At 45.9% G+C, this 72,089-nt stretch overlaps 1 protein-coding gene across 1 annotated transcript; it reads left to right on the top strand.

The window, feature by feature from the left end:
* Positions 1-14,850: 14,850 nt before the first annotated feature.
* GOLT1A (golgi transport 1A) lies at positions 14,851-66,799 on the top strand. The gene is made up of 5 exons (XM_075333660.1): positions 14,851-14,915; positions 40,468-40,559; positions 40,648-40,826; positions 47,523-47,586; positions 66,630-66,799. The coding sequence occupies exons 1-5, from the start codon at positions 14,891-14,893 to the stop codon at positions 66,669-66,671; spliced, it is 402 nt and encodes a 133-aa protein (XP_075189775.1). The 5' UTR covers positions 14,851-14,890; the 3' UTR covers positions 66,672-66,799.
* The last annotated feature ends 5,290 nt before the right edge of the window (positions 66,800-72,089 follow it).

Here is a 72,089-nt window from a genome sequence, read left to right as displayed (position 1 = left end):
GACCACCATTGGTCTGGGGTTGAGGAGAAAGCAAGAGCCCCTTCCCAGCGCCTCATATACGCTAGTTTAGGACCATTACCGGGGGAATTAAACACTTTATATACTACCGAGAGGCCGTGTTTTTGAGAGGAGGAGGAACTAAAAAAACGCTGTATTGGCGAGCAAACAGCATTATGGCAGGATAAGGGAAATACACATGAATTTAAAAAATGCTGAATTTGCAGAAACTGGTAGAAGTTATTTCTGTGAAGGCCAAATTCATCCATTAGGACAGAGAAAGGTTTCAACTCCTGAATTAAGAGGATATCTTTCATGACCATAATACCATTCCTCACCCAATTGCCTAACGTGAGGCCATCCACATGAAGCTCCAAGGCTCTAATAGAGAGAGACTCAAATTTAATCACCTGACGAGTAGAGACCAGATCAGACCAGTAAGAAAATGCCACTTTCATTGTCTGCAGGGGAAGAGAGGGGGCAAAGGAACTGAGTACTCGCGCCTCCAGTAGAAATCTCAAAGTCCCATGCGGGGTCAAGTATTTCTCCACAAGCACCCATTTGTGAGTACTAGAATCATCATACCACTCCCTTAACGCCTATAGAACCGCTGCTTTATGGTACAAATAAAAATTCGGGACCCCCAGACCACCATATGAATAACTATAAAATAAGGTAGACATACCAACCCTAGGTTTCTTTCCTGCCCAAATAAATCTGCTCACAACTGCCTGCAGGAGAGAGAGAAACCTCGGGAACCTCAAGGGAAGACCGCGGAATAAATAAATAATTTTTGGTAGGAACATCATCTTAACTATCTGAATGCACGCCATGCAAGAAAGGGGTAAATGTATTTGATTGTCTATGTCCTTTTGAATGGAATCAAGCAGAGTATTAAAATTCTGTTTGACAATATTTGAAAGTTTACAAATCTTTAGCCCTCACCAAGCTGGACAATGACAGGAGGAGGATAATAATTCCCCCCCCCCTTTTTCTTTTTTTTTTTCTTCTGGCCGTGCGGCGGCGATTGATAAATGTTTAAGTTTTCAAAAATTCATATGTTAGTAGTTTACATTATATGATATATGCAAATGAAAACGAATATGGTGAAGGCGGGAGGTGAGTTAGGGGGTTCTGCTCACTGGGATGAGACAGGTTTGGTATGAGAGAAAAGGAGGAAGGAGGTTGACTGGTCTGGGGGAGACAGACCTCATTCCCTATAAGGGAGTTAAAGATGTAAATCGGAGGTGGAGGAGTTTTGTTGGGGTGTTCTAAGGGGCGGGTTAGGGAAGGGAAAGACTCAGCGTACAGAGGGACAGGATGTTTGTTTAAAGATAACCAGTAATTTTCAACATTAAAATATTATGTTGGAATGTACGGGGGCTGTAAGATAGAGTTAGAAGAGACGCAATGATAAAATATATGCTAGACCAGAGACCATCAATAATGTGTTTATTGGAGATGCATTTGACGAGCGAAATGACAAATGTACTGAACAAGCGATGGGTGCAAAAGGCGTATCACTCTACTTTTTCTAGTTATGCTAGAGGGGTCTCTGTGTTGGTCCATAGATCCGCCCTATATGAAGAAGTGGAGACATGGATAGACACAGAGGGACAATATGTAATGGTAATCTGTAAGTTGTATGGACAATTATTATGCATTGCTGCTATATATGTTCCACCGCCTTACACTAGTGTCAAAATTAGAGAGGTGAGAGAGCGTTCGGCTAAATGGGGGAATTTGCCATTCTTGTTGGTCGGTGACTTTAATGTCATAAATGCATATTGGGACAGGAGCAGAAACTCACAGGAGGCGAGGGGGGACGGAGCGACAGCATTTGGTATCTTTATTCAAGAATTGGGGTTGGTAGACGTGTGGAGGATAAGGAATTTAGGGGTGACCTGTTTTTCCTGTCACTCAGCGACCCATGGTACACTTTCCCGTATAGCCCTGGCCTTGGGAAATGAAATGATGGATTCTGGAATTTCAAATGTTGAATATTTGGTTAGAGTAATATCGGATCATAGTCCAATACTGGTATCTATTAAAAAACGGGGAGTAGGAGAGAGGCTAACAAGAGAATGGAAGCTACATCCGGGTTGGGTAAAAAGTATTGACATGGATGGTATAGCCAGTGAGATTCTGGAATATTTTTCCCTTAATAGAGGTAGTGCGGATCCATTGGTAGTTTGGGACGCCATGAAGGCATACCTGAGAGGCCTTTTATTTAGAGATGTTTGCCGGTTTAAGTCTCGTAGTAGACAGGGGGAAATTGATTGTTTAGAGGTCTTGAAGGGAGCAGAAGCACAGATGGTAACACAGCCCACACCAGAGAATAGGCAGAAGCTAAAAGCAGCGCAGGAAGAAGTTAATAAGGTGCTATTGGAGAAAGTAGCTAGAAAGCAGGCTTTTCAAAAAGAGAACTTTTATGCGGATGGAGAAAAGGTGGGACATCTGTTGTCGGTGGTGACAGCAGCCCAGAGACAATCATCCTTTGTGCATTGCATTCGCACCACAATGGGAGATTTGGTTAGGGAGGGGGTAGATATTCTGGACACGTTCACAGCCTTTTATGAGGAATTATATTCCACTAGAGGGGAGATGAGACAGAGCGACCTAGAGGCTTTCTTAGGTACAATGACATTACCCAAAATTACAGAGACAGAGAAACACAGTCTAGAGGGCCCTATCACACTTGAGGAGATAGAGCTTTGCATGGCATGGCAAATGAAAAAGCCCCGGGGGTAGATGGTCTACCGGTGGAGGTATACAAATCTTTGGAAGAAATACTCTTACCCAATTTGCTGAGTGTCTTGGAGGAGGCAAGGGAGAGGGGGATACTGCCAGAGTCTATGAGGGAGGCGATAATAACAGTAATACCTAAAGAGGATAAGGATTCAAAACTCCCCGAATCATACAGGCCCATCTCACTGTTAATGACGGATGTAAACATTTTGGCCAAAGTACTCTCTAATCGATTAACAGAAGTGATATCTACCCTAATCCACCAGGATCAGTCGAGTTTTATGCCTAATAGATCCACGGCAAAAAATATACGACGATACCTTAACATGCAACTGCCGGTGGACAATCCGTGACAGAGAGTAATAGCTTCATTAGATGCTCATAAAGCATTTGACAGTGTGGAATGGGGATACCTGTGGGGAGTGCTAAGACATATGGGATTTGGCCCTAATTTTATATCCTGGATACAGCTGTTATATACTAGACCACTTGTAGTCCTATACAACCTTGCAAGAACCACTATGATGCTTATATGTCATAAAAACTACTTTATTTGATGTAATATTTAAAACCAAAAAGTAACAACACAGTTATAGCTTGGCAATAAACAAGAGCAATGGAAAACACAAGTGCGTCTCCCCTAGACAGGGGGAAGAAGTGGGCATGAGCACATCGACCCCATCTGAACCCAATTATATCAAAATAAACAGGACATGTGTCAAACTCCACGTATAAATATGGACGTATTTTTTGCTATATAGAACAAAACCACAATAGGGCAGTTATAAAGAATCTATTTGAGCCGTTGATTTTATCCTTATCCGCTCACCCAAATAAGCACCCCCTATTATCTGCAAAAATAAAGTCCAAGGCAAAATTGCTATGTACAGTGAAAGTCACTATATCATAACCTAGGGTCTCATGTGGGTGGGCGGAAAAACGATGACAGTAGTAACATCCCTCTCTGTTATCAGCCAGTAATCGATTGCATAAATAGTAACAAAAGGCTGTCAATTGCTGTTCTTATGGTACAAAAATCTATAGCAAAGGGGTAAATACAATTGTCTCCCTGTGCCCATGGATATATATATAAAGTAGGGACTTTTTAAACCAACATAAGTCAGAATTACATATTGATATTTGCCCTTTGTCTTAATTCCCTGCACATGGAGACAACACCCCTAGCCGACAATTCACATTAATACAAGCATATATTATTATACTAATAAAGGGACTAGACACAGACCTGACAGATGCTGAACCAATGTGCCCGTGGCCACCAACCTCTACGCGTTTCACGTGCTGCTTCTTCGGGAGGCAGGTGTACTGCTTGTGGGGCCATAAGGTCTATAAATACCCAAAAATAATGTCTAATGATTATCAGGTGATACCATAGCTTGCCGCCAGCCAAAAGCATGCTTTCCCGACGCGGACACCGCCATGGCAGGAAGGTGTATACAAATAATGCAATGTCAGTTCCGGCCGCGTTAGCGAACCGCCCACCGCCGCGGCCATGGCAACGCGATGCCAGAGCCGCCGCGCATGCGCAGCACGCCAACGTCTCGGCCGTACAGAGACATCGCTCACCCACTGCCTGGCTTTGCCGCGTACAGCATGCGTATACTGCTGCGATGCTACTATCAGGAACATACTTTAGCGATTCCTAATGATATTATTTTTTAGAAATCCGAATAATAACTAAGCAGCATTCCTTCACAACGTCATGGGAATCAATATGGATCCCAGCACCCCATATAGTGCTCACTTTCATTACTTTCATATTGCGAAATTCCCTGCGGGGGAATCAATCCCCATAAATCATTTATTAACATCTACCAGGATATTATCCCGGACCCCCGCACACAGATTAATAATTAACCCGCAATAGTATATATACCTAATGAAATCCGGGCCAGCTGTACTATATGCCCTATAAGCCCCAGTGTACCCTGTCAAACGCTTTTTCCGCATGTAGAGACAGGAATACACCGGGGGTACCACTGGACTCAAGAAAATCCATCAAATCAATCACTCTTCTAGTGCCATCTCTAGCCTGCATCCCTGGGACAAATCCCACTTGGTCATGGGAGACCAGGGCCGGCAAAACTGAGAGGAGTCTATTAGCCCAGACTTTTGCATATAACTTCACATCACAATTCAAAAGATATATGCAAAAGTCTGGGCTAATAGACTCCTCTCAGTTTTGCCGGCCCTGGTCTCCCATGACCAAGTGGGATTTGTCCCAGGGATGCAAATTGCCACAGATTTTACCCCAGAATTGGGAATTTTGATTAATGACTGACCAATTCCGGCAGAGAAGCAGATTTGTCTGATAAAATATATTATTACAAAGCTGCTTATTTCAATGTGTACTATTTATTTATGAAATATAAATTAAAATGAAGGTTATGCTTTGATCAATTTTAAAAGCTTTTTTTGCCCACCCAAATAAATATCATGTGAACATAGTCTAAGGCGGGCTTTGCACGTTGCGACATCGCAAGCCGATGCTGCGATGTCGCACGCGATAGTCCCCGCCCCCGTCGCAGGTACAATATCTTGTGAAAGCTGGCTTAGCGAAAATTATCGCTACGCCGGCTTCACATGCACTCACCTGCCCTGCGACCGTCACTCTGGCCGGCGACCCGCCTCCTTATTAAGGGGGCGGGTCGTGCGACGTCACACGGCAGGCGGCCAATAGGAGCGGAGGGGCGGATATGAGCAGGATGTAAACATCCCGCCCACCTCCTTCCTTCCGCATATCCTACGGAAGCCGCGGTGACGCCGGTAGGAGATGTTCTTCGCTCCTGCGACTTCACACACAGCGATGTGTGCTGCCGCAGGAGCGAGGAACAACATCGGACCGTCGCGTCAGCGTACTTATGAATTACGCCGACGCTGCACCGATGATACGATTACGACGCTTTTGCGCTCGTTAATCGTATCATCGAACCTTTACACACTATGACGTCGCATGCGATGCCGGAAGTACGTCATTTTCAATTTGACCCCACAGACATCGCACCTGCGATGTCGTAGTGTGCAAAGCCCGCCTAAGTATCAGCATTATGTGATGTGGTTTTCACTAGAAAACTTGTTTATGACCGTCTCAAAATATTTAATGTGCACATACTCTGAGTACAGTGTTTTTTTTTCAGGTTGATTCCACTTCGAAAAACTGCCTTAAAAAGCGCTGACAAAAGATTGAACATATGCATTTCTGTTAGTAATGAGCGAGCTCTTCTATGCTCGGTTGATCTGTACTCTAATGAGCAGTTGGATGCTCCGATGGGCGTGACTCGAGTATAATGGAAATCAATGGGGGACTCGAGCATTTTTACAGGAAGTCTTCCATAAAAATGCTTGCGTTCCCTATTGACTTCCATTATACTCGGTATTAGTGATGGGCGAACCCGCAGATATCCGAAATTGGCAGGTCTGTAAGCAAAATACACTCCTTCTATGCCTCTTGAACTCCAAATTAATTAGATTTCTTTTACGAGCTCTCGGGAAATCAATACAGCACACATGTTTAGTATGGTGTAGTCAAGATTTCTCCTTTATTATATTTGACGAATTTATATATGGTCATAGACAAAGGACAAGGTCCCTCTGAACTATGCACCAAAAAGTGCAGTAAGGGGTGAACAGAAATGTGAAACTTCCCTGAATATTAATGCCAGATAAACCCTATGACATCATTAGTTATAAGACAAGATGGACACTTTAAGAACAAAATTAATTCTGTTCTCTCACAAGTCCAACTGGATTTAAAGAAAAAAAACAAAACAAAAAAAGGTTTGGGCTTGGAATTAATTTCAGATATCCGATCGGATGCCTATACCCATATTGGTCTATGGGGACCTGAATCATGCGCTTAAGGGCGCTTTTCCATCTGTGATTTTCTTGCGCGAGTGCAATCCGATAAAAAATCGGATTGCACTCGCACCAGTGTTAAACAATGAGACAGTTTCCTCTGTCCTGTTTTTTCTCCACACGAATCGGGCTCTCGGTGCAATCGCAGCATGCTGTGATTTGCACCGAGACTCGGCTCATGTGTGTAAAATCACACTGCACTCGCATGTTATGCGACTGCAGTGCGGTGCACACACAGACAGACAACGGAAGAGATGGGGAGAAAGTGCTCCCTCCATTTTCTCTGCTGCTGTGATGTGATCGCAATATCGCATCACAGTCGCATGACCCTCGGCTGACACTGCAGCAGAGGGTCATGAGCATATCGCTTCTGATGCTTCTGCATCGGAAGCGGTACGCAAGTGGAAAAGCGCCCTTAAAATGATGGTAGAAAGGGCTATGGGGATTATAGCAGGCGCATTATACCTCCCGCATGGCAGTAACACTACTTCTGCTCATTACCATCATGTAAAATTAACTGCTTCCCCCACCAACAGGCAGTCCGGCTTCTGTGATTGGTTGTTGTCATACCGCACCCCCACCCAGTATAACCGCTTGTCTGCTTGGAATCACAGAAATATGCGTCTCTATATTGGTGTCAAAATAAATAAAAAACGTTGCATAGGGTCCCCCCATATTGTGATACCCAGCACAGATAAAGCATACGACTGCAGGCTTCAGCCCCCAGCCATGTGCTTATCTTGGCTGTGTATCAAAATAAGGGGGACCCCCTGTGTTATTTCTTAATTATTTAAATAAGTAAATAATTAAAAAAAAAAAAAAACAGCTTGCTTCTTCCCCCCCAGTTTTGATACCTAGCCATGATAAAGTCAACATCTGGGGGCTGGTATTCTCAGGATGGAGAGGCCCATGCTTATTGGGCTACCAGCAGCCAAAAAATAGCAGCCTGCAGCTGCCCAGAATTGCCGCATCCGTTAGATGCGACAATCCCAGCACTTTACCCATCTCATTGATTTTTTTTTTTTTTTTTTGCCAGGAGATGCAGATTTGGTGCAGGTACAGTATATGGTGTATACATTTCAGCACCAAATCTGAATCTCTTGGCAAAAAAAGAGTGGTTTTCTGCCAGGACATGCAGGTCACTGAGTTTAAGTAGGTCACCTGAGGTCAGTTTACCTGAAGTCTCAGGTGGGGTACTGTGGGAACCTCCAGCTTTGAAAGCAAATAAACTGAGTGACGTCACTGCTCATCGCTGCAGCTAAGGCCGGTGTCACACATCCAGCATTATGCCGCTTTGCCAGATCCATCACACTTCAGTACAGTGCAATTGTGGCGCCCTGGACTAGCCAGGTCGTCACAGGTACTGCAGAACACACACCCCCACCCCGACACAGGCACATCACCCAGACACAAAATCCTTGTTGCTTCCCTCCAGGGGCTGATGTCCACACCAGGTGGGGTGGAGCCAGGCGGTTGGCCCCACCCACTGAGGAGTTCACAGTCCTGGAGGCGGGAAAAGGAAGTCAGTTCAGTTAGGGAAGTGCAAGACGGAGGAGTGAAGTAGTAGTGGAGGAGTAAACTGACTGTGTCCGGGTGTGTGGCCCGGGCACTAAGAGCAAGGTTCGCAGACGGTGGTGGCCGTCTGCAGGAGAGGCGAATCAACGCGGAACCGTAGGACCGGGGTCGGGCAGTGGCCCGCCGGTACCGAACCGGGGAGCGAGCGAAGTGAAGCCAGCACACACCGGCAGGGCCTGCGGACCCCGACCAGGCTTGGAGTCGCCGTTAATAGGTCAAATCCGTTAGTGACCGGAACCCCCGAGGTTTCCTAACATCCAAGACCCAATAGAAGGCAACCGTCCGACCAGTAGAAGGAAATACAGCTAACGCCACAGCTAGAGTTCCAAGGGCCAGAGCCTGCGGGCAAAAGGGCTCCTCCGGCACATATACACGCTGGGGAGCGGGTTACCGTTGGGAAGCCATCGGGACCGAACATACACAAAGGTGCAGGGAAAGGCAGCCACCACCAACCGTCCGGGAGAAACCACAGCAGCCGGCTGCGGGACCCGTCCATCCAGCCGTTTCGTTTACCAGAGACTTTGCGTACATTTGTGGCTGAGTGAGTACAATCGTGCCATCCGGCACCGCGCTGCGCAGTCCAGGCGACCCTGCACCTTGCCAGCCCTGCCTCCCCGTCACCTCACCGGGCCCCGGGACCACCAACCCCTACCCACGGAGGGGGGAAAACAACATCCCAGCTGCTCCTTGCCATCGCTCCCGGGATCCCCGTCACCAGCAGCGGTGGTGCCCAACCTCACCACAACCTGTGGGTGGCATCACGGACTAAAATCCCCCAAACCACCCACCCCTTTCACTCACGGGCGAGGAGCGCCGCTCGAGTCCCCGGATCCGGCCCACCGCTCGAGCCACCAAGCAGCCATCGCAGCAGCGCCGGACCCGAGCGTTAGCGAGTGCAGCGCAGTGGCGTCCTCCCCGCCCGCGACAACTTGGCGTCACGAACAGGATCTTACCGTTCTGCCGGCTGGTAGAAGTGCGCCTTGCGCCCCGCCGGCAGTGTCCGGCCGAAAAATTTCAGAATCCGCCATCTTGGGCGCAAGGCTTTTCCCACTCGAGCGTCTTCTCAAGCAGTGGAGGTGCGAAAGCCGGAGCCCCGCCCCTGAAGAGGAGGTGCCAAGAGAAGACCAAGGGGGGGGCGGCAACAAGATGTCTGCGTCCGACGGAGCCGCTGGAGGAGCAGCGGTCGCAGCCGCGGCGGCATGTAACTAGCGCTGCAGCTTGCAGGGACACCAGGACTCTGCTGAAACACGTTCCTGGATCCAGCCGAAATTTGTGCCAGGAGCTCCAGGCCCAAGTCCACTTCATGCTGGCGAAGTGGACGTCGGAGATGAAGGGCCTGGCCGTAACCGTTTGGGCATCCGAAGTGGAGGTGGTCTCAGAGGAGCGGGTAAGCAACCCACGCCCCTATGTCCCTGAGGGATCAGTCAATACGGCTGAGGGGCCCGGCCTGCTGCCGTCCACCACGCTACCTCCCTCACTGTCCATGCCCGCGGCCAACGCCCCGACCGACCCGTTACCCCTGTCACCGGTAGCGGAGCCCGCAGCGTCTGAGGGAGAGGGCCCAGACCTGCGACCCCCGGGCCTTACCTTTGTCACCACCCTGGCACCCGTCCCGACTTCCATCCTGACTGGGACGGAGATGACGACGGCCCCGGCAGTCCGCCCGGCCGCAGCAGAGGCTATCCTCGACCAGAGGCCAGCACCGCAAGTCCTGTCAACAGCTCCCAGACCCCGGGCCTCGGCTGAGGCACGGCGGGGATGCAGCTGCCAGGAGGCAGAGCAGGCCACGTCACAGCAGGGTCCCTCATTTTCGAAGGTACCGGTCATAGCCGGCACGGAGGGACTCTGTCTGGGCCCATCCCCCACACCGCCTGAACTGGAGCAAGCAGAAGGTGCTCCACACCGGGAGCGGCAGCAACAGCAGCTGTGCCACGGGATTGCTGTTTAAAGAGGAGGAAAAGAAAAGTTGTTGTCCCCCGTTGGGACCCTCAGCAGTTTAAATGAATGACAGCAAATCAAACCGAAGCTTTACCTGATTGACCGTGTAATTATCCCAGCCGTTGCCGGCAAGTTGTCCCCGCAGGGACCCTTTGTTACCATTGGCATGAGGAACTCTTCATGGACATGCCTGAGAACTTGCAGGGCACCCACGAACTGGTGGGATTGTAAATAAGTTGGGGGCATGTTTTCCGTTGCCGCCTCCGGAGTGGCAGATTTGGAGGATGGGCCTGTAGGGAAGTGATGACCCAGGCCCGCCACTACCGCAACCGGTGGCGATCCTCCGGGGGTCAGGTGTCCCCCATGGACGTGGGGTCCCCTGAAGTGACAGCCGGGTGCGAGGCACCGTACCCGTTCCCGCTCGGGCAGCCTGGATCTGGACTGGGGTCAAGGGGTGCTGCCCACTTCTTAGGGGCAGCATCAGGGCTAGGTTGCTTGGGTGGGAGAGCGGACGCCGTCCATCCGTTGTTATTAAAAATGTATATATATGTGTTTTGCAATGTTTAAGTGACATGCCTCCCGTAAGGGAAGATTTGAAATGCATACTGTGTTGTTGTTTTTATATTTTTACAGTTGAAAAGAAAAATAAAACCGGTGATGGACGGGCAGCCCGCAGACGGTCTGCATTTAACCAAGGGGGAATGTGGCACCCTGGACTAGCCAGGTCGTCACAGGTACTGCAGAACACACACCCCCACCCCGAGACAGGCACATCAGCCAGACACAAAATCCTTCTTGCCTCCCTCCAGGGGCTGATGTCCACACCAGGTGGGGTGGAGCCAGGCGGTTAGCCCCACCCACTGAGGAGTTCACAGTCCTGGAGGTGGGAAAAGGAAGTCAGTTCAGTTAGGGAAGTGCAAGAGAGAGGAGTGAAGTAGTAGTGGAGTAAACTGACTGTGTCCGGGTGTGTGGCCCGGGCACTAAGAGCAAGGTTGGCAGACAGTGGTGCCCGTCTACAGGAGAGGCGAATCAACGCGGAACCGTAGGACCGGGGTCGGGCGGTGGCCCGCCAGTAGCGAACTGGGGAGCGAAGTGAAGCCAGCACACACCGGCAGGGCCTGCGGACCCCGACCAGGCTTGGAGTCGCCGTTAATAGGTCAAATCTGTTAGTGACCGGAACCCCCGGGGTTTCCTAACATGCAAGACCCGATAGAAGGCAACCGTCCAACTAGTAGAAGGAAATACAGCTACCGCCACAGCTAGAGGTCCAAGGGCCAGAGCCTGCGGGCAAAAGGGCTCCTCCGGCACATATACACGCTGGGGAGCGGGTTACCGTTGGGAAGCCATCTGGACCGAACATACACAATGGTGCAGGGAAAGGCAGCCACCTTGTAATGGAATCCAGCTCACCCACGTCTGACGTCACCGCACCTCAGACACGGATCCGGCCCTGCCCTGGCCGCAGCAATGAAAAATGAAGGAAAGCGATCCAGCTGAGTGACCAGGTGATTTATTCAGTGCAGTACAGACATGGCATAGTCGTGGTTAACGCGTTTCTGGCTTAACGCCCTTAATCATAGCCGTTATGATTAAGGGCGTTAAGCCAGAAACGCGTTAACCACGACTATGCCATGTCTGTACTGCACTGAATAAATCCCCTGGTCACTCAGCTGGATCGCTTTCATTCATTTTTCAAAGGCAGCCACGACTAACCGTCCGGGAGAAACCACAGCAGCCGGCTGCGGGACCCGTCCATCCAGCCATTTGGTTTACCAGAGACTTTGCGTACATTTGTGGCTGAGTGAGTACAATCGTGCCATCCGGCACCGCGCTGTGCAGTCCAGGCGACCCTGCACCTTGCCAGCCCTGCCTCCCCGTCATCTCACCAGGCCTCGGGACCACCAACCCCTACCCACGCAGGGGGGAAAACAACATCCCAGCTGCTCCCTACAATCGATCCCGGGATCCCCGTCACCAGCAGCGGTAGTGCCCAACCTCACCACAACCCATGGGTGGCGTCACGGACTAAAATCCCCCAAACCAACCACCCCTTTCACTCACGGGCGAGGAGCGCCGCTCGAGTCCCCGGATCCGGCCGACCACTCGAGCCACCGAGTAGCCATCGCAGCAGCGCCGGACCCGAGCATTAGCGAGCGCAGCGCAGTGGCGTCCTCCCCGCCCGCGACACAATACAGTACAATGGCATCACAGCAAGCTTCGGTCACATGCTGTCATGTGACCGGAGCATCTGACCGGAGCTTGCCGCGATGGCATTGTACTGTATTGCACTGTACTGGAGTGTGACGAATCTGGCAAAGCGGCAAAATGCCGGATGTGTGAAACCGGCCTAAGTCACAACATGCGGACATGTTCTGTACACATGCGCGCTGTAACTTTAGTATGTATGTAGCATAGCCGGAATTGTCATGGGACCTCGTGTGGATTACGTTGGAACTGGGTGCTTGGGCTTAATAAGGGGGTGAAAGAGGGTGTATTTTTGTATTTAATTTCAAATAAAGAATGTTTTTAGTGTTTGTTTTTATTTCTTTTCACTTACAGATTAGTAATGGGTAAGTTACTTAATGAGTAAGTTACTTAGTAAATTAGTAATAGACGCCTCCCATTACTAATCTAGGACTTAGTAGCACTTGTGACCTGTCATTAACCCCTGATATGACCCTGATTGCCACCACACTAGGGCAATCTGGATGAGACAGGTAAAGTGCTGGAATGCGACAATTCTGGTGGCTCCAGGTTGCTATTTTTAGGCTAGTGGGAGCCAATAACCATTGGCCTCCCCTGCCTGAGAGTACCAGCCTCCAGCTGTCAGCTTTATCATGGCTGTGTATCAAAACTTAGGGTGATTGCTTGCCATTTTAAAAATTCTTTAAATAATTTTCAAAAAGCCTTTTGGGATCCCTCCTATTTTGATACACAGCCAAGATAAGCTCATGACTGGGAGCTGCAGCCTGTAGTTGTATGTTTTATCTGTGCTGGGTATCATAATATGGGGGAACCCTACGCAAATTTTTAAATTTATTTTTACACCAATATAGAGGCGCACACAGCATTTGTGACTCCATGCTGTCACAGAAGGTGGGGGGGGGGGCGGTTTGACTGCAGCCAATCCCAGATGCTGGGACAGCCGGTAATCGGGGGAAGCAGTGCATATGCTTGAGGGTAATGAGTGGCCCCGGAAGTAGTGTTTCAGCCGTGCAGAGACTGGTAGGTATATCGGTCCTGCTTTATTTTTATTTCCTTTCTTTTTCCTTTATTTTTTTGTAATTACACGGGTGGCCGGATCCAGATAGGTACCCGAATTGCATGAGAACTCCGTGCCTGGGATCGGTGCATGAGTACTAGGGATCCTGCGCGGATCCAGACTTTTACAGTCGGAGTTCAACCATCACTACTCAGTACAGGAATCGCGCCCATCTGAGCGTCTAACTGCTCGTTACTAGTACAGAGCACCCGAGCATAGTAGAACTCGCTCATCACTAATTTCTGTGTAAATATTACTTGCTGTTCATTTACTTTGTCTTTTGAGCGACTGTTAACTGCTTCAGATTTTCAAAAATGCCACATGGTTAAAAGTAGTGAGCAGACCATTTTTCAGGTGTTTTTCTTCTATACCTTGTAACAAATGTCAATGGGAAGGTTCAAAAGATGGCTGGAAAATGCCTGGGAATCTTTTTGAGAATTTTGCTAACAAACTGCTTGAAAAATGCTGTTGTTTCTGAAGCAAATTCCTCTTGAAAATCCCATCTGGTTTGTCCACCTGAGTAAATTTCTTGTGCATACACCCTTAGGGGATGTTTACATTGAGTTTTTTCGGCTTAGTTTTCAGGACAAAAACTCTCCAATCAAAACTTTTTATTTTTGGAAAGTTTCTGCTTCAAAAACTTACCAAAAAAAATAGTGTAAACATAGCCTTAGGGTTTGTACGTGCACTCAGAAAAGCGGATATTCATTATTTTGAGTGTTTTCTATGTGTAAACGACTTGCTGTTTACATGTTCAGGCTTTTGAGTGTCATTTAATCACTTCAGGTTGAAAAGACGCTAAGTGGTTAAAAGAAGCGAGCAGATCATCCTTTAGGCATTTTCCGCTGTGTACTTTAAAATAAAAATAAATGGGAAGGCTCTAAAGATGCCGGTGTCTTTTTGAGAGTTTTCCCAGCGTTTTCACTTCATAAACCGCTAGTGGTTTCTTCATTGTTGAATGGAGCTAAACAATGACTAAAAAGAACCAGTAAAAGAGACAACCCGAAAACCCAGCGTAAATGTCAGACACGCCGCTATTTTTTGGCCGTAAAGTTTAAAAAAAACATTGTGTTCACCTACTCTAGGATGTAGAGTCATATTGTGGCCACCTTTGTATTATATTGTACTCGGTTTTGTGCTAAAGAAGAAGTTTGGAAAACCTCGAAACACGTCCACAATATACCTCAATAGATCCTCTCCATGTTTCCTGTCTTTTCCTATGATATCCACAGCAGTGCGGAGAAATCACATTTTATTTTTTCTGGTCATCTGGTCTCCTCTGCATTATATACAGATTTGTGCTGTAGATGTGTAATATGCTGTGCCAAATCTTGAATTGTGTAGAACAATCCTCACACATGCTCTAGTTACATCACTGCCTCTTTCGCTTACAGAGTTAACATTTCTGTTGATTTCTTCATATTCCAAGGGTCATTTAGGATAGAACACGTAAACTAGGAAGAGGAAGGCAAGACACCGCGTCCCCGGCATTGAATGAGAATGATCAGCGAAGTCCAGAGTGAGTGTGAGCATACCGGGTAATTCCTTTTAAAACCTTCATTGAAATGGTTGAACATATAAAGTGCGTCTGTTGTTATATCTCCTAGCACACTATAATGTCTCTGCTACTTTCTCCTGCTACATTTTTACTATATTGATGTTATGAAAGACAACTGAGCCCACAAGGATAGTATTCTGGTCGTACAAAATGGTTAGGGGGACTTTTTGGTACAGCTTTTTTTTTTAAGATTGGACTAACCTCAGTTTAGAATCCATTTAACGTATAGTTGTATTTGTATTGCATTTGTTTTCAGGTGACTTTTACTGTTTTCTTTCATAGCTGTAGGTCTATACAAATACTGTACATAATCACCTGGTTACTGTAATTTTAAAGAGAACCTGTCACCAGAATTTTCGCTATTAAACTAAAAGAATCCCCTTCTGCAGTTCCTGGGCTGCATTCTAGAAAGGTTCATCTTGCTACTGGCCCCCCCTTTCAGACCTACATAACAACTTTATAAAATATTACCTTTTGCTATGATAATGAGGTTTGCTGGCCACGGGGGCAGGCTGTATTTCGTCTGTTATCCCCCCTCCTGCCACTGTTCACTGTCCCCCAGTGTTCATTTACATAGATGAGGCCGCCGCCCTCATGTTACGCAGTGCTCCTGAAGTCTCGCGCATGCGCAGTGGCACTATCGCGGGACTGAGCACTGTTCAAATTGTGAGCACCGGTGATGTTATTGCGCAGGCGCGAGATTATGGGCGGCGCTGTGAATGTCATCACCAGCGTCATCCAAGTACCCGCGCTTTTACCTCTGCCTCCACCGTTATGCGCTAGCGCTGGCCATATTTCATCCACGTTACCTATTACTAGTGATGAGCGAGCATGCTTGTTACTACTCGGTACTCGCACGAGTATCACTGTACTCGGGCTACTCGGCGGGGACCGAGTAATCTCGCGATACTCGTGCTGTACTCGTGGTCTTCATCCCTGCATGTTGGCGCTCTTTTGAGAGCCAGCCCTCATGCAGGGATTGGCTGGCAGACCACTGTTAGTTGTGGAATTGCAGTGATTGGCCGGCCCGCACAGCGTGACCGAGCCTTTATACCGGCGGGCGCGCTGTGCTCTGCTCACAGCCAACCAGACAGTCAGTGCAGGGAGAGTGTTGCTGCTTCAGGGAAAGGTTTGCGGCCCTTTATAGCTATTTCCGTAGCAGGGCTGCAAACAGTGTGACCAGAAGTCCTTCTCAGGACTATTCTAGTTGTATATAGGCAGGCAGGGTATAGCCAGGTCGGAGTACAGTAGCAGAGTCCTTCTCAGGACTATTGTTGCTATATACAGGCAGGGTATAGCCAGGTCGGAATACAGGCTAGTGACCAGAAGAGTCCTTGTCAGGACTATTGTAGCAGTATACAGGCAGGCAGGCAGGCAGGCAGGGTATATAGCCATTCCTAGTGGTGACCGTATACCAGCCTTCATCATATCTGGGGCTGGTGTACACAGTCTAAAACAGTCCAGATAGTGTCAGACTTCTCAGTAATTTTTGCTCCTAAAAACCTGTTAGGTTCTTAGTGCGTCCGTGCTTGCATTTTAAAACCGCACGTGTGTGCCTGTCGGTGGCAGCGTACAGGTGCACTTGTGTGCGTTTTTCACAAACTATTATATAACGCACAAGTGTAGTGTATAATACACGTCAGTCAGCAGTGGCTGATAGTGTCAGACTTCTCAGTAATTTTTGCTCCTAAAAACCTGTTAGGTTCTTAGTGCGTCCGTGCTTGCATTTAAAAACCGCACGTGTGTGCCTGTCGGTGGCAGCGTACAGGTGCACTTGTGTGCGTTTTTCACAAACTATTATATAACGCACAAGTGTAGTGCATAATACACGTCAGTCAGCAGTGGCTGATAGTGTCAGACTTCTCAGTAATTTTTGCTCCTAAAAACCTGTTAGGTTCTTAGTGCGTCCGTGCTTGCATTTAAAAACCGCACGTGTGTGCCTGTCGGTGGCAGCGTACAGGTGCACGATTTGCACAAACTTGGATATAACGCATAAGTCTAGTGAATACACGTCAGCACAGCATTGCAAAATGCGCAAGGGCGTTGGCAAGGAACAAGGAAGTGGACGTGATGGTGGTGCAGGCAGAGGCCGAGGTCGTGGGCAAGCTCCAATTTTGCCACAACAAAGGGCCACATCTAGTCGCTCGCACGTCCTGTCCCAAATTCTTGGGGACCGCAGCAGTACACCGCTCTTGAACCAAGACCAGTGTCAACAGGTTGTTAGTTGGATAGCGGATAATGCTTCCAGTCAGATTGGCACCACCACAAACACTGTGTCTTCCACACGGTCAAGTGTCAGTAGCCGTGATACTGCACCGCACATTTCAGAACCTGATCCTCCTTCCTACCACAAGGCTGAGTACACGTCCTCGGACATTAATGATCCCACACTTGGACACTCGGAAGAGCTGTTCACGTTTCAATTCGCACATTCTGGCCTCTCGCCAGCTCATGTTGAAGTGGGTCATGAGGAGATCGTATGTACAGATGCCCAAATATTTGAGCAGCCACGTTCTCACGGAGTTGGCAACGTGTCTCAACAAGGGGTGGACGATGATGAGACACAATTGTCAGGAAGTCAGGAGGAGGAGCAGGGTGCGGAAGAGGAAGACGACGTGGTGGATGATCCAGTAACTGACCCAACCTGGCAGGAGGATATGCAGAGCGAGGACAGCAGTGCACAGGGGGAGGGAGGCGTAGCATCCCAACAGGCAGTAAGAAGCAGGGTGGTGGCTCCAGGCAGAAGTCAGGCAACCGTTCCCCGAAACAACAACACGACACAAGGTGCCTGTACAAATGTTAGGTCTTCCCGAGTCTGGCAGTTTTTTAAGTTGGCTCCAGATGATTCTAAAAAGGTCATTTGCAACACCTGCCGTGCCAGCATCAGCAGGGGTACCAAAACTAGCAGCCTGACCACCACCAGCATGATCAGGCACACGTCAGCCAAGCACCCGACTTTGTGGGAAGTACAACAGAGTCGAGGAGCAGTGCTTGCTGATGTCACTGCTACGTCTTCGCTGGTTGTGCATGCGAGCCAATCCCCTGTCCATGCTGCCTGCGAACAAGCCTCCTCCGGTCCTGCACCTGCAGTTGCCCACGCAGAAATAACACCATCATCAAGCACGTCCTTGTCCCAGCGCAGCGTTCAGTTATCCATTCAGCAAACCTTTGAACGCAGGCGCAAATACACTGCCAACGCCCCACATGCCACAGTTCTAAATGCTAACATTTCGCGACTGCTTGCGCTGGAAATGTTGCCTTTTAGGCTGGTGGAGACAGAAGCATTCCGCGACCTGATGGCGGCAGCTGTCCCACGTTACTCGGTCCCCAGCCGCCACTATTTCTCCCGGTGTGCCGTCCCCGCGTTGCATAACCACGTGTCACAAAACATCACACGTGCCCTGAACAACGCTATTTCACTCAAAGTCCACCTAACCACAGACACGTGGACAAGTGCTTGTGGGCAAGGCCGCTACATCTCGTTGACGGCACACTGGGTTAATATTGTGGAAGCTGGGACCCAGTCTGAGCGAGGGACGGAACACGTCCTTCCCACACCAAGGTTTGCAGGCCCTACCTCAGTCAGGGTTTCACCCACACTCTACAGCTCCGGAATGTCATGCTCTTCAGCCTCCTCCTCCTCCTGCGCATCCTCATCCACTTTACCCTCCACACCAGTCCCAAGCTGGAAGCACTGCAGCACTGCCTCAGCGAAGCGGCAACAGGCTGTGCTGAAGCTAATCTGCATAGGTGACAAACCCCACAATGCAGAAGAGGTGTGGACAGCTCTGAAACAGCAGGCAGATCACTGGCTCACACCTCTGAACCTAAAGCCAGGAAAGGTCGTGTGTGACAATGGCCGGAACCTGGTGGCGGCTTTGAGGCGAGGCCAGCTGACACATGTTCCATGCGTGGCCCATGTGCTCAACCTCGTGGTTCAGCGGTTTCTAAAGTCATACCCAGAGCTGTCTGATCTGCTGGTAAAAGTTCGCCGCCTGTCTGCACATTTTCGAAAGTCACCTACTGCTTCAGCCGGCCTTGCCGGCTTTCAGCGCCGTTTGCATCTTCCGGCTCACAGACTGGTGTGTGATGTCCCCACGCGTTGGAATTCAACTCTGCACATGTTGGTCAGGATATGTGAGCAGAAGAGGGCAGTTGTTGAGTACCTGCATCACCTAAGCCGTCGGGAAATGGGTCAAACTCCACACATAACACCTGAGGAGTGGAGATGGATGTCCGACCTATGTACCATCCTCCAAAACTTTGAGGACTCCACCAAGATGGTGAGTGGTGATGACGCCATTATTAGCGTTACCATACCGCTACTCTGCCTTCTAAAACGGTCTCTGCTCAAAAACAAACATGATGCATTGCAGGCGGCAAAGTTGCAGCAAGAAACAGTAGTGGGTGTGGGTGATAACACACAGCCCAGCCTCGTCTCATCACAACGTGCAGTGGAGGACTATGACGAGGAGGAGGATGAAGACATGGAGCAACTCTCCGGCCAAATTGAGGATATGACATGCACACCAGTCATATCCTCGGTTCAGCGTGGCTGGCCAGAGGACAGGGTAGATGAGGAGGAGGAGGAGGAGGAGGAGGAGGACAGCATGTTCAGTCATCGTGTTGGTCAGGCTACTGAAGTCCTGGCTGTTAAGAGTCTGGCGCACATGGCTGACTTTATGGTAAGCTGCCTGTCTCGTGACCCTCGCGTTAAGAACATCTTGGCCGACAATCATTACTGGTTGGTAACACTGTTAGACCCACGCTACAAGGAGAACTTTATGTCTCTTATTCCCGAGGCGGAGAGGTCAACCAAAATGCAGCAGTTCCGGAAGGCCATAGTCACGGAAGTAGGCAAAGCATTCCCCTCACAAAACGCTAGCGGCATAGGTCAGGAATCAGTGGACAACCAAGGCGTACAGCCGAGAGAGGCACAAGTCCAATCCGCCAGAGGTAGGGGAACAGTCTTTAAGATGTGGGACAGTTTTCGCAGCCCCTCACGTACCACAGCCCCTGAGGTGCGGGGTAGTGCCACAAGAAATCCTAAGTTTGCCCAGATGCTCAAGGAGTACCTTGCAGATCGAACAACTGTACTCCGACATTCCTCTGTGCCTTACAATTATTGTGTATCCAAGGTGGACACGTGGCATGAATTGGCTCTCTACGCCTTGGAAGTCCTGGCCTGCCCTGCCGCTAGCGTTTTGTCAGAGCGTGTTTTTAGTGCCGCAGGTGGAATCATTACAGATAAACGCACCCGCCTGTCAACTGAAAATGCTGACAGGCTGACTCTGATCAAGATGAACAAGGGTTGGATTGGGCCAGACTTCACCACACCACCAGCAAATGAGAGCGGAATTTAAAGTTTGTAACGGGAATTTGCCATGTACCTCCACTCACCCATGGGTACACACTTCTGGACTTTGGATAATCGCTGGACTGCTCCTCCTTCTCCTCATGCGCCACCATGATGACCGTTACAATAGTTAGGCCTTTGTTTCAGGTATACCCCCAGTGGTAAATTTTTTCGCCCATTCTTTGCAGAATGGACATTACAACAACAGGAGACCCGCTCCTTTGCAATGGGAACAATGTTTTGAGGCCCTCATGCACGTCTCTATCCAGGGACAACGTGGAGCCTCCCAATTTTTGGCTGCCCTGCCTAAGGGCTATACTATAATACACCCACTTCCTGACAATGGACACTTAATGTTTTGAGGCCCTCATGCACGTCTCTATCCAGGGACAACGTGGAGCCTCCCAATTTTTGGCTGCCCTGCCTAAGGGCTATACTATAATACACCCACTTCCTGACAATGGACACTTAATGTTTTGAGGCCCTCATGCATGTCTCTATCCAGGGACAATGTGGAGCCTCCCAATTTTTGGCTGCCCTGCCTAAGGGCTATACTATAATACACCCACTTCCTGACAATGGACACTTAATGTTTTGAGGCCCTCATGCACGTCTCTATCCAGGGACAACGTGGAGCCTCCCAATTTTTGGCTACCCTGCCTAAGGGCTATACTATAATACACCCACTTCCTGACAATGGACACTTAATGTTTTGAGGCCCTCATGCACGTCTCTATCCAGGGACAACGTGGAGCCTCCCAATTTTTGGCTGCCCTGCCTAAGGGCTATACTATAATACACCCACTTCCTGACAATGGACACTTAATGTTTTGAGGCCCTCATGCACGTCTCTATCCAGGGACAACGTGGAGCCTCCCAATTTTTGGCTGCCCTGCCTAAGGGCTATACTATAATACACCCACTTCCTTACAATGGGCACTTCAGGTTTACAGGCCATCATGCACGTCTCTATCCAGGGACAACGTGGAGCCTCCCAATTTTTGGCTGCCCTGCCTAAGGGCTATACTACAATAGACCCACTTCCTTACAATGGGCACTTCAGGTTTATAGGCCATCATGCACGTCTCTATCCAGGGACAACGTGGAGCCTCCCAATTTTTGACTGCCCTGCCTAAGGGCTATACTACAGTAGACCCACTTCCTTACAATGGGCACTTCAGGTTTACAGGCCATCATGCACGTCTCTATCCAGGGACAACATGGAGCCTCCCAATTTTTGGCTGCCCTGCCTCAGGGCTATACTATAATACACCCACTTCCTTACAATGGGCACTTCAGGTTTACAGGCCATCATGCACGTCTCTATCCAGGGACAACGTGGAGCCTCCCAATTTTTGGCTGCCCTGCCTAAGGGCTATACTACAATAGACCCACTTCCTTACAATGGGCACTTCAGGTTTACAGGCCATCATGCACGTCTCTATCCAGGGACAACGTGGAGCCTCCCAATTTTTGGCTGCCCTGCCTAAGGGCTATACTATAATACACCCACTTCCTTACAATGGGCACTTCAGGTTTACAGGCCATCATGCACGTCTCTATCCAGGGACAACGTGGAGCCTCCCAATTTTGGCTGCCCTGCCTAAGGGCTATACTACAATAGACCCACTTCCTTACAATGGGCACTTCAGGTTTACAGGCCATCATGCACGTCTCTATCCAGGGACAACGTGGAGCCTCCCAATTTTTGGCTGCCCTGCCTAAGGGCTATACTACAATAGACCCACTTCCTTACAATGGGCACTTCAGGTTTACAGGCCCTCATGCACGTCTGTATGCAGGGGCATTGGTGAACCTCACAATTTTGGACTGCCCTGGCAAAGGAAAATACTACAAAGACTTACTTCCTCAAAATAGGCACATTAGACTCAGAGGCCTTTATGTACGTCTCTTCTCAGGGACATCGGAGTGCCACACAATGTTTTACGTAAAATCTTTCATGTATTAATCTCAAAAAGTAACATACATTAGCTCTATCTCACTATTGGGTATGTGCCCTTAACATTTCCGCCATAAAAATTCATTTTGGTGTCATTTTTGAAGGTTTTCTGGTGAGTCCGTAAAAATGGCGTAAAACGCGGACAAAATTGTTCACAGCTGTGACTTTTGAGTGATAAATGCTTCAAGGGATCTTCCCCATGCTGTTGCCATGTCATTTGAGCACTCTTCTGAGACTTTTGTGCCATTTTTAGGGTTTCTACATGCTGCCGGGGGTCATTTCACAAAAATACTCGGGTCTCCCATAGGATAACATTGGGGTCGGTGCTCGGGCCGAGTACACGAGTATCTTGGGATGCTCGGCCCGAGCCTCGAGCACCCGAGCTTTTTAGTACTCGCTCATCACTACCTATTACCCATCTTTCTATGGTGCCGGAAATAGATGGGAGGAGCACACCACCAATCAAGAGGACACGAACACCGAAGAACACAGTAAAAAAAAACAGTAAAAAAAACCAAAGGCACACATTGTCTTCTGTAAAGTGACAAGCACTAAACTTTTTTTTTTTCCCCACTGTCCTTATTATATCTATGTATTCCACAATCTATACCTTATTCATTCTATCAATCTATAACTGTATCTATCCTTTTCTCTTTAACTCTATGACTCTCCCTCTGTGTCTATATCTCTACCTTCGCTCTCTCTCTTTTTTTCTCTCTTTTTCTCTCTCTTTCTCACTCTTTCTCACTCTTTCTCACTCTGTTTCACTCTCTTTGTATATCTTTCTCTGTCTATTTCTCTCTTTCTTTGTCTTTCTCTCTCTATCCCTCTCTTTCTCTCCATTTCTTTTTCTCTCTTTCTCTATCTTTCTCTATCCCTCTCTCTCTATTTCTCTCTCTCTCTCTGTGTCCCTCTCTTTCTCTCTATCCCTCTCTTTCTCTATGTCTCTCTTTCTCTCTCTATCTCTTTCTCTCTATTTCTCTCTCTCTATATATCTTTCTCTCTTTCTCACTCTCTCTATTTCTCTCTGTCTCTCACTATTTCTCTCTATCTCTCTTTCTTTTTCTTTCTCTCTTTCTTTCTCTCTCGCTTTCTGAGTCGCCCTCTGCCACAGCAGTCGCCCCAGGGACACCGCAGGGACTCTCTCATGGGGATCTTCTCTGGCGACAGGTAAGTCAGGTTCACTTGCATAGGAGTCATGACGCCACTCTCGGTTTGCGGTCAGGATGGTGACCGCCACTGCAGTTTAATGAGCGTCTGGGGCTGATGGTGTCTGCAGTCTGGTTGTATGGCCTCACAAGAGTGAGGCTGGCCCCAGGGGCTCGGGTGTATATGTGTAGAACAACAGGTCGCAGAAGAACTCAGTCTCAGTCCAAAGTGTCTTGCAACTGGTTTTTACTCACTTTGAAGTGCTTCAAGTGGTACCCGGGCAATGCTGGGATACACCAGGAGAGAACCAGGTATCCTGCAGGCTGGTATAGGGGTAACTGCTGGCTCGCCTTGCTAGCACTTCTTGTTTCGAACAACAAGTGACTTAAAGTACCGTGGGATTCATCCAGGGAAGTTGCAGCTGCCTTTCTCCCCTTTCTGGCCCGTTTGCTGGCAGCGTGGACCAAGGTGGATAGCTCAGGTTCATTCCTCTTTATGGGCCCCCTCGTTGCTGCTGATGCTCGGACTCTGTTTTGGTTGGTATGGGACTTGTTGTCCACCCCACTGGCAGGTTTAGTGAAGTGATGAGCCAGGGAGGCCTCTGGCTGTGTAGTCGTGGCAGCAGTGAATGCAAGGCACACCCCTGGCTTCGTCACTTCTTCAATGTTGGGGACTGGCTTGGCGGGGCAGTGTGTGACGGCGCCTTCGCCGGATGATGCACAAACAGTCTTCAGGCAAAAGCTGGTTATAATAAAAGATGACATTTATTTGCACAATACAATCCGGTCAGCAGAATCCGGCAACTTTCTGTGGAGCTGGGGACAACCTGCCCAAACGCGCCCTCTGGTGGGGATATGCCCTGGGTACTCCGCTTCTCCGGGCTCCCACTCCTAGGTCAAGCACACACCGGACCCACACCAGCGGATTTCTGACCTTGAGGTTACGTTCCCCTCCGTTGCTCTGGCGTCCCCTGATGTTCCGCTCACACACACACTGCCACCGATGTTCACACACTGCTGTCCCGGATCCCAACACAGCACGCACACCCAGACCTTCCCTAGACATCCAGCCGACTCCTCCTCCCCGGTGGCAACAGCCGTCCCACCCGGCCACTAGGGGGTGCCCTAACATTGCAATACAATACAATATTAAAAGAAATACAACATTTTTATTAACAACATTTCCGGTCCTTTAGTAGGGGTTATGAGCACCCACTACATGCCTCCCCTCTTAAAATCCGAGCCTCCCGGCACGGCTCTTCTTTAAAACACACATAACATACAAAAAAACCTTTAGTCCACTTCACAACACAGAGGCACCAGTTCAGCGGCGCTCCCGATCTTTAGGTGGCGCCCGGAGACGCAGCAGCGCTCGCGGTCTTAAATGGCGCCCGGAGGCTCAACAGCGCTCCCGGTCTTAGATGGCGCCCGGAGGCTCAACAGCGCTCCCGGTCTTAGATGGCGCCCGGAGGCTCAACAGCGCTCCCGGTCTTTCGATGGCGCCCGGAGACGCAACAGGTATAAGAACTTGTAACATGAACTTCTGCCGGTTAAACAACACTACCGGACTTCAAACATGTTGGCTGAAACGATTTACTCTGGAGGCCAGGACCGCTTCCACTCCTCCGCCTGTGCCTGTATGTAGGCGCCCAGGGATTGCCCCGGTTGGCGGCGTAGCCTCCGGAATGACATGGGTGCAAAAGGTGGCTCTGCTGACACAGCTTCTTCAGCTCCCGGCGGTGGTGATGGCGTCGCTGCCCGGGGTGGTTGTGGTGCGGGTGGCGGCACGTCTAGGACTATGACCGGTCTATTGGTCACGCTCTGGTTCACAGCTACCACCGGGATAGCCCTCTCCGGGTCAGCGGTCGGGCCAGATGGTACTTCCGGTGCAGCCACCAAGGTGCGCTTGGAATGAGAGGGCGCGGTCGGTACCGGTTTTGGGTGGCTCCGGCGCCGTTCCTGCTGCTCCTCCCACTCCAGCTCTTGTTGCCACTGGGCCTCTTCCCGGGCGGTCGGCATCCGAGTGACACCAACGGCAAACAGGCCGCGACTTCCCGCGTCCGGGAGGAATTGGACCTTCTCGCCCGGGTACAAAGTATGGAGCCTCTTGGGTAGGCCCTCCACATCCAGGTGGACCCTATTGTAGAAATAGTCGTCCCCCGTGTTGGCCTCGCGGATGAACCCGTAACCCTCCTGCTGGTTAAATTTCACCACTATGCCAGTGGTGAATTGCAGGGCCAGCTCCTCACCGCCGGGACCGGACAACATTTCCCGGACGATGGTTTCAGCCAGCAGGCGTTCTCGGACAGGGTCGGGTACCGGGGACGGAGCTCTGGGGTGCGGTACAGAGGACGGGACGATCACCGGATCCCAGACGAAGCCCAGGTGGTCTTCCTCCAGCCGCTCGGCAAACACTTCGGCCGGCTCCCCAGATGGATCAGGGGGTATGGCGGCGGTGGCACCAGGCTGTGGTGTCTCCCAAGGGGAATATGTAATCCCCGGAATCCGGTCTCTCACTGGAGGCTGGGTGGCATACGTGGCCCGCACTTCCGTAACGGTACCTCCGGTCTTCGCATCCCACGTGGTCTTCCAAGTCACCTTCTCGGGACGCATGGAACCTCCCGGTCCAATTGGAAGGTCCACTAGAGATGCCTCGCTTGCGGCAGCAAACTTGGGGCGTCCCCGGCCTAGGCTGACCAGAGCCATGGTGGTGGCAAGCTCTTCGGGTTGTCCGGAAGTCTCCATCTCCGATCGTTGTCCTAACAATAGCGGCGGCGTCAAAGCTGAGACTGAGGAGAGAGAAGGCGGGCCTTCGTTTCCCGCTCTTAAACAGATCCCTCCCCCAGCCTCACGCATCATCTTGACTCCTCCGCGGCGGTACTTCTTTTTCTTCCGAACACCGCCCACTTCGTATGTCTTCCTCAATGCCCTGGGACTGGCGCCTCCCCTCTTTGGGCGGAGTACTCTGTACCTCTTCTTCGGCACCGGCCAGCCCCAGGCTCTTCTTTTGGCGCCAACTTTTCGCGCCTTTTCTTCCTCAGCTTCACAGACGGCGGCCCTGTCATCGCCGTCTTGTGCCCGGTCCAACGCCTTGGGCACTTCTTCCTCCCACCATGGGACTGGAAATCTTCTCTCGTAGCCCGGATACGGTACACTCGGCACCACTTGGTCTCCGGTTTCTTGGTTCTCCGGCAAGGGAGTCGCATCCTGCCGACTACGCTACATGAAGTGATGAGCCAGGGAGGCCTCTGGCTGTGTAGTCGTGGCAGCAGTGAATGCAAGGCACACCCCTGGCTTCATCACTTCTTCAATGTTGGGGACTGGCTTGGCGGGGCAGTGTGTGACGGCGCCTTCGCCGGATGATGCACAAACAGTCTTCAGGCAAAAGCTGGTTATAATAAAAGATGACATTTATTTGCACAATACAATCCGGTCAGCAGAATCCGGCAACTTTCTGTGGAGCTAGGGACAACCTGCCCAAACGCGCCCTCTGGTGGGGATATTCCCTGGGTACTCCGCTTCTCCGGGCTCCCACTCCTAGGTCAAGCACACACCGGACCCACACCAGCGGATTTCTGACCTTGAGGTTACGTTCCCGTCCGTTGCTCCGGCGTCCCCTGATGTTCCGCTCACACACACACTGCCACCGATGTTCACACACTGCTGTCCCGGATCCCAACACAGCACGCACACCCAGACCTTCCCTAGACATCCAGCCGACTCCTCCTCCCCGGTGGCAACAGCCGTCCCACCCGGCCACTAGGGGGTGCCCTAACATTGCAATACAATACAATATTAAAAGAAATACAACATTTTTATTAACAACATTTCCGGTCCTTTAGTAGGGGTTATGAGCACCCACTACATTAGCAGACCACTAAATGGATGTCTGGCTCTAGGGATCTGTTCCCCGTGCGTGCCTAGCCCTCCAGAAGTCTCCGTACACGACCAGCTGAATCCTCTTCCTCAGCGTCTTTCTGTCCAACTTCTGGTGACCATTCTCCCCCGCCAACAGCCACTACACGTGCAGGGTCTGACTAGTGTGTCCGCTCTCCTGCGTCTCCACTTCAGACACGGCTTGCTCCTCTCCTACTCCTTTCTCTGACTGACTGCCACTGCAACCTAGTTTCCAGCATCTTCACCGCACCACTAGCTGAGATGTGGAGGCCACGCCCCCTCCTGGGTCTGCCCAGGGGTCCCCTCTAAGGTGTGTGTGTGACCTGGTCACTATGTGTCTGTGCGTACACACCCTATTCCAGCCTTTTGGATTACCTGTTTGCACTCACCCAGCATGGGTGCAGTACTCAGTGGTGCCTGACCAGGTCAGGGGCGCCACATTTCTCTCTCTCTTTCTCTCTCTCTTTCTCTCTCTTCCTCTCTCTTTCTTTCTCTGTTTCTCTCTCTCTCCTCTCTCTCTTTCTCTCTCTTTAGCTCTCTGTTTCTCTCTCTTTCTCTCTCTGTGTATCTCTCTATCTCAATGTTTCTGTGTGTGTCTCTCTCTTTCGCTCTATCCTTTTATCTGTCTATTGATGGCAAAGTAGCAGAAGGCAAGGTTGGAAAACTGCAAGCAGAAGAAAAGAAAAGAGAAAAGTAAAATAAAAATAAATACACAACTATAAGCACATATACGCCAAAAAACAATAAACTAATAATTTAATTGCACATCTCTAATTTTTTAATATCTATCCCTCTTGATATTTATCCCTCTCTATTAACTTCTATCTCTACACCTATATGCCAATGTATGTAAAGCGCTGTGAAATTAATAGTGCTATATAAATGAATAAAATTATTATTATTATTATTATATGTCTCTCTACCTCTGTCAATATCTCTCGCTCCCTATATCTGTCTCTGTTACTTTCTATATTTCTCTCTCTTTCTCTCTAATTCTCTCTCTTTCGCTCTCTCTTTCTCTTTCTCCTTCTCTCTTTCTCGGTCTCTATTTCTCGCTCTCTCTTTCTCCCTCTCTCTCTTTTTATATTCATGTCTTTCTCTCTCTGTATCTATCTTTCTCTCTCTCTTTCTCTCTCTCTTTCTCTATCTCTCTTTTTCTATCTCTCTTTCTCTATCTCTATTTCCCTTTCTCTCTCTCTTTCTCTCTCTTTCGCTGTCTAGCTCTCTGTCTAGCTCTCTGTCGCTCTCTCTGTCTCTTTCTCTCTCTTTTTCTCTTTCTCTCTCTGTCGCTCTCTCTGTTTCTTTCTCCCTCTCTCTCTATTTATATTCATGTCTCTTTCGCTCTCTTCCTCTATCTCTTTCTCTCGCTCTCTCTCTGTCTATCTTTGTCTATCTCTCTCTGTCTATCTTTGTCTATCTCTCTCTGTCTCTCTTTCTCTCTGTCTCTCTCTCCTTCTCTCTCTTTCTCTCTCTCTCTCTTTCTCTCTCTTTCTCTCTCTCTCTTTCTCTCTCTCTCTTTATCCGTTTATCTGTCTATTGATGGAAAAGGAGTGGAAGGCAAGCTTGAAAATTTAGAAGCAGAAGAGAATAGAAGAAGAGAAGAAAAGATAAAAGTAAATTATAAATAAATACAATAGTATAAGCAAATATAGGAAATATAACAAAACATAATACTTTGATTGCACCTCTTTTTTTATACCCATTCCTCTTTACATATATCACTCTCTCTACCTCTATATCTCTCCCCTCTCTCCCCTATTTCCCCCCTCTCTCCCCTCTTTCATACTCCCTGATCGCCGGCGCGGCGCTGCACAGCAGTCACACTGCTCGGCGGCTTCTCCTCTTTTGAAAATGCCGCCCGCTCATTATTCCATCTCGTATTCACCGCTTTCCCCGCCCAACGGCACCTATGATTGGATGCAGTCAGACATGTCCCCACGCTGAGTGACAGCTGTCTCACCACAATCAATCACAGCCGCGGGTCTATAACGTGCCGTACAATAAATAAATAATTACAAAAAAACGACGTGCGGTCCCCCCCAATTTTGATAAAGTAAAGCCATACGGCTGAAGGCTGGTATTCTCAGGATCGGGAGCCCCACGTTATGGAGAGCCACCCAGTCTCAAAATTTCAGCCAGCAGCCGCCTGGAATTGCCGCATCCATTAGATGCCGCATCCATTAGACTCTACCCGGCTCATCCCGAATTGCCCTCTTGCGATGGCAATTGGGGTAATGTGGAGTTAATGAAAGCCCATAGCTGCCACAAAGTCCTAGGTTAATCATGGCAGGCGTCTATGAGACACCCCCATGATTAATCTGTAGTGAAAGTAAATAATCACAAATACCAAAAAATCCTTTATTTGAAATAAAAGACAGAAAAACACCCTCTTTCAACCACTTTATTACTACACAAATACCCATCCAGGTCCGAAGTAATCCACATGAGGTCCCATGATGCATCCAGCTCTGCTACATGAAGCTGACAGAGCGGCCACAGACCAGGACCGCTCTTTGTCAACTTCATGCAGTAGCTGAAGTGAGTCGCGCTATCAGCGATGATGTCACTCAGTGTGTGTGTGGTGATGATGGGGGCAGTAGTGCCGGTGTCTTGGTGATGATGGGGGCCGGCCCCCATCATCATTGAACCCTTATTTATGGCATCCTAGAATACGTTATATAAAAACCCATACAAAGAGTGAGAAACAGAGAAAAAGAAAGAGAGAAAAAAAGAGAGAAAGAGAAATAGAGAGAAAACGAGAAAGAGAGAGAGAGAAATAGAGATAGAGAGAGAGAAAGGGAGAGAGATAGAGAGAGAAAGAGGGAGAGAGAGAGAGAAAGAGAGAAATAGAAAGAGAGTGATAGAGAAAGAGAGAGAAAGAGAGAGAAAAAGAAATAGAGAGAAAGTGAGGGATAGAAAGACAGAGAAAGAGAGAAATAGACAGAAAGAAATACAAAGAGAGTGAAACAGAGTGAGAAAGAGAGAAAAAGAGAGAGAGCGAAGGTAGAGATATAGACACAAAGAGAGAGTCAGAGAGTTAGAGAGAAAAGGATAGATACAGTTATAGATTGATAGAATGAATAAGGTATAGATTGTGGAATACATAGATAATAAGGACATTGGGGGACAAAAAAGTTTAGAGCTTGTCACTTTACAGAAGGCAATGTGTGCCTTTGTTTGTTTTTTTTACTTTTTTTTTTACTGTGTTCTTCGGTGCTTGTGTCCTCTATTGATTGGTGGTGTGCTCCTCCCATCTATTTCCGGCACCAGGGAAAGATGGGTAATAGGTAACGTGGATGATATGGCCAGCGCTAGCGCATAACGGTGGAGGCAGATGTAAAAGCGCGGGTACGAGATTATGGACGGGTACTTGGATGACGCTGGTGATTACATTCACAGTGCCGCCCACAATCTCGCGCTTGCGCAATAACATCATCGGTGCTTGCGATTTGAACAGTGCTCAGTCCCACGTTAGTGCCACTGCGCAAGCGCGAGACTTCAGGAGTACTGCGTAACATGAGGGCGGCGGCCTCATCTATGTAAATGAACAGTTGGGGGACGGCGAACAGCGGCAGGAGGGGGAATGGGGCCAACAAACCTCATTACCATAGCAAAAGGTAATATTTTATAAAGTTGTTATTTAGGTCTGAAAGGGGGGCCAGTAGCAAGACGAACCTTTCTAGAATGCAGCCCAGGAGCTGCAGAAGGGGATTCTTTTAGTTTAATAGCAAAAATTGTGGTGACAGGTTCCCTTTAAGATTCAGATTGCTTTTCAAATCCTGAAAATAAATAAATAAATATATATCCATAGCCAGAAATGGTGATACAATACCAACTGAAGCTGTACTTACAAATTTATTTTGTTGCCGATCTATAATGTGACCAGAAATTATTAAAGGACTAAATGCTGTTACTTACGCATATATGCATATCCCATTTACTTACCTATAGCACCATTCAACATGTTTGTCAAGGGTTTTAAAGGCGTTATTTTGCCTTAGGCTACAAGTCTGGAGTCGCTCCATGTGACTGCAGACTTGGAAACCCTCACATTGTGTGCACTGTGAGAATTCACCGGTGCAGTCACCAGGAGGAGCGATCATGGGACAGCAAATATGTGATTTCCATACTTCCAGCCACATTCTAACTAGACTTTATCCACCCTCATTTAATACACATGCACTGAGTAATGCTGCGTCCATCTAGTTAGCATGTCACGGCATTTATGCAAATCACAGACTTACGGTCACATGACTGCCCACTCCTACCCGCCAGCACCAGATAGTCCTCACAGTGCACGTTTTGTGAGGATTTACAAATCTTCAGTAACAAATAGGCTACAAGTCTGCAGTAATTCTAAAGCATGACAACTCCTTAAAGCCCATGAAAAACAGGTTGAATAGCATTCAGTCCTTTAATCATTTCTGGTGACGTTATTTGGCTGTCAGTGATAATCACAGTTCAAAATACACTCTTCAGCATTGAAATTGCAACATCCAGAAAGAAAAGTCAAGGATTTATGGAAATCACAAGATCGATGGATGTGTTAATGATGGTAAGGATGACAAAATGTTAAAACTTCGTGATTTATTTAGTATCAAGTACGAGTGCCATTGATAGCAGCTGAGGCGTGTAAGTGCATGTATTTCTGTGTGTAACGCTTGTATTCAATACTGAACAACTCCAGACTCATTGAAAATTTTGTTACCATTTTTTCTCTATCATTTTCATATGATTAATATGTCTGTTCATCCTGTGATTTCCATAATTCCATACATTTTTCTTCAATGTTGTGAAGTGTTGTATATGATTTTGTGCACCAGGTGCCCTGTTAATTCATGATTACCAGTCATTTCTGTTTCCTTAATATCTGCTATAAAGTTGGTCATGCGGCAGCAACCCGGGCTCTAAAGTGCAACCATTTTGACCTAGACTCTGCCTAATAGCTGCTTGCAGTATCTTTCCACCTCACGGCTGCTGCCTCCCAACACAACTCTTACCGGTGTCCTCCAGATAATCTCTACTAAACTAGACAGTCTATATTTTCAAAATCCTCTTTCCCTGGTGCAGGGCCGGCTCCAGGTTTTTGTGGGCCCCGGGCGGAAGAGTGCCAGTGGGCCCCATAAACACGCAGACACACACACATACACAGATACATACACGTACATATACATATTTAAAGACAAACTCACAAAATACATATAAACAGAAAAATCTATACAGTCATATACACTGACATACATAGATACACATCATACATGCATACATACAGAGACACACACTGCTATGCTGCATACATACATATAATCAGACACACACATACTGCTCTCCTACATACATACATACATACAGACACACACACACTGCTCTGCTGCAGACATACATATAGACAGACACACACACACTGCTCTGCTGCATACATACAGACAGACACACATATACTGCTCTGCTGCATGCATACATACATACAGACACACACATACTGCTCTGCTGCATACATACATACAAACAGACACGCATACTGCTCTGCTGCATACATACATGCATACATACAGACACGCATACTGCTCTGCTGCATATATACATACATACATACAGACACGCATACTGCTCTGCTGCATACATACATGCATACATACAGACAGACACGCATACTGCTCTGCATGCATACATACAGACACGCATACTACTCTGCTGCATACATACATGCATAAATACAGACACGCATACTGCTCTGCTGCATACATACATGCATACACGCATACTGCTCTGCATGCATACATACAGACACGCATACTGCTCTGCTGCATACATACATGCATACATACAGACACGCATACTGCTTAGCATGCATACATACAGACACACATGCATACATACAGACAGACACGCATATTGCTCTGCTGCATATATATATACATACATACAGACACGCATACTGCTCTGCTGCATATATACATACATACATACAGACACGCATACTGCTCTGCTGCATACATACATACATACATACAGACACGCATACTGCTCTGCTGCATATATACATACATACAGACACGCATACTGCTCTGCTGCATATATACATACATACAGACACGCATACTGCTCTGCTGCATATATACATACATACATACAGACACGCATACTGCTCTGCTGCATATATACATACATACATACAGACACGCATACTGCTCTGCTGCATATATACATACATACATACATACAGACACGCATACTGCTCTGCTGCATATATACATACATACATACAGACACGCATACGGCTCTGCTGCATATATACATACAGACACGCATACTGCTCTGCTGCATATATACATACATACAGACAGACACGCATACTACTCTGCTGCATATATACATACATACATACAGACACGCATACTGCTCTGCTGCATATATACATACATACATACAGACACGCATACTGCTCTTGTGGCGCCCCTGACCTGGTCAGGCACCACTGAGTACTGCACCCATGCTGGGGATAGTACACTACAGGTAATCCAGAAGGCTGACCGAGGTGTGACTACACAGGCGCATAGTGATCAGGTCTCACACATGTACCTTTGGGAGGACCCCTGGGGATCCCAGGAGGGGGTAAAAGCCTTCACCTCCACTTGAGGAGTGGAGGGGGCGAAGCCTCCATCTCCACTCAAGGGGTGTGGTAGAGAGCCTGGTTGCTAGGTGACGTAGGCAGGCACAAAGGGAAAAGAGAAGGAGGAGTAAACAGTCTGAAGCAGTGTAGTGGAAAGTAAGGAGACTGTCAGGGAGTACCAGGCCCAAACGGGCGGCAGATCCCGGTGCGGGGATAGATCCACCTTTCCTTGCTAAACCTGCCGGTGTGGGGCCCTTAAAGCCCACGCCACAACACCACAAAAGCCGCAGCCACGTAGCCACAGTTAGGGCCCATAGTTCACAGGAGGCAAGCAGCTGGAGTGATCTGGTCCAGGCGACAAGCAAACGGCAAACAAACGAGGGGAGCAGTTACTTCCCTGGGTGACCCCCATAGGGACTAAAAGTCGGGGTTACCACAAACCACAGAAGGGCTAAGGAAGGCGAGTCGGTAGCCACCCTCATCAGTCAGCCTGAAGGACACCTGGTTCCAGCCTGGTTCATCCCAGCTACGCCCGGGTTACTCACCCTGCCATCAACAGTGAGTAAAACCCCTGAAAGACATTCTGCTTGTGTGGAGTTATTCTGCGCCTTGTGGTTCTACACACCTACACAGGGCCCTGGGGCTTGCCTCACTCTCAGGAGGCTATTACAACTGACTGCACCCACCATCAGCCCCAGGCATCCCTTAACCTGCAGTGGCGGTCCCCACTGACCGCAATTCTGAGAGTGGCGTCACGACAATCCTAAAGAAGATCTCCTACCTGTGACAAGATCCAGCTGCGTGGAGTCCCTGAAGGTAATGCACCGACACAATACTTGCGGGGCTTCACACTCTGCTGCATATATACATACATACAGACACGCATACTGCTCTGCTGCATATATACATACATACATACAGACACGCATACTGCTCTGCTGCATATATACATACATACATACAGACACGCATACTGCTCTGCTGCATATATACATACATACATACAGACACGCATACTGCTCTGCTGCATATATACATACATGCATACAGACACACATATACTGCTCTGCTGCATATATACATACATACATACATACAGACACGCATATTGCTCTGCTGCATATATACATACATACATACAGACACGCATACTGCTCTGCTGCATATATACATACATACATACAGACACATATACTGCTCTGCTGCATATATACATACATACATACAGACACGCATACTGCTCTGCTGCATATATACATACATACAGACACGCATACTGCTCTGCTGCATATATACATACATACATACAGACACGCATACTGCTCTGTTGCATATATACATACATACAGACACGCATACTGCTCTGCTGCATATATACATACATACATACAGACACGCATACTGCTCTGCTGCATATATACATACATACATACAGACACGCATACTGCTCTGCTGCATATATACATACATACATACAGACACGCATACTGCTCTGCTGCATATATACATACATACATACAGACACACATATACTGCTCTGCTGCATATATACATACATACAGACACGCATACTGCTCTGCTGCATATATACATACATACAGACACGTATACTGCTCTGCTGCATATATACATACATACATACAGACACGCATACTGCTCTGCTGCATATATACATACATACATACAGACACGCATACTGCTCTGCTGCATATATACATACATACATACAGACACGCATACTGCTCTGCTGCATATATACATACATACATACAGACACGCATACTGCTCTGCTGCATATATACATACATACATACAGACACGCATACTGCTCTGCTGCATATATACATACATACATACATACAGACACGCATACTGCTCTGCTGCATATATACATACATGCATACAGACACACATATACTGCTCTGCTGCATGCATACATACATACAAACACACACCTTGCTCTGCGGGGCCCACACACGCACGGGGGGACAGGGAGGGGCGGGGAGGGAGTGATGTCCCACATACAGCCCCCACCCTGGATGAGCCTGTATATCTCACCCTGGACGAGCCACCATCCCCATCCCTATTTTTAACATTTTCTTATATATACATTGCAGTACAAAGTCATCACATTACAACAGTCTGGTGTGTCTGCATTTTCTATCAAGAGCGTGCTGGAATCATTCTTTATGAGACACCAGGGTAGGGCCGGCGTCAGCACGCGGCATACCCGGGAAATGCCGGGGCCCTGGAGAGCTGGGGGGGGCCCACTCGGCCTCGTCAGTTCTGCTGCCCCCGGGCCGAGTTCCGGGGACAGCAGTCCTTGGCAGTGGAAACTGTGGCTGCCGGCCCTTTAAGACCCGCAGACCACAGCGTTCACTGTGTTCTCCTGCATTGAGCATCATTTGTGAGCGGAGCTACCGCCCGGCGTCCTGCTCGGTCGCACAGATGAAGGAGTCACAGTGCCAGCCAGCGACCCCCAGCACATCGCTTCCCTCCAGCGCTGTGTGGGCCCCATCTGCACCGTGACCTGATCAGTATGTGCAGGGCCGGCGTCAGCACGCGGCATACCCGGGCAAATGCCGGGGCCCTGGAGAGCTGGGGGGGCCCACTCGGCCTCGTCAGTTCTGCTGCCCCCGGGCCGAGTTCCGGGGACAGCAGTCCTTGGCAGTGGAAACTGTGGCTGCCGGCCCTTTAAGACCCGCAGACCACAGCGTTCACTGTGGGGGCTCCAACTCCTGCATTGAGCATCATCTGTGGGCGGAGCTACCGCCCGGCGTCCTGCTCGGTCGCACAGATGAAGGAGTCACAGTGCCAGCCAGCGACCCCCAGCACATCGCTTCCCTCCAGCGCTGTGTGGGCCCCATCTGCACCGTGACCTGATCAGTATGAGACTGTATACCGCAGTATTACTGTATATAGGAGAAATCACATTTTCTTATAAACACTAGCCAAAGGCAGGCTATGATACACGTACTGTCGTGACAGGCAGGTTGTCTTTAGTAGGCTACTGACAGTCATGGCAGCTCATTGGCACACTGAAATCATGTTGTGGGGCATAGATTGGTGGATGGAATAGCGCATGGATACAGGGGGCAGATACAGCCCTCATCTCCTGGCAAAGATGCGGGCTCAACTCCGGAGGCCTCATCAATGCAAAGAGCTGCCATATGGTATATCGTTACATTATATGCTGGTAAAGGGTTAAGTTTCCTACTAACTGGATTCATTTACAATAATAGTTAGAGGAAATGAACATGCAAGTGAAGGGGGAGCCAGGTGATGGCCGACAGGGCTCCACTCTCCTGCTTCAGTCTGGTGTTGTGCTTGAGTTCTGCCCCAGCTGGGGGGTGCCACACTTACTTGCATCTTCTGTGGCTCATCTGCCACCCTCTCGCTGGTCACCATCGTAGACGTAGTTGTATCACACATCACCAAAAGAAGTCTCTTTGCAATTCAAACACAATCTCTTTATTTGACACACAATCTTCACGAAGAACACCTTCAAGGCAGACATTCCTGGACAGACATACCAGTTTCCTCCTACGTTACCATTCTGAAGCCACTGTTCTATGGAGGTACCTTTCTGTCTATCCTCGCTCTGGGTATTATCCCTCCAGCAGCCAAGTCTGACTTCTGTGTTCCCTGTCTCTTGCCTTTTTGCGGCTTGCCGTGTCCTTGGGACACAATGGAGGATACCTCCTGATTCATGGGCGGACCTCGAAACAGAGCTCGTTAGTCCCAGGAACACCTATTCAAAACTGAACTCCTTTTCCTGGCCTGCCTGGTGAACCAACTCTCTGCTCCGCTCACTGTGCTCTGTCTCCTAGGTTACTAGAGTATCTTTCTTTACCCTGCTGCACCTAACATTTCCTATTGCTAACGAACTATCTACCACTTACTTCCCCTCCTGCACACTTGGTACCTACATTATACTAAATCTTACCTGAAAACATTCTATATTAATATTTCTATGGCTGGCACTTATCTATAGCTTACTCCATACTATCCTACTTTACATAGTAACAATACAATATTTCCTGTAATAAGTTCAACTGACATACATTTGATACTAAGACACAATGAAATAAAATCTAACCAAGACACATTAGGAAACACATATGTGCCGCCCCCGTGTCAGCAGCTGGGCTGCTCGGATCCGGATCCGCAGTGTGGCTCGAGGGATTCTTCCAGACCCGGGGGTCGCGCGGACACTTCGTATAAAAGGGGACGTATTTGTATGGGACTTGCAATAAACACTCTGTGACGCCACCCATAGTGTGTGGGGAAGTGTGGCACTACCGCTGCTGTTGAGGGGTACCCGGGGGCGATGGGATGGCAGCTGGATGTTAACCCCTCCATGGGTAGGGATGGATGCCCCGGGGCCCAGGGTCTCAGTGCTGAGGATTGTGATTGCAGGGGCTGGCGCGGCCGGTCAGACCGGGGGATGTTAGTTTACTCATGATTGAATAAATCACACAAGTTCAATGGTAAACCAAGGTGCTGGTGGCCGGCCACCGCGTCTGGGTGTATTCTGGTCCCTCACCCGGGGTGATAGTCTTTGTCACTTTCCTCTGCACTGTGTTTTCGGTGTGGTGGACTTCCCACTGTGGAACACAGGAGTCCGCTCCCGGTACTTTTGTTGGGAGCCTTGCCCGCTGACGCTGGCCCTTGGGATCTACCGGGTCCTGGTGGATTCCGTATCCCTAGCGTTGGACTGTTGTCTGCTTTTGGGACTTTGGTTGGGACAGGACCTATAATCCTACCCTCAATTGGTTAATTAGCTAGGCCATTGGTTCCGGTCCTGGCTTCAGGGTCCAAGCACCCCCTCTGTGCACGGTTTCCGGGTCGGTTCTCCAGTGTCGGTACCGGCGGGCTTCTACCCTGTCCCGGTCCACCTCGGATCTCCGGCAGCCATCTTCCCGTCTCCTGACAGACACGTACCACCGTCTGCCACCTAGCCAGTACGTCGGGGCTCCAACCCTGACTCCTTTCCTTTCTCACTTCCACTTCACTTTCTCCTCTCAACTACTCCACTCCACTAGACTGACACCTTTCCACTTGAACTACAACTTTCAAATACTGCTTTTCCCGCCCTGGGTTCTCCAGACCCCTAGGTGGGCGTTCTCCATCCGCCTGGTCCCGCCCACTGGTGTGCCTTTCCTTCCCTGGTGGGTGACTAGGGTTTTTGTTGGCATGATGTAACTGACTCGCCCACCCCAGGGCTATGGGACACCCGGTGCCGGGCCGGACTAGTCCGGGGGTCGTCAGTGGTGGCGGGGCCCGGCTCCGTGGCCCTGGTGGGTGTCAGTTAAAATGGCCGGTGACTTGGGAGTAATTAAAGTTTTTATTTCGTGATGCCACCTGTGGTTTGCGGCTATTAAGCCACCACTGCTGTGTGAAGCCTCCGGGGTGATGATATGGCAGCAATGGTGGTACTGCTCCCCACAGGTGGAGCGGTGCCCCGGGGACACTGTTGGTGCTCGTGAGAGTCTATGGTGTTGTGTGGATAACACGGTGCAGGGCTGACAGGCAATGAAAGAAACAGGCACAAACAACAGTCTCTTTACCTTCTCCTCTTTTACTTCACAAACAGTTAGTCCTGGGAGACCGTTACAGGTGGTAGAGGGCTCCGGCCGGCCTGGAAGTAACTGAGATGTCGTTTTGGCCAGATGAGTATGAGGCCTACTCCTGTTCTTTATCTTACTGTGATAGGACCCTGCTCTCTGAATTTAGCAATGGCCCTCTTGCTGCTGGGACCGGTGGTACTTCCCTTTCCCTCTGTGGTAGTCTGCACAGGCCCTCTCTGGTGCTTCTCTGCTGGAGTCCACACCAGGCCCTGATGATGCAGCTGTACCTTTGGGCTGTTTATGGGCCAGGTGCTTGCAGCTCTCCTGCCCTTCGGATTCGGCTACCAGGGAGTATTTTAGGCCCTGGTGGCCACAGACTCCGATGTCCGAGTCTCTTCTGTGCCTCTCTGCTCCTCCTGCTTCACTGGGCCAAGCTGCTCCAGCTCTAGGCCCCAGTTCCACAGGACAGCACACTCTGCGTCTGCTTGCTCTGACTTCTCTCTACAGACTGAACACTAACTCCTCCCTCAGGCCAGACTTAAGGAATGCTCCCTGGAACTCCAGGTTCAGAGCTCCCCCTGCTGGCCTGAGGGAGAACTGTGTTGGATGTTAAACTTACTGGCCAATAGACCTCCCAATTACCTCCAGGCTCAGCATTAACCCTTTGGAGGGGTAATGCTGTTGTGGCGACCAGGTCCTGGGGCGCCACATAACCTGGTGAGGGAAGGTGTTATGTGGGGTCCTATTCTGTGTGACCACCTGGCGGCGCCAGGACGTCACACATACAGTATAGATATATCTAAAACACAGTATACACTTATTATGAGTGGGGCAATCTGACCACCTCCTACACTAGGTATGATGATTTTCTGTCTGTGTAGTAGACATCACACATGCGTACACTCCCCTAGGTTGCCTAAATCCATAGTAGTTTGATACCATATTCATTTTTTCTTTCTTCCCTTGCAGAGCTCGGTGCTGGTTTTGCTGGGTTTGGAATTTTTTTTCTGATATTTGGCGTTTTACTGTATTTTGACAGTGTTCTCTTAGCTTTTGGAAATGTAAGTATTTTCAATAGGTCACTTGTTAGTCTGAATAAATAACCTGAAGAGATTCACTTGAAACCATTTTTCTATGTTTCACTTGTAGATTTTGTTCCTGTTTGGCCTTTCTCTGATTATAGGCCTTAGGAGGACTTTCAGTTTCTTCTTCCAGCGACAAAAACTGAGGGGCAGCTCCTTCTTTTTGGGTGGAGCGCTGCTGGTCCTTTGCCGATGGCCACTGATAGGAATGCTGTGTGAATTCTATGGCTTCATTAATCTTTTTAGGTAAATGTATAATTTAATGATCTAAGCCTACAATGCACGATACTGACGTGACAGACGATGGTGTAACGCTATATGTTTATTCAGCCTGTATATTGTTATCTACAGGAAAGAATGCATCCAGTAGTATAGAATAGATGACATAATGATGAAATTACAATGTAAAAACAATATAAAAAGTAGTCACAGATATTGTCCGTTTTGAAGAAAAAGAAGTGCAACCTCGTCTACTTTCTGCATCTTGATCTTGATCTTGACACTTTTCTAAAAAGAAGGACACGTTAGTACCACCCAGTGCCTGAATAACAGCACCCACATTGATAGCAAACAATACTGCAGATCAGACGTAGTGATGATCGGGGTACATGGGTGCGTCCGTTACTCGATTGAGTATCACGGGTGCTCTAGCGCCATGCTGGAGTCCCCGCCATGCATGTTTTGTGGCTGTTAGACAGCCAATCAACATGCAGGGATTGCCTGCCATACATGGTAATGCCATTGCCATGTTGCTTACTGGCATTACTGCGATTGGTTTGCCACATCACGCCATTGGGTTTTGTATAACACCTGGTGAAGTGATGCTCGGCACACCCTCCTCTGGGAGCAGTTTAGGAAGCGTTGAGCCTGGAGGTTAGAACTTTGATTACATCAGGCATATAGGCAGTGTTTAATTGCTAGTGCAGTATATTGTATGAGGGGCTGCTGATAAGACTTTGGCTTCACCCAGAAAGAAACGAGATAGGATAATGAAACTTTACATTTATTCCACATACTCTCCACGGATGTCAAAACACTTCATACATCGGTATTCCAAGTTCTGTAAGCCTCGCAAAAAGAAGGATTTTGGTTGTGCCTCAAACCAGGCATCCGTAGCAGCCATGGAATCAGAAATGGTATGTTTTTTCAGGTTTGGAAACAGATGATAGTCAGAGGGAGCTAGATCTGGTGAATAAGGTCGGTGGTAAACCAGCTGGAAGCCCAGCTCTGCCAATTTTGCCGTGATCGCTCTGCCAATTTTGCCGTGATCGCTCTGCCAATTTTGCCGTGATCGCTTGTGCAGTGTGAGCGGAAGCATTGTCTTGCAGGAACAAGATTTCTTTTGAGAGCTTGCCGCACCTTTTGGCCTTTAGAGCTGCCTTCAATTGGTGCAAAAGTTCAATATAATACCTTACATTTACGATGGAACCCTTTAGAAGGTAGTTCACTTGCAGCACACCCTCCTTATCCCAGAAGACAGACTCCATAACCTTAGTAGCTGAGTTTTGCACTCTGAACGTCTTTGGATGAGGAGAACCACTGTGCCTTCACTCTTTTTACTGCTCCTTGATTTCAGGGTCATACAAATAAATCCAGGTCTCATCCATAGTGACCAGACAATCCAGGAAGTTCTTATTAGTCTGGAAATGCTGACAAATGGACCAGGAAGTTTTCACTTGCATGCTTCTCTGTTCTGTTGTCAAACATTTGGGGGCCCAATTTGCAGATAGCGTCCTCATGTCCAAATGTTCATGGATAATGATATAAACACATTCACGGGAAATCTCCATGATGTCTGCTATTGCTTTAGCTGAAGTTCATCGATTCTCCAGTATGAGGTTGTGCACAGCATCGACGATCTACGGCTCAATAACCACTCTTGGTTGTCTAGTACGTTCCTCATCATTGGTGCTGAAGTGGCTCATTTTAAATTTGGCAATCCAGTTCTGAACTGTGGAATATGAAGGGCATTGATCCTCCAATGTCTGTGACATATCACCATGAATACCCTTTGCCGACTTTCCTTGCAGAAACATGAAGTTTTTCACTCTTCTGCTCTCAGTTGCTGCGAATATTCCAGTAGAGTCCGCCATTTTGTTTTCCCGCGTGCGTAGAACACTTGCTATAAGCAACAAACACAAAATTTTGAAAACATATATTACACACATAAGGCTTTCATGTGATGTAACATTCGTTACCATAGAAACAAATAAAGATCACAAAGCCAAAGACTAATCAGCAGCCCCTCGAATATTGTACACTTTCACCCTTAAGTGCCTTTCATGTTGCAAGGGTGTTTGTAGCCTTGTTTAACCCAATAAATAGATAAATAATTTAATAAACAGTGAGGTTCCCCTTATTTTTGACAACCAAGCAGACAGCTGGGGACTGGTATAATCAGGCTGGGAAGGCCCATGGTTATTTGGCCCTTCCGACCCTAAAAATATCAGCCTGCAGCTCCCAAGAATTGGCTCATCCATTAGATTTGCCAATTCTGATGCTTTGCCCGACTCTTCCTAATTGCCCTAATGCGGAGGCAATCATGATAATATTTTTTAGGGTTGATGTCAGCTGTGTAATGTCAGCTGGTATCAAGCCCTGTTGTTAGTAATAGAGAGGCATCTATCAGACAACCCCATTTCTAACCCAGTAATCTAAAGGACAAGCACACACATAGAAAAAAATAGTTTATTTGGAAAAAAAAAGACTTCTCCACACTATCCTTCGTTCCCCATTTTTCTTTTTTATAAAAAATGTTCCCACAAAGCATCGTCATAGTTCACGTTTCTTGAATGCCGCTCAAGCAACTAGCAGTAAAGTATTGCTATTCACACAAAACTCTCATGAGAGCCGCCGGCTGTGCTCAGTGAAACTCGGCGATGCTGATGAGTTGTCGTCACTACACGGCGTCTGGGAATAACTGTACTTTATTGCTCTTCACAGTCACCAGAGCTGCATTTGGGGATCATGAACTTCGATGTAGGAGTTTCATGGGAACATTTTTGATAATAAATTGGTTAATGAGGGATAGTGTAGGTAGGGGAATCTTTATTCAAATAAATTATTTTTTCCTGTGTGTTTGTGTGTTTTTTTGGATTACTAGGTTAGTAATGGAGGTGCCTGATAGACACCTCTCCATTACTAATCCCTGAGCTTCATGCCAGCTGACATTACACAGCTGACATCAACTCTTAAAAATATTATCCATTTGCCATCGCAACAGGGCAATCAGGAAGAGCAAAGCGCCAGAATTTATGGATGCGCCAATTCTGTGGCAGATGCGGGCTGGCACTTTTAGGCTTGGAAGGTGCCAATATCCATGGAACTTCCCGGCCTGATAATATTAGAGCTCAGGTGTTTGCTTAATCTTGGCTAGATATTAAAGGGAACCTGTCATCAGAAATTTAGCTATAAACCTAAAAGTTTCCCCCTCTGCAGCTCCTGGGCTGCATTCTAGGAAGCTTCCTATAGTTTTTGTGGCCCCTTTTATTGCAAAATAAATACTTTATAAACTTGTACCTTTTCGTATACAAATTTCTTAAATCTTCCATGGGGGCGGGCTGCCTGATGTACGTTGCTGCCCTCCTGCCGATTTACGCCACCCCCGAACGCTGAATTTCAAACCTCAGGATGCCGCCCCTGGGCGCCCGTGGTCCCGCGCATGCGCTGTGCTACTGTAGCGGTGCCGTGCACTGCGTGCACGTGTGAACGCTGGTGACGCTTTGCGCGGGCACCGACTGCTCCGTCCGCTCCTCCCATCTATTTCCTACTGCTGAGCAGGATGGGAAGGAGGTGACGTCCGGTCATCTGGCCAGCGAGCGCTTGCGCAGAACGCTGGAGGAATAGGCAAAAGTGCGGTCACGAGGTTATGGGCGGCACTTGCTGATGACACTCACAGCGCCGCCCATAACCTCGTGCCCGCGCAAAGCGTCACTAGCGGTCAAACGTGCACGCAGTGCACAGCACCGCTACAGTAGCACAGCGCATGCGCGGGACCCAGGGGCGGCGTCCTGAGGTTTGAAATTCAGCGTTGGGGGGCGGCGTAAATCGGCAGGAGGACAGCAACGTACATCAGGCAGCCCGCCCCCATGGAAGATTTAAGAAATTTGCATACGAAAAGGTGCAAGTTTATAAAGTATTTACTTTGGAATAAAAGGGGCCACAAAAACTATAGGAAGCTTTCTAGAATGCAGCCCAGGAGCTGCAGAGGGGAAAACTTTTAGGTTTATAGCTAAATTTCTGATGACAGGTTCACTTTAAAAATAAGATTTGCTGTACGTCATTTTTTTCATTTATTTATTAACAAGTACAGTAAACTATACAAGCAAGGCACTAATTATATATCTGACAAATATCTATGTGCCTTGCCTGTGTAGTTTCCTGTACTTGTTAATAAATATATAATTAAATGAAGAAAACGATGTGGGGTTCCCCCTATATTTAATAACCAACCATGGTAAAGCAGACAGCTACTTGCTAATGTTATCAGGCTGGTGAGGCCCATGGATATTGGCATCTTCCCAGCCTAAATATACCAGCCTGCAGCAGCCCCAGAAGTGGCGCATCACCTTTGCCCAGCTCTTTCCATTTGCCTTTGCGCGATGGCAATAATAATATTTTTGGAGGTTGATGTCAGCTGTGTAATGTAAGCTGGCATCAAGCCCTGGGGTTAGTAACATAAAGGTATCTATCAGACACCCCCATTAATAACCCAGAATTAAAAAAAAAACAAAAAAAAACACAGGAATTTTTTTTTTTTTTTTAATAAATACTCCTTCACACTAGTTCTTGTTCACCAATTTATTATCAAAAATATTCTCAAAAAGCTCCTCTGTCATTGTCCATGTTCCCCAAATGCAGCTCTGGCGACTGGAAGGCCCATGGTTATTGGGCTCTTCAGCCTAAAACTTGCAGTCTGCAGCCGCCTTGGAATTGTTGCATCCATTAGACACGCCAATTGCTGCACTTTTCTTGCCTCATCCCGATTGCCCTGGTGTAGTGGCAATCGGCGTAAAATAAGTGGTTACTGACAGCTGTGATTTCTCACAAAATCACAGTGGTCATAAATCCTGAGGTTAGTAATGGTGAGAGGTCTATAAGACCCTCCCATTACTAACCCTGTAAATAAAAAGAAATAAACACAAAATACACAGAAAAATCCTTTATTTAAAATAAACAAAAACACACTCTTTCTCCAATTTATTAACCCCCAAAACACCCTGCAGGTCCGATGAAATCCGCAGACACGATGTCTCATGGCTCTGCTACACCTGAGGTTGCAGTGTGCAGTTACTGAAAACTTGACCACTCACTGCGACTTCAGGGACACACTGACAGAGCTGCAGCTCTGAACAGTGACATCACTGAGCTCACCTGACGTCACAGCTGGGCTTCCCACGTTACCCCAGCTGTGACCTCAGGTGAACTGACCTCTACAAAACTAATTGACCTCACTGACTTCACCTCAGGTGAAGTCATTGAACTCAATGCTGGATTCCCGAATTATTCAATGTGTGCACATTGAGTATTTGGGTGCAGAGTCTGCAGACATTTCTGCACAAATCTGCATCTCTTGGGAAAAAATGTGCACCAAAACTGCATCAAAATGCGTGCGATTTTGGTGTGTTTTTGTCTTCACCCAAATACTCAAAGTGCACACATTACCTAATCCGGTAATCCGGCATTCAGTTGAATGACTTTACCTGAGGTGAGGTCACAATTGGGATTCCCACTGTATTCCAGGTGTGAACTAAGGTGAACTCATTGAGCACAGTGACCTTACCTCAGGTGAAGTCATTGAACTCAATGCTGGATTACCGGATTAGGCAATGTGTGCATATTTAGTGTTTGGGTGCAGACATTTCTGCCCTATATCTGCATCTCCTGGCAAAAAAACACACTGAAATCGCTTCAAAAAGCATGTCATAGTTTGTTGTTTGTTTTTTTTTTAATGTCACTATTCAATTTCTACCATGAATGTATGTGAGATGTGTGCATTCAAATACTTGTTGAATATAAGAGTTTTAGTGGAATCTCCATGTTTGCTGTGTTGATTGTATGTAGAGATGGCGTTTGAAAGGAATGTAGCTCTAATCAATGCGTTTTGAAGTACTCTAACTTCTTCCTCAGGTCACAACTAATTTGGTTGTCTTCTTAGGAAGAAGTGAGAGTACTTCGAAACGCATTGATTAAAACTACATTCCTTTCAAACGCCATCTCTACATACAATCAACACAGCAAACATGGAGATTCCACTAAAACTCCTATTTTCGACTGACCTTTGGTCCTGTGGAGTCTGCAGCAGCTGTGACAAATATTCAAGACAGATCATAGTTGTGTGATTCACAACTCTTCAAGGTGAGCAAAACTGACGCTTACTATATAAGTTATATCAGATAAGACTCTATTGTGCTTGTATTTCTACATAGCTTCCATTTCATTCAAATACATAGCGGTCGCTGACTTTTGCCATTTCAAGCACTGCTCTAGTCCTCCACATGACCACAGATGGACCACGTGACCACAGATGTGACTCGATGACTCACTGCAGAGCTTACAGTGTGACCAGAATTCACTTTCTCAGTGTAAATCTATGATACTAAGATCAAGGCTTTCATAGACTTATTATAAGAGGGAAAGTAATGAGAACAACTGCGGTTTAAGGATGGCAGAGTGGCCCTGCAGCAGTGCTGGAAATGGTAGAAGACGGCACCTGTTAAGTATGTGAATGCAAAGACTTGAAAGACATTAATGATAGCAAACAGTGAATGAAATGAAAAGAAAATGCCAGAATGCTACTTTAACACAGCGCTGCCCAGGATAAGTCTTCAGCCTGTTGCATATTCCAACACGTAAATCATCTCCATTGTGAGTTATTTTGCTAAAACGGGAGATGTAGAGCAAAGTTTTGTCATTTATTCTAAGTGTGTTTTTTACTTACAGAGGATTCTTCCCAGTAGTGTTTGGAATCCTGGGATCATTGGGCAATATTCCTTTGCTCACCAAGGTATTTATTACATTTTATTATAGAGGTTATTCACCTCTTGGGATACTTAGTTTTTTTTACTTAAAAAATGTGCAGGTTCTTTGTTTCCCTGCACATTCAACTTTGATGCAGATAGAGAGAGTAACAGACTCCCACTGGATCATCAGAATGAGCACAGTGATAAATTCTCAGTTAACACATTCCACAGCCAGCAAGAGACAAAACAGCACATAGAGTAAATTGTGCAACATTTTTTATGAAACCGAATTTTTAATGCACTCTCTATAGTCCTCCATATACTATAATGCAAGCCCCATAGTCCTCCATATAGTATAATGCACTCCCCATAATCCTCTATATACTATAATGCAAGCCCCATAGTCCTCCATATAGTATAATGCACTCCCCATAATCCTACATATAGCATAATGCACTCCCCATAGTCCACCATATAGTATTATGCCCCCTCCATAGTCCTCCATATAGTATATTGCACACCCCATAGTCCTCCATATACTTTAATGCACATGCGATAGTCCTCCATATACAGTGGGGGAAAATAAGTATTTAGTAAGCCACCAATTGTGCAAATTCTCCCACTTAAAGAGATGATAACAGAGAAAAATGTAGAAACGGGTTTCTATACCGCGCCAATGATCACAAGTCTGGATGTCAGATTAATGTGGCTTTATTGTAGCATAGGTCTACGCGTTTCAGGAGCTCTGCCCCCTTCCTCAGGACCATAGAAAAGACATCAAATCTACCGTAGTAGACACATGTATACATTAAATAGACCAAGTGACGTCAGAGTCCCGCCCCGTATAGAAAAAACGGGTGGGAAAGGGTGCATCGTGATCAGTGCATGACGCAATACAGGACAAACATAGTGAAAGAAAAAAACATAAAACTCTGTTCAATAAAGGTAACCCAATTATTGACAAAACATAATAAATCAAGTGAACTTTGAAAAATGATCCTGATATAATTGTCTGTAAAAACATGAAAAAATAAATAAAATGTACAAGCATATATATACACACTATAAATCCTTTACAACGGGATCTATCAGTAGTATGTACTGAATCCATAGAATGATGACCTCCAGAAAGAGCCTAGAACTCAAACCAGATAATGAGTATCTGACCATGAGTGAGTATGGATCCAAATTGCGGAGGATCAAGCCCGCTAATCCACAGGAAATGTGATGATACAAGGCGTATGAAGAAAGCCACAAAAGAACCACCGATAACAGGTGCGCATTCATCATCCTTGTCCCACCAAGGACTGAGTGGTGCACCTCGATTTAAGTAATCCAGGGTGACAATAGTGTTACGTGGATTGTAATGAATAAACAATCCATCTAGACAGGCGTGATGAACCTGGTGCAGATGTAAGTGTATACATATATATGTTTCATAGTATATAAGTGTTCGTGCACAGGAAAACCCTCAACACCATGTGAGTATCATAGAGGGTACAGAGAACCGCTCCCGACTCTCATCAAGAGTAAGAGTTCAAAGGAGTTCAATACCGTGGGAAAAAACCCCAAGGCGGCTGCGAAGGCAGCGAGTATCAGATGAGCGGGGTGAATAGAGTTCATACCCGTGGGAAAAAAGTGTGTGCGCATGCGCCCAAATGCCGCATCGCACAAGGTCTGAATGAGCAATAGAACAGAAGGATAGATGAAGTCAGGAGAGACTGGTGATACTAGGAACAACCCGGTGAAAATCCACCAACACACGAAGTAGGTAACACCATAAAACACCTTTACTGTATGGTCCGTAGGGAAGTATTGTGGACCACTATAAATAATTTACACGGGGCCAAGTGAAGGGAAAAAGGAACGAAAAAAAACACAAGAATAAGGCCATGAGATGTCATTATGAGAATACATGTCACCAACCTCAGGAGCTTTCTCAGGGACTCCACTCATTTGATTGATATCCTTAGGGATATCAAATGGAAGGATTCATTTCTGTTTGTTACTCTTGATATAACCTCACTATACACAAACATTTTACATCCGTTAGGACTTGAATGTTTCACGAAGTTTTTAGAGATGGACGATAGGCTGCCTTCGTTACAAAAGAACTTCATGTTGAAAGGGATGAAGTTTATACTGGAAAACAATTTCTTCACTTTTCAGGATACCCTGTACCATCAGTGCTGCGGAGTCGCAATGGGCTCCAAAGTATCACCTACATTCGCTAATTTAGTCATGGGACTGTTCGAACTACTGTATATTTATTCCTCTGAACATTTCAAACATGTGGTGGTTTATAAGAGATACATAGACGATCTTATCATCATCTGGGACAACAGTGAAAATAACCTCCCTATCTTTTTAGAGAGTATACACAGAAACAATTGGGGCTTGAAATTTTCCCCCACCACTGGTGTAGAGTCCATTGATTTTTTGGACCTCTCTATATCACTCAGTAATGGGGTAATTTTGACCAAAACCTTCTTTAAACCGGTGGATTCGAATGGCTATATAGACTTCACCAGCAGCCATTATGATAAATGGTTGCTTAATATACCTAGGAACCAATTCCAGAGAATTAGGAAAAATTGCACACTTGACAAAGACTTTAATGAACAGGCCTTGATACTTAGGGTACCTTCACACTTAGCGATGCAGCAGCGATCCGACCAGCGATCTGACCTGGTCAGGATCGCTGCTGCATCGCTACATGGTCGCTGGTGAGCTGTCAAACAGGCAGATCTCACCAGCGACCAGTGAACAGCCCCCAGCCAGCAGCGACGTGCAAGCGACGCTGCGCTTGCACGGAGCCGCCGTCTGGAAGCTGCGGAGACTGGTAACTAAGGTAAACATCGGGTATGGTTACCCGATGTTTACATTAGTTACCAGCGCACACCGCTTAGCTGTGTGTGCAGGGAGCAGGGAGCCGCGCACACTGAGCGCTGGCTCCTTGCTCTCCTAGCTACAGTACACATCGGGTTAATTAACCCGATGTGTAATGCAGCTACATGTGCAGAGAGCAGGGAGCCACGCACACTGCTTAGCGCTGGCTCCTTGCTCTCCTAGCTGCTGTACACATCGGGTTAATTAACCCGATGTGTACAGCAGCTACATGTGCAGAGAGCCGGAGCCGGCAGCACAGGCAGCGTGAGAGCTGCGGAGGCTGGTAACTAAGGTAAATATCGGGTAACCACCTTGGTTACCCGATGTTTATCTTGGTTACAAGCTTACCTCAGCTGTCAGATGCCGGCTCCTGCTCCCTGCTCGCTTCATTTGTCGCTCTCTCGCTGTCACACACAGCGATCTGTGTGTCACAGCAGGAGAGCGGCTTTGAAGAAAACGAACCAGGGCTGTGTGTAACGAGCAGCGATCTCACAGCAGGGGCCAGATCGCTGCTCATTGTCACACACAGCGAGATCGCTAATGAGGTCACTGCTGCGTCACAAAAAGCGTGACTCAGCAGCGATCTCGGCAGTGAGCTCGCTGTGTGTGAAGCACCCCTTAGAGAGAGGTGCAGGGAGAAAAAATATCCTATGGCCACCATCAAAAAGGCTTATCAGACCAACAGGAATCTCAAACAGTTTGATCTGATTGACACAAAGGATAGCGGTATCACTGAGCCACAGGGTACCCTGGTGGAAGTTTTTCTTCCCATTTTCTTACAACGTACAGTAGTGATGGAAATTTAATTAAAAGTATCCTAAAAAAGCATTGGGCCATACTGCACAATGATCCATATCTGAAAGATGTACTACCCTGCCACCCTGGTGTCACATATCGTAGGGCTTCCACCCTCAAAAATCAGTTAGCCCCCAGCAGGCTCAAAAATTCTGACAGTCCCACCATCAGTAATAAAATTCTTGGCGCTTATAAATGCTATACCAAAAATTGTGTATGTTGTAAGAACATCCAACATGGAAGGTTGAACTTTGGTCTGGCACCTGGAGGAATGGAGTTTTTGATAAAAGGACATCTTACCTGTCAATTGGACTTTGTGATTTACCTTATCGAATGTGATTGCGCCAAGTGTTATGTGGGAAGAACCACCCAGGCTCTGCACAATAGGGTGAATTCCCACAGGCATAATATTAAGGTGGGTTTCATGTTACATGGTCTGTCTCGACATGTGACCCTATATCATGCTAAGAAAATTAAACTTAAGGTAACCCCCATTGAACAGATACCCCCACATGTACCTAATAGGGTAGAGGTCCTGAACCGAAAGGAAACCTACTGGATATATAAGCTCAACACCTTGAAACTTCAGGGCCTCAATGAAGTAACGGACCTATTCCATTAAACAACTTTTATTGGTTCCCTTTTGCTCACACAGGGGTTTATATGGAAATTTGCTCAGTATTTATTATAATTTTTTATTCATATATATTTTTTTATTCCTACTAAGCAAAAAAACCTGCGGCACATTAAGTAGCAAGACAGGGTCAACCACAATACAATGAAAGGTGTTGAACCCATACCACTCCAATAATCATGGAAACAAAGGAGGACAAAGGAGTTTTAAAGGTGAAAAAAGTTAAAAGGTAATTTTTATTGAGACAAATATATTTAAAAATGGAATTTTACATTTTCCATATGACACAACAATAATGTAGTTATAAATAGAAAATGGATCCAGTAAAAAGAGGTAGTACAGTGGGTGAACAGGCAAAAGTGACCTGATATGCACCCTATATCAGGTGACCTAGAAATAATCGCCGGATGAACGGCTTACAATGAAGGTCAGAAGTAATACCTTAGGCGCCTGGTACACAAAGCCTGCAGGTGGAAGCGATGGGTAGGCAAGCGGTGATAACCGGATATACGCCCTGTACCTGGAGGCCTGGAAGTAATCGCCGGGTGAGCGGCTAACAGAGGGTCAGTGGTAATACCTGGGGCACCGGTGAACAAAGCCTACGGATGGAAGCGCTCCGCGTGGAGAACCCGACGTACGTTTCGCAAAGGATTATGGTCGCTTATTCATGGGTAAGTTTACATGTGTTTGCAGGACCTTTTTGTATCTATGGTGACGATCACATGCCCCCGGAGACCCACAGGTAACCATGGGAACCGCAACGCACACGGGAATCATATAGACGCCGCGGGGGGGCAGGAGAGGGTGACGCGACCGAGCATGCGCACGTCCAGATCCACCACACATAACAGAGGACCATGAAAGATAACACATGCCATATGTAAAAGCAATGAGAAAAAAATCACAAATATACAATTTAAATCACATATATAATTTCTTATAATGGCCAAAATCATATTGTGAAGATCTAAGAATATGGTTTCTGTAGATGTTCAAAGACGGTCCAAATGTGGTTGTAAAATAGACGCTGTCAATTAGTTGGATGGATATTCAAAAGCGGGTCCATGGAGAATTATAAAATAGGCCCAATGATTTTTAAAGATGTCCATCAACAAATAGTTTTAGGTAATGCAATGCACAAATAAACAGAAATATAATCAGCAAAATGTAAAGATAGAAAAAAGGAATTTTTATTTAAAATGATGATAAAAAATATATAAAACACAACAGAGCACCCTGAATCACATAATGATGATGCAACAATTTATAGAAAAGGAGAAAAACTCAAATTTTCATTGAGTCCCCTAGGACTCAAAGTATCAAGTGCCACTATCCATTTTACCTCCCTCTGAGCCAAAGTTTTTTTCATATTGCCGCCTCTAATGCCCCCATGTATCAGATCGATCCCAAGAAACCTCAGGGATCGGGCGTCACAGTCATGAAATTGCCGAAAATGTCGAGGTAAAGTTTTCAAAGAGGCCACATCCACCACCGTCTTCGCTGCGCAAATGTCCCTCACGTGCTCACGAATCCTCACTCGGAATTCCCTTGAGGTGAGGCCGATGTAGATTTTTGAGCATCCACATGTGGCATAATAAATGACATAGGAACTGCCACATGAAATGTATTCATTGACGTGAAAAGTCCGCGTCCCATCACTGGATTTAAATGTGGAGCACCGAGAGACATTTGCGCACGCAAGGCAATGGCCACAAGGATATGACCCCCTGATTGGACGACTATGTCCAAATAGACCTCCAATCTTGGGGACATAATGACTCTGGACAAGCAAATCCCTGAGATTCTTTGATCGTCTAGGGGTCATCAGTGGGCGTTCAGAGAGACAAGAAGACAATCCCATTTCAGACTTGAGAATAGACCAATGCTTAGTCATTATTTTACGCATAGTATCCCATTCAGAATTAAAAGTGGAAATAAAGCGAACTTGTTCGCTTCTCGCATTGGCTATGCTACTATTGGATTTTTGTAACAATTGGTCACGAGGAGTTGCCTTGGCTCTGTTATAGCCTTTCATAATTGAACGATGGCTATAACCCCTCTGAAAGAACCTATCACGTAAGTCACCGGCCTGTCCCTCAAATTTCTCTTCTGTGGAGCAGATCCGTTTTACCCTAAGAAACTGACCGACCGGGATGGCTTGGATGGTAGAGATGTTATGAGCAGAAGAAGCATGCAGTAAAGAGTTCACTGCCGTCTCCTTTCTATTGACATCAGTCTGGAGGCGGCGCGAAAAATCCACCTCCAGACTGATGTCCAAGAAGTCAATCTTCTGTTTACTAGTTTTATATGACAATTTTATGTTCTTTGTATTGTTGTTAAGAGAATCCATGAACGATCTGAGCTCCTCCACTGAGCCCTGCCAGAAAAAAAGTAAGTCATCTATATAGCGGAGCCACATATGCACATGGTGCGCAGCCTCAGCGCCCCCACACGCAAACACCTCCCTCTCCCAGTACCCCAGGAAGAGATTTGAGTATCAAGGTGCACAGGCCGCGCCCATGGCTGTGCCCCGCCTCTGAAGATGTGTACCAGGCGCCTAAGGTATTACTTCTGACCTTCATTGTAAGCCGTTCATCCGGCGATTATTTCTAGGTCACCTGATATAGGGCGCATATCAGGTCACTTTTGCCTGTTCACCCACTGTACTACCTCTTTTTACTGGATCCATTTTCTATTTATAACTACATTATTGTTGTGTCATATGGAAAATGTAAAATTCCATTTTTAAATATATTTGTCTCAATAAAAATTACCTTTTAACTTTTTTCACCTTTAAAACTCCTTTGTCCTCCTTTGTTTCCATGATTATTGGAGTGGTATGGGTTCAACACCTTTCATTGTATTGTGGTTGACCCTGTCTTGCTACTTAATGTGCCGCAGGTTTCTTTGCTTAGTACTAATTTGTTCTGTGTTATCCACAGCTTCTCCTATGGCCAAAGTGAACTTTAGGTCACGTGACCAGACGTGGCTTCGTCAATTCCATGACGCATTTAAAGAGGATGGTGGGTCTGCACGTGATGATGATGCGGCAATTTTGGATGACAAAATAACTAAATACAAATCTCTTCTCCACAAGAGAACTAAATTATGGTGGAATCGTGCCTTCTTAGAGAAGTATCAACAAAAAAGTTTGGTCCCTAGGGGACTCAGAGTTCATGTGTCACCTTCCTTCCCTGTTGAAGATGAGGGTTTTAAGAAAAATTGGGAGGCGCTAGCTACCACATGCTCCTTGGGCTTTATTAATCTGTTGATTGGCCTGAATGGCTCTAATCTAGTCGATCTGGAAAAAGAATTGGAAATATTGCAAGAAGCGATTAATAGTAGCTTATCTGATGATGCCATAAGCAAGTTTGATGAGGATATGGAAAAGGACGTTTCTAAATGGGAAAGATATATTAGAAATATGAAACTCAAGAAATTTCGGAGAGATTTGAATGATCTCACCAATAACCAAGTCTATAGATGGAGAACATCCCAACACAGAGTTGGTAGGGGACCCAGGAATGACTCTAGGTCTAGATCTAGATCAACATCTATAAGATCATTTACTTCTGAAGACAATTTTCAGGATGATACATCTTTGACTGCTGGCGGGGGTTATGAATTAAGAACACTACCTGCAAGGACTAAGAATCGACAGATTCAGAACCCCAAGCAAAATTCTAACAAGGGGATCTATAGTCAGAAAAAAGATACCTTGGAGGTGATTAATCTATCAGATCATCCCCTCTCTAGCAGTCAACTGGAAGTTCTTTCCCGTGGTCTTACATTCTCTCCCACTAATAATTTCAATTTTTTCCTAGCCATGAAAGATTTGCATCTTTTTGCACGCAAATTGCTACTGAGGAAGTTACATAATAGAAGCAACAGCGTGCCTGGGCTGGAAACGGCAGCTGAAAGGGAAGCTGTGGCCATTCTGGAGGACCTGCGCAGAGAAAATCTCTAAGATAGTATTTAAAGTCTGTGCAGGTTGAGTTGATTAGATGTGATACCACCCACCCCACTTAATGTTTTTTGCATGTTTGCACGAGATGCAAAAGTTGTGCCCACAGCCAAAAAAACCTGTGCAGGATAACCAATTTTTAGAGATGGCATTGTTTTTTTTACTGAGAACCAAACTGGGGGATAAAATGTTGGCAAGATTAGGGGCTCTTCTGGCCACAAAATTGATTTTATTCTTACTGAAAATCCGGTTTAATAAATCATCACTAAGTAAAATAGGCAGATGTTTTTGTACTATTTTTACTATATCATGGAATTGAGGAGAAAAATTTGTTATAAACGTCACACCATTATTCCTATTATGCTTGTTCTTATTTTTATTGTTATCTCTAAATAAATCCGATCTATCTATTTCATTAACTATAATTTTTGCCCGATCTAGACACCATTTCGGGTAGCCTCTGTGTTTGAGCTTAGTAACAGCACAGTCCATTTCCGCTTGTAGAACCTGTGGGCACAACTTTTGCATCTTGTGCAAACATGCAAAAAAATGCAAATCATTTACATCTAATCACACAGGGCTCTCCTATAACATCAACAGCTTTATAAACTGCAATACCCCAAATGTGGTTTATTTGATAGAGTGTATTTCCTGCCACGTTCAATATGTTGGCGGCACTAGTTGTCCCCTTAAACAAAGAATACGTAGACACATGTCAGACACATTAAATACATCTGCGGTAAATGTGTCTGCTGTTTCTAGACACTTTGCCTCTGTTCACAACAGATGTCTTGACAATCTTGTTTTCACAGGCATTGAAAAAGTTTCCAGACCTATTAGAGGGGGGGATCTTAAAAGAAAGATTCTTAACAGAGAGTCTTTCTGGATTTTTAAATTAGGCACGAGAATGCCGCATGGTCTTAATATGAGGAGAGATCTTGTTATGCAGTATACTTGAAATTCCTACATTATTTGTTCGTTATAGGACATACCTTTTTTGCACCAATAATTATATTATATTATACTCTAGTGATTATCAGACATTTGATGGTTCAAGGTCTTTCCCTTAGCATTTGAATTTAAATTTTCACTATATAGCAATATGGGCAGTAACGTTTTTTTTCCTTTTTTTGATCCTGTTAGAAAAAAATCTTTCTTGTCTTTAAGAGCCCCTTTTCTATAAACTATACCGGGCATATATATATTTCTTATCATGTGATCTCTCTGGTTACTTCTGTTTTTAATTAGTTTATGTATATATAATGGTGTTTTTTCTTTATCCTTTGTTGTGCTGTATTTTCGGTGCAGTGTCTCAGTTTCTATTTCTTCCCCTTTTTTTTTTTCTTCTGTGCTCTCCACATTAAGTGGGGTGGGTGGTATCACATCTAATCAACTCAACCTGTTCTTGTTGTGCACAGACTTTAAATACTGTCTTAGAGATTTTCTCTGCGCATTCCATGATTAAGACCTATTTAGGTTGAAACGCGTAGGAAACAGCTCCTCTGTCTTGCCTTTCTATTTTTGTCTTGCTTGGATGGAATATTTTTATTATCAATAAAGAATCTGCTTTTAAAGAAAATCTACTTTCTCCTGGAGTTGCTGGAATTTCTCCTTTTCTTTCCGCTATATAGATGACTTACTTTTTTTCTGGCAGGGCTCAGTGGAGGAGCTCAGATCATTCATGGATTCTCTTAACAACAATACAAAGAACATAAAATTGTCATATAAAACTAGTAAACAGACGATTGACTTCTTGGACATCAGTCTGGAGGTGGATTCTTCGCGCCGCCTCCAGACTGATGTCTATAGAAAGGAGACGGCAGTGAACTCTTTACTGCATGCTTCTTCTGCTCATAACATCTCTACAATCCAAGCCATCCCGGTCGGTCAGTTTCTTAGGGTAAAACGGATCTGCTCCACAGAAGAGAAATTTGAGGGACAGGCCGGTGACTTACGTGATAGGTTCTTTCAGAGGGGTTATAGCCATCGTTCAATTAAGAAAGGCTATAACAGAGCCAAGGCAACTCCTCGTGGCCAATTGTTACAAAAATCCAATAGTAGAATAGCCAATGCGAGAAGCGAACCAGTTCGCTTTATTTCCACTTTTAATTCTGAATGGGATACTATGCGTAAAATAATGACTAAGCATTGGTCTATTCTCAAGTCCGAAATGGGATTGTCTTCCTGTCTCTCTGAACGCCCACTGATGACCCCTAGACGATCAAAGAATCTCAGGGATTTGCTCCAGAGTCATTATGTCCCCAAGATTGGAGGTCTATTTGGACATAGTCGTCCAATCAGGGGGTCATATCGTTGTGGCCATTGCCTTGCGTGCGCAAATGTCTCTCGGTGCTCCACATTTAAATCCAGTGATGGGACGCGGACTTTTCACATCAATGAATACATTTCATGTGGCAGTTCCTATGTCATTTATTATGCCACATGTGGATGCTCAAAAATCTACATCGGCTTCACCTCAAGGGAATTCCGAGTGAGGATTCGTGAGCACGTGAGGGACATTTGCGCAGCGAAGACGGTGGTGGATGTGGCCTCTTTGAAATCTTTACCTCGACATTTTCGGCAATTTCATGACTGTGACGCCCGATCCCTGAGGTTTCTTGGGATCAATCTGATACATGGGGGCATCAGAGGCGGCAATATGAAAAAAACTTTGGCTCAGAGGGAGGTAAAATGGATAGTGGCACTTGATACTTTGAGTCCTAGGGGACTCAATGAAAATTTGAGTTTTTCTCCTTTTCTATAAATTGTTGCATCATCATTATGTGATTCAGGGTGCTCTGTTGTGTTTTATATATTTTTTATCATCATTTTAAATAAAAATTCCTTTTTTCTATCTTTACATTTTGCTGATTATATTTCTGTTTATTTGTGCATTGCAGTACCTAAAACTATTTGTTGATGGACATCTTTAAAAATCATTGGGCCTATTTTATAATTCTCCATGGACCCGCTTTTGAATATCCATCCAACTAATTGACAGCGTCCATTTTACAACCACATTGGGACAGTCTTTGAACATCTACAGAAACCATATTCTTGGATCTTCACAATATGATTTTGGCCATTATAAGAAATTATATATGTGATTTAAAGTGTATATTTGTGATTTTTTCTCATTGCTTTTACATATGGCATGAGTTATCTTTCATGGTCCTCTGTTATGTGTGGTGGATCTGGACGTGCGCATGCTCGGTCGCGTCACCCCCTCCTGCTCCCCCGCGGCGTCTATATGATTCCCGTCTGCGTTGCGGTTCCCATGGTTACTTGTGGGTTTCCGGGGGCACACGTGGTCTCTGACGCCGCTCGGGGTGTATATGATGCGGTGACGCGCCTGCACATGCGCCGCGGTTGTCCATTTCCATTGGATATGGTGACGATCATGTGATCGTCACCATAGATACAAAAAGGTCCTGCAAACACATGTAAACTTATCCATGAATAAGTGACCATAATCCTTTGCGAAACATACGTCGGGTCCTCCACGCGGAGCGCTTCCATCCGTAGGCTTTGTTCACCGGCGCCCCAGGTATTACCGCTGACCCTCTGTTAGCCGCTCACCTGGCGATTACTTCCAGGCCTCCAGGTACAGGGCGTATATCCGGTTATCACCGCTTGCCTACCCATCGCTTCCACCCACAGGCTTTGTGTACCAGGTGCATAAGGTATTACTTCTGACCTTCATTGTAAGCCGTTCATCCGGCGATTATTTCTAGGTCACCTGATATAGGGCGCATATCAGGTCACTTTTGCCTGTTCACCCAATGTACTACCTCTTTTTACTGGATCCATTTTCTATTTATAACTACATCATTGTTGTGTCATATGGAAAATGTAAAATTCCATTTTTAAATATATTTGTCTCAATAAAAATTACCTTTTAACTTTTTTCACCTTTAAAACTCTTTTGTCCTCCTTTGTTTCCATTTTTTTATTCCTGTTGGGGTCCTAGCAATTTTTAATTTCATTACACTTACATGATCATGACTTTAGTGTTTTTATGTCTTTTTATTGCCGGTTTTATTTCCTTTTAGTTGTTTTTTATTGAAGTTTAGGATATTACTAAACTATCCGTATTTTCATGCTCAGAATATATGTTGTCTGTTTTTGATTTTAACCTCTGATCAGGTGGCTTCATGACCACTAGCAGTTATTAAAATACATATAATACTGTTTTTAGAAATCATCAATATGGTCTGCGTGTAGCATGGCGTTTGGGGATGGAAAAAGTCCTTTTATTCTCCCCAATAGCCAGATCGTTATTTATTTATATACAAAATAATTTCTGCGGTTTCATGTCTTATGATAGGCATATCCTCTCATGGGACTTCTCCCCTTTCCTGTCTCTTCAGTTTATAATAGTTTATTCTTCTTACCCATGGACTGACACTCCCCTTATTCTTGTGCTTTTTTTCATTCCTTTTTCCCTTCACTTGGCCCCATGCATATTATTTATAGTGGTCCACAATATTTCCCTACGGACCATACAGTAAAGGTGTTTTATGGTGTTAGCCACTTCGTGTGGTGGTGGATTTTCACCGGGTTGTTCCTAGTATCACCAGTGTCGAGTCCTGACTTCATCTATCCTTCTGTTCTATTGCTCATTCAGACCTTGTGCGATGCGGCATTTGGGCGCATGCGCACACACTTTTTTCCCACGGGTATGAACTCTATTCACCCCGCTCATCTGACACTCGCTGCCTTCGCAGCCGCCTTGGGGTTTTTTCCCACGGTATTGAACTCCTTTGAATTCTTACTCTTGATGAGAGTCGGGAGCGGTTCTCTGTACCCTCTATGATACTCACATGGTGTTGAGGGTTTTCCTGTGCACGAACACTTATATACTATGAAACATATATATGTATACACTTACATCTGCACCAGGTTCATCACGCCTGTCTAGGTGGATTGTTTATTCATTACAATCCACGTAACACTATTGTCACCCTGGATTACTTAAATCGAGGTGCACCACTCAGTCCTTGGTGGGACAAGGATGATGAATGCGCACCTGTCATCGGTGGTTCTTTTGTGGCTTTCTTCACACGCCTTGTATCATCACATTTCCTGTGGATTAGCGGGCTTGATCCTCCGCAATTTGGATCCATACTCACTCATGGTCAGATACTCATTATCCGGTTTGAGTTCTAGGCTCTTTCTGGAAGTCATCATTCTGTGGATTCAGTACATACTACTGATAGATCCCGTTGTAAAGGATTTATAGTGTGTATATATATGCTTGTACATTTTATTTATTTTTTCATGTTTTTACAGACAATTATATCAGGATCATTTTTCAAAGTTCACTTGATTTATTATGTTTTGTCAATAATTGGGTTACCTTTATTGAACAGAGTTTTATGTTTTTTTCTTTCACTATGTTTGTCCTGTATTGCGTCATGCACTGATCACGATGCACCCTTTCCCGCCCGTTTTTTCTATACGGGGCGGGACTCTGACGTCACTTGGTCTATTTAATGTATACATGTGTCTACTACGGTAGATTTGATGTCTTTTCTATGGTCCTGAGGAAGGGGGCAGAGCTCCTGAAACGCGTAGATCTATGCTACAATAAAGCCACATTAATCTGACATCCAGACTTGTGATCATTGGCGCGGTATAGAAACCCGTTTCTACATTTTTCTCTGTTATCAGCCACTTGGGTTGCCGTTGCCTTGATCCATTTCTACATGCGAATATAGTGGTTGTGACTTTCACAACTACAGTTGGTGAGTATTATTGCTCCCCCCTCCTTTGCCCTGTGCCTATAAGGGTAAGACCCTATTGCGCTTTATTTTCCACAGCTTTCCTTCATACTTAAAGAGATGAGAGAGGCCTCTAATTGACATCATAGGTAGACCACAACTATGAGAGACATAATGAGAAAACAAATCCAGAAAATCACCTTCTCTGATTTGGCAAGATTTTTTTTGCAAATTATGCTGGAAAATAAGTATTTAGTCATCGAAAAACATGCAAGATTTTTGGCTCTCACATACCTGTAACTTGTTCTTTAAGAGGTTCCTCTGTCCTCCACTCATTACCTGTAGTAATGGCACCTGTTTCAACTTGTTATTAGTATAAAAGACACCTGTCCACAACCTCAAACAGTCACACTCCAAACTCCACTATGGTGAAGACCAAAGCGCTGTCGAATGACATCAGAAACAAAATTGTAGCCCTGCACCAGGGTGGGAAGACTAAATCTGCAATAGGCAAGCAGCTTGGTGTGATAAAATCAACTGTGGGAGCAATAATAACAAAATGTAAGACATACAAGACCACTGATAATCTACCCTGATCTGGGGCTCCACGCAAGATCTCACCCCGTAGGGTCAAAATGATTGTAAGAACGGTGAACAAACATCCCAAAAACAAACGGGGGGACCTAGTGAATGACCTGCATACAGCTGGGACCACCGTAACCAAGGCTACCATCAGTAACACACTACGCCACCAGGGACTCAGATCCTGCAGTGCCAGACGTGTTCCCCTGCTTAAGCCAGTACATGTCCGGGCTCGTTTGAAGTTTGGTAGAGAGCATTGGGATTATCCAGAAGAGTATTGGGATAATGTCATATGGTTTGAGGAAACCAAAGTAGAACTGTTTGGTAGAAACACAACTCGTCGCGTTTGAAGGAAACAGAATGCTGAGTTGCATCCAAAGAACACCATACCTACTGTGAAGCATGGGGGGGTCACAATATCATGCTTTGGGCCTGTTTCTCTGCAAAGGGACTAGAATAACTGATCCATGTACATGAAAGAATGAATGGGCCTTGTATCGTGAGATTTTGAGTGCAAACCTCCTTCCATCAGCAAGGGCATTGTAGATGAAACGTGGTTGGGGTCTTTCAGTATGATAATGATCCCAAGCACACCACCAGGGCAACGAAGTAGTGGCTTTGTAAGAAGCATATGAAGGTCCTGGAGTGGCCTAGCCATTCTCCAGATCTCAACTCTATTGAAAACCTTTGGAGGGAGTTGAAAGTCCGTGTTGCCCAACAACAGGCCCAAAACATCACTGCTCTAGAGGAGATCTACTATCATGATCCAGGCCGGCTTTTCCCTGCTGCTGGTTACACCCAGCTCTGGCCTAGTCATGTCACGGGTTAACTTCCCTTGCCTCGTTCTGGATCCCAGGATGCTATACAACAAAGGATATATAACAAAATATTGAGATGAACTTTTGTTATTGATCAAATACTTATTTTCCACCATAATTTGCAAAATAAATCTTGCCAAATCAGACGCGGTGATTTTGTGGATTTGTTTACTCATTTTGTCTCATAGTTGTGGTCTACCTATGATGTCAATTACAGGCCTCTCTCATCTTTTTAAGTGGGAGAACTTGCACAATTGGTGGCTGACGAAATAGTTTTTTTCCCCAGTGTAGTATAATGCACTCCCCATAGTCCTCCATATAGTATAATGCACTCCCCATAGTCCTCCATATGGTATATTGCACTCCCCATAGTCCTCTATATAGTATAATGCACTCTCTATAGTACTCCATATAGTATAATGTACACCCCATAATCCTCCATACAATGTTGTGGTTACCCTAATGTACTCAGTGAATAAAATAAATACTCACCTCTCACCATTTTCCCGCTGCTCCAGTCTCGGCAGTGCACATTCTGAAGCTCTTTTTGTGCAGGATACAGACGGTGCAATGAAGTGATGTCATCATGCCCGCAGAACTGAGCTGTCAGAGCTCATATGCAGTAAGAAAATGATGGAGGACGGAGTGGATTGCTCCCTCTTTCATCATTGCTTTCAACTGTATCAACATCCAGGATGCTCATACAGTTGAACATGCCATGATGGGTGGGGGAGGGAAGACCTATGCTAATACTACTACCAGGTCCTCCTGACTCATGGGCCCCATAGTGGCTGCGTATTCTGTTCTGTAAACAGCATTTTTCAAATTACTATTTTTACTTAATTAACTACTTTGTAATTAAAAGTCTATACATAATTCTTTTTTATGCCATAACTGTAGAAATAAGACATGGATTGCACATCCAAAAACCACACATTGATGTAATACCGCTAGCCAGAAATTTACAAAACTGAACATGAGGTTTTTATTTTAACATTCTGATTAAATTGTATGTAGCCCACTACCATGTCACAGTAAAAATCTCAGAAGGTACCTACCCTTAAAGGCGCAGTACCGTGCGCCAACTACCGACTCTCCTACAGTGCATATGCAGGGAGGGTGACCTGGTGTTCCTGAGCATCCATGTTGTGAGGCTGAATCCCCATAACTCCAGGCCACACCACTCCATAAGCAGAGCACCACATCAACAATAGCAGCAATGCACCAATACCAAGGTTATACAGCCAAAAAACCCAACTTCCACATGTTCTCAGACTGTGAGCTGAGAGAACAGAACCCCTAATGCAATCTTCTGCTAATTTTAAAACAATAATTCCTTTTTTTGCATTCCACCATTAAAAAAAAATAAAAAAAAAAAATGTATGTACCTCAAAATGTTGCCCGAAAAATTATCAACAAGGTCTTGGTTGACCAGGCTTTTTGATAAATCTGGGGAAGTTTTAGACTTTTGAGTTTACATTTACACCACCTATTAGTTAGCTTACTTCGTGGCAGAAATTTGCACCACATTTTTTCTGCATTATTTAGCACCTGGTCTCGCACTTTAAGGATAACGCTATTATTGGATAGGTCACATAGTTTCTAAATCTCACAATAAATATGGTGCGAGTCATGAACGATAGTTTTTTTTGTGCATAATTATGAATTAAATATTCTCAACCACCTACTGGCAGGTCTAACCTCCTGCACTTTTTATTTTGTATAATTTTAAAGTTTCAACAAGTAATTTTATTTCCATATTTATGCCACAGTCTTTTTACCAGTTTATCACCACCAGTCTCATTACATGTACTATATCCTCTTTAAGCTCCAGCCATACATTTCTGATACAATGTACCATTACATGACATCAGTCAAATGATTCAATGTGTATATAACATATTGAAAAAGGGAGCCAATTAAGAGCAGCATTGACTCTCTGGACAAGATAAATAAGTGGGTTCTAAGCAGGACCCTCCTAAGGTGTGAGATCTATAGCCCTTCATAGGACACGTGACAGTCTGAAGAAACAACCTATTTCAAGGAAACCTGTGATGTTGAAAATGGTACCTGATCTGCAGACAGGATGTTATAGAGCAGGAGGACTGATCAGATTGATATACATTTATTTTCATTGAAATCCCTGGTGTTTGTATGCATATTAATTCACCCCTGGTTGGCTGCACGTCCTTTGGTATTTACAGGTTTGCGGTACTGGTGGACTAGGTCCACATGCATCTGGCTTGTCCCGATTTTTCCTTTGTACACTGAACCCTCATGGGTCTATCTATATAATAGGGGCCGCCCGATGCAGGTGTTCCTTTAGTATAATCACTGCTTGCCTGTTGTTTATCCTCCGCTTGGGCCTGGGCATCCATCAAACAAAATTTGGCTGTGCCTTTGATAAATGAGCCCATTGGGGCTCTTTTTTTGCCTTGTTGGATGCATATGGCCTGGTGGATGGAGATTTGATTTTCCCTTAGTGACGGCCGTGCTGCCCCCAGGTGTTATTGCCTTTTATATCATCTCTTCCTCTTGTGCCTGTTTTATCTCATCTGATACTGTATGTTTAATAACTTGTCAATAAATTTTGATATTTTTTGAAGCATATTTACTCTGTTCTCCTGGTTTTGATATATTTATATATATATTATACCGGTAGAGTATATCTCTCATGAAAATGTATTTTTACTTAATTTAATTTGTAAGATTAACACTTGTATGTTTGTAAAGGGAACCTGTCACATGATTCATGCTGGCCGTACCATGGGCTGCATTGCTCTGAGATTAACCTTATTAACATCGCATCATGTCATTTCCTACACTTTTTAATGAATTGTGTAATATATTTTTGTTGTAATTGTTACCATAAAAAATATTGCCTTACTATTAATACTTTAGAAAGTTCTTTCTATATAGGATTTGTATTCTGCTGAAAACAGGGTCAGACAAGAGGTGACTAGTCATGGAGTTACTCTCTGATGGTCTCTCTCCAGCCGCTCAGCTAGATTGACAGATCTCCTTCTATGCACACATAGGTAGTCACCTCACCACGACTACTCACCATGTCCCCAGTCCCATTTTCAACTACGTTTCTCTCAGTGTTACAGAGTAAAAAATATAAAGGAACAGGATGTTGATTCATGGAGGCTAATTTTCCGGCACCATGAATCATGTGATAGGTTCCCTTTAACTTGTCTACATCATTATGAGAACTACTGACTTGCCTGAGCTACTCCTCTGCCAACTACAAAAATGAGTTTCTCGCATGGACCTGAAAATAAGAAATCTCAGTTAGCAAACAACTCATTGACTTATATTAGAGAGTATGGGGGGCCTGCTTTATGCCATGTGTGTAGTCACTCTGCAGGGGTGGAACGATCCTCTTTTATCTGCCTCCACCCTTATGATATTGGTGTTATCTTATACTCCTGCCATCTGAGGAGATAATTGCTGACCATGGACCAAGCTGAAGACTAAAAAGACTTGGCCTGTGGTGAAGCCAATATAAAAATTACTGTGTTTTAGTATTTTTTCTTATGAAAATACAAAAAAAAATGTATATTTTGACAAGAATTGATCTTCAGATACTTCATTTACGTACAGTGTATCTATAAAGCAACATATTCAATTTTATGTTTATTCCAATGTATGCTTTTTAACTCATTTCTATACATTTTAGCTTTTTCAGAGCCTGGCAGGAGGCGATACAACTATGGTATAACCCTACTAGAGCAAAAGAAAACCATCATTCAAGCCTCCGTACTGTTGGTTTTTACAAATGCAGCCTATACTTCTGCGTTAGATGGACAACTCATCTCTGCCTCTATCCACCATCACGGCTGCATATCACAGAATCTGTTTTACAATGTAGAAATTGAATGTGTAATAATATAATTTAATATGAAAATAAACCTATAGACTTGTGTTTATATTGAAAAAACAGTCTGTGCTCCCCCCATAAGAAATGTTCTAACACATAAGGGTACTTTACACGCTGTGATATCGGTATCGATATCGCTAGCGAACGTACCCGCCCCGTCGGTTAAGCGACACAGGCAAATTGCTGTCCGTGGCGCACAACATCGCTTACACCTGTCACACGGACTTACCTTCCCTGCGACGTCGCTCTGGTCGGCGATCCACCTCCTATCTAAGAGGGCGGTTCGTGCGGCGTCACACGGCAGCCGTCCAATAGCAGAGGAGGGGCGGAGATGAGCGGCTGGAACATGCTGCCCACCTCCTTCCTTCCGCATTGCCGGTGGACGAAGGTAGGAGATGTTCGTCGTTCCTGCGGTGTCACACGTAGCGATGTGTGGTGCCGCAGGAACGACGAACAACATCGTACCTGCAGCAGCAACGATATTAAGGAAAGGAGCAATGTGTCAACGATTTATGACGTTTTTGCGCTCGTTGATTGTCGCTCCTAGCTGTCACACGCTGTGATGTCGCTAATGGCGCCGGATGTGCGTCACTAACGTCGTGACCCGATGATATATCATTAGCGATGTTACAAATATATCTATAAACCCTTAAAACATCATTTTATTATAAATTCTAAAAACATCCAAAATACACACTATAGAACCTAAAGTGCACAGGTGGAGAAGGGAGGAGGGTAAAGGATAAAGTAACCCCTAAATATAAACCTCCCTCCTGTCCACTACCTCACGCGGGGGTTGGCACCCTAAAAGCACGATATGGCGCCCCCACTCACCGCCGGCTATCCTTAGCCTGCCCTAGTTAACCCTAGCGGCAGGTATGAAAGGTGCTCAAAAACTCATAAAGTGCATAAGTGCGGATAGCTAATGAGGTATAAAAAGAGGATCATGTAAATCAATTGGCCTTAGAGGTTAGGCGAGGATGCGCCAGAAAATGTGGAGGGGACCTTAATAACTGTCTCCTAACCGCTCCCTACCTCAAGCGGGGGTCGGCACCCTGAATACACGATAACATATGGCGCCCCCACACCACGAAGGCTGCCCCTAAAGAGTCCCTATTGCACCCTATCAGACAATATGCATACAAATATAAAGTGCCTGTGCTGTGGGCCTAAAGTGCATAGTGATAAATAACGATAAGGAGGCACTTATACTAGGATGCAATAATAAATTTACAGCAGCATTTTAAACCAGAAAGTGCATGTGCTTAATCAAAGATGCAGGGGACTAAGAAAGGGGTGTACTCATCACTGATACATGATCCAATTGTCGCCTTCGGTTGCCTCAACGCGTTTCTCCCTCCAGGGTCATCAGGAGGCCTGATATTCAACGTGACAGACAGATGTAAAGATGAGCAGATGAGAAAAGGGGCCTGATGCCAGCAGCTCCCTTTTAAACTGAACCAGGCACCTCTGGGAGGGGGTGGGCCCAGAGGTGCCTGGTTCAGTTTAAAAGGGAGCTGCTGGCATCAGGCCCCTTTTCTCATCTGCTCATCTTTACATCTGTCTGTCACGTTGAATATCAGGCCTCCTGATGACCCTGGAGGGAGAAACGAGTTGAGGCAACCGAAGTCGACAATTGGATCATGTATCAGTGATGAGTACACCCCTTTCTTAGTCCCCTGCATCTTTGATTAAGCACATGCACTTTCTGGTTTAAAATGCTGCTGTAAATTTATTATTGCATCCTAGTATAAGTGCCTCCTTATCGTTATTTATCACTATGCACTTTAGGCCCACAGCACAGGCACTTTATATTTGTATGCATATTGTCTGATAGGGTGCAATAGGGACTCTTTAGGGGCAGCCTTCGTGGTGTGGGGGCGCCATATGTTATCGTGTATTCAGGGTGCCGACCCCCGCTTGAGGTAGGGAGCGGTTAGGAGACAGTTATTAAGGTCCCCTCCACATTTTCTGGCGCATCCTCGCCTAACCTCTAAGGCCAATTGATTTACATGATCCTCTTTTTATACCTCATTAGCTATCCGCACTTATGCACTTTATGAGTTTTTGAGCACCTTTCATACCTGCCGCTAGGGTTAACTAGGGCAGGCTAAGGATAGCCGGCGGTGAGTGGGGGCGCCATATCGTGCTTTTAGGGTGCCAACCCCCGCGTGAGGTAGTGGACAGGAGGGAGGTTTATATTTAGGGGTTACTTTATCCTTTACCCTCCTCCCTTCTCCACCTGTGCACTTTAGGTTCTATAGTGTGTATTTTGGATGTTTTTAGAATTTATAATAAAATGATCATTAGCGATGTTGCAGCATGTAAAGCCCCCTTAAATAACATAGGATGAATTCACAATGTGGTAGATTTTTGTTTCAGATTTCACACTAAAATCTGAAACTATTCACTGTACCATGCATGTGGGAAAAAAAATCATAAGGTAGTGGAAAAAATATGGCACACTGTGGTCAAATTTGTGCCGATTTTGCATAAATGCGTTGCCATTTCAGGTCTAAAGTGTAAGGCCGGCATCACGCGAGACGATATATCGTGCGATCGCATGAGCGATCACACCCGCCCCCGTCGTTTGTGCGTCACGGGCAATTTGTTGCCCGTGTTGCACAAAGTCGTTTACCCCGTCACACCTACTTACCTCCTGAACGATCTCGCTGTGGGTGGTGAACATCCTCTTCCTGAAGGGGGAGGGACGTTCGGCGTCACAGCAACGTCACACAGCGGCTGCCCAATAGAAGCGGAGGGCCGGAGATGGGCGGGACGTAACATCCCGCCCACCTCCTTCCTTCCGCATTCCGGCGGGACGCAGGTAAGCTGTGTTCGTCGTTCCCAGGGTGTCACACGGAGCGATGTGTGCTGCCTCGGAAACGACGAACAACCGGCTGCAGAAGGAGGAACGACTTTATGAAAATGAACGCGTGTCAATGAGCAACGATAAGGTGAGTATTTCTGCTCGTTGAAAGTCGTTCGGAGGTGTCACACGCAAACGATGCCGGATGTGAGTCACGGAATCCGTCACCCTGACGACATATCGCCCGATATATCGTAGCGTGGGACGCCGCCCTAACAGTTACATATTGTTCTTCAAAACAGCAGCACTGATTTGTTTTTTTGTTTTGTGAAAATTCAAAAACAGCTAAATTATATAAATTCACCTTGGATTAGTTGGCCAAAGGAAAATTAATGTCTCATTTATATAAATAAGGTGGCACAACTTGGCTCACACACTATCAACAAGGTCGGACAAATTAAAAACTGTGACAAAAAATATTTTTCCACAGGCATTTAGATGCAGTGTCTCAAGTTGTTAATAATAATAATAATAATAATAATAATAATAATAATAATATTATTTAAAATTATTACACTTTTCAATACAACTTGATGCCACAGTTTCAACAGAAAGAGTCCATAGCGCCTATGTTTGGTTGACCATATGTTCAGTGTATAATAGATAGGGTCCGGATCAACAGAAAATAAGTAGGTGCTAGGAGGAAAAAATCAATAATCATAAAGGATAACTCCAACACTCAAGAGACAACATAGGGTCAAATAGAATTTTTAATTTTTAATTTGTTGCAATAAGGGATGCACCTTAACCCATGCAAAATGGCGTTTCTGCTTCTAGGAAGCCTTCATCAGGGTTTTACGTATAAAGCGTTGAGAGTTTTATGCTTGTGTTTTATGGACAAAGACTGCCGCTGCTATCACTGCCACCACTGCCTCGTACATTGTCCATAAAACACCGGAGGACTCACTGAAGGCGCACTGCTCCTCTATCCTCTGCATCCTCCCCCGCTAACCTGATATATGATTTGTCTCTACATTCTTGGGCGCCTTACCCATACTGCAGACACCCAACTGATATTGCAGATTTTTTTACCCTAAACTCTCAACACTTTATATGCAAAACCTTGATGAAGGCTTCCTAGAAGCGGAAATGTCGTTTTGCGTAGGTTGAGGTGCACCCCTTTTTTGCTACAAAAATTCAAAATTCTGTTTGACCCTTTGTTGTCTCTTGAGTACTTGAATTACCCATTATGACATATGAATGATCAATGTGGCATAGTTCAAGCATGTCCACCAAATGTGATGTCAACACAATCCATATGATAAATTCATTTTACAAAACCAATAACTGCTATGATCAGTAAAGTACCTAACATTTAAAACAGATCTGTCCCAAATGTAATGTGCACAATCTAATAATTTGTAGTGTAACCTATAAAGTGAATAACGCCATAGGTCACTATGTTGTGCTTGCATTATTGGTTGGTTTAGACTGGGGGTACTAAGCCTGCAATACATCTTTCTAATACAGCATAATTCCCATCTATTTCATAAGTGTAATACATTTACAAAGGAATTAAAAACAAAAACAAAGATTTTCTAGTAACACATTTATTTTATCATAGTATAAAAATGCTTGCCTGCCCCATTATGTTATTATTTGAAAATAGTGTCGTTTTTTATTCTTGCACTGATTATAGCTATCAGTGCAAAACATTAAGGATCGCCCTGTAGTGGCTATTCACATGAATATTTCATGTCAAATAAAAGAGGAGTGACAAAGAGAGGCGGATGCTGAGTGTTTAGCATTGTGATGTGGGGCATTGGGTAACAAGTAATATTATAAGGGAGCACTGTGTTCCTTGTAGTGTTATGATGAACACTGCCATGGTGGGCTTTAGGTGGCAGGCACTGGTATTGGAGCAATGTATTCTTGGTTGTTGAGCATATGTGTGGTTTTCTCCATTGTTGAGTTGCAAAATATTCAACCATTTAGTTGACTTCCATGAAGATAATTGCAAGCAAGTGCAGTAAACCTGTCTTATCTTCTTTGAGGTGCCAAACAGGGAGCACAATACGCCCTAAATATCTCAGATGGGCATGCCCCATCAAGTTTATTTGCAGCTATTAAAGGGAATCTGTCAGCAGAATTTCACACCTCATACTATTTGTATATGCATATACTGTAGCTCTATCCAGTGGCATAACTAGAGTCCGATAAGCCCCAGTGCAAAATTTTGACCTCCTCTCCCCTGCTTGTTGGTTACACATAAGGGCCTTTGTAGCATTCTAAATCCTATAAAAATATACAAGCTCCCCCCTTCCTTCTGTAATAGTGTACCCCATCCTGATTCACTTCCTGGTAAATATGCCCCCATCCTGCACCCCATCCTGTACCTACCTTCCATTGTCCCTTCCAGGTATATATGTCCCACAACCTGAAATATCCCT

The sequence above is a fragment of the Anomaloglossus baeobatrachus genome, chromosome 2, assembly GCF_048569485.1.
Source record: "Anomaloglossus baeobatrachus isolate aAnoBae1 chromosome 2, aAnoBae1.hap1, whole genome shotgun sequence".
Classification (NCBI taxonomy): Eukaryota; Metazoa; Chordata; class Amphibia; order Anura; family Aromobatidae; genus Anomaloglossus; species Anomaloglossus baeobatrachus.
This window is presented reverse-complemented; position numbering and strand designations above follow the sequence as displayed.

What these genes read in the sequence shown, in the direction of transcription:
- GOLT1A (XM_075333660.1), top strand. Translation starts at nt 14,891, where the DNA reads ATGAGAATGATCAGCGAAGTCCAGA. An exon ending in AATGATCAGCGAAGTCCAGA is followed by an intron (nt 14,916 to 40,467) that starts GTGAGTGTGAGC and finishes CTTCCCTTGCAG; the next exon opens with AGCTCGGTGCTGGTTTTGCT. An exon ending in GGCTTCATTAATCTTTTTAG is followed by an intron (nt 40,827 to 47,522) that starts GTAAATGTATAA and finishes TTTTACTTACAG; the next exon opens with AGGATTCTTCCCAGTAGTGT.